General features: G+C 31.8%; 3 protein-coding genes across 6 annotated transcripts in view; 2 read left to right on the top strand and 1 right to left on the bottom strand.

Moving 5' to 3' along the window:
• LOC117909110 (putative disease resistance protein RGA4) overlaps positions 1 to 3555 on the top strand; it is a 7910-nt gene extending 4355 nt beyond the window's left edge. Inside the window, 6 exon segments of the mRNA XM_034823011.1 lie at positions 324 to 588; positions 914 to 993; positions 1083 to 1150; positions 1239 to 1396; positions 2054 to 2282; positions 3292 to 3555. Of these exon segments, the coding sequence (XP_034678902.1) occupies positions 324 to 332 (9 nt within the window). The 3' untranslated portion in view covers positions 333 to 588; positions 914 to 993; positions 1083 to 1150; ... (1 more) ...; positions 2054 to 2282; positions 3292 to 3555.
• Positions 3556 to 29392: 25837 nt separating this feature from the next.
• Positions 29393 to 53809, bottom strand: LOC117908975. Of its 4 annotated transcripts, none has more exons than XM_034822845.1 (17): positions 53542 to 53808; positions 49888 to 50083; positions 48627 to 48935; positions 48407 to 48496; positions 43166 to 43639; positions 42954 to 43061; positions 40300 to 40430; positions 40064 to 40196; positions 39509 to 39872; positions 38885 to 39408; positions 38590 to 38769; positions 38354 to 38512; positions 37792 to 37866; positions 34143 to 34326; positions 31789 to 31985; positions 30781 to 30996; positions 29393 to 30189 (listed from the first exon to the last, which is right to left on the bottom strand). In XM_034822845.1, exons 1-17 carry the CDS (start codon positions 53760 to 53762, stop codon positions 29539 to 29541), a joined length of 4212 nt encoding a protein of 1403 aa, XP_034678736.1. In that variant the 5' UTR covers positions 53763 to 53808; the 3' UTR covers positions 29393 to 29538. The 4 variants fall into 4 exon arrangements, with proteins under 4 accessions (XP_034678736.1, XP_034678738.1, XP_034678737.1 ...); XM_034822846.1 differs by having other exon boundaries at positions 29482 to 30189; positions 31789 to 31982; XM_034822847.1 differs by lacking the exon at positions 31789 to 31985 and having other exon boundaries at positions 34143 to 34316; positions 53542 to 53809.
• Positions 53810 to 60329: 6520 nt separating this feature from the next.
• Positions 60330 to 64620, top strand: LOC117908356 (ABC transporter B family member 15-like). The gene is made up of 5 exons (XM_034821942.1): positions 60330 to 60530; positions 60612 to 60666; positions 61004 to 61182; positions 61269 to 61726; positions 61836 to 64620. The coding sequence occupies exons 1-5, from the start codon at positions 60330 to 60332 to the stop codon at positions 64618 to 64620; spliced, it is 3678 nt and encodes a 1225-aa protein (XP_034677833.1).
• Positions 64621 to 72089: the final 7469 nt, after the last annotated feature.

Below are 72089 nucleotides of genomic sequence, written 5' to 3'. Positions count from 1 at the left end.
TACTTTAAACTCATTTCACTTTTTTTAACTCTTTGATTTAAAGATTAAATAATTTGAAAATGTATAAATTTCTAATTAATCTTAATTATATTTGATTTTCTTTGGTATTTTCCATAGGACAATTAAACTTGAGAAAATCATTTTCTTTAACATTATTTTCTTAATACTTTTCGAGAACCAAACATAACCTAAATGTTCTAGTTTAGTTTAGTAGCTTCATCAAATTAGATAGACAACCTCACATCTCTTATTCAGCTGAGGTGCTATGTTAGTTAATGTTTTGTCTCTACTTCTTCATTGAAGTCTATCTATTGGATGCACAGATGATATGATCCAAACTCAAATTGAACACTGCTCTTATTTTGCAACATTACTGCATTGGAAAGGCAACTTAAACTCACTTATAGACCTTCACCAATAAGACTGCATTGAATTGACATCACCTTGGAAGAGATGTGTTCCACATGGAAAATCTTTCATTATATGCACCTACTTGCAAGATACCAAAAGGAAACAAGTGAATACTTGCCCAAGAATACAGAGGGCCACACTTGGTGAAGGTTTCATCAGTAAGGAGAACCATTTCAAGTATGAAATCCTCCCTTCTCATTTTCTGATGACTTTATTTTTATTCAATATCCATTTGAAATTATTTAAGTTCATTTTCTTTAGATATTATATTTTCTTGCTTGCTCAATAATTTCATTCAAGTAAATTGTTTGGATATCACATTTTCTTTGGGGGTTTTTTTTTTTTTCTTTTTAGAATAATTTCAAAATGTCATTTTTAACTATTCACAAAATTTGATCATAGTTGAGTGATTAAAATTCAAGTTTATTCTTATTATCATTAGTAGTTATTTGATATATTCGTTTGCTAATACAAAAATAAGACTAACAAGTAATGTGCATAGAGTTTGTAGAAGAGAAGAAAGATTTGATCCAAGATATTCCTAAAGATTGGAAACTTTCAGAGCCACCTAAGATCCCACAGGTTGAATTCGGATTCATCTAGTTTACAATCCATTAATTCTACTTATATCATCTTTGTTATGTTACAATTTGCCTTTACTTGTTATGCAGCCTACCTTAATAATTTGGGGAGACCAAGATAAGGTATTCCTAGTAGAACTGGCTCACAAATTGAAAAGGTGAACTTGTATCACTTGCCTACATGCCTACTACAATACAAACACTAGCTCATGTCTTTCTCACTATTGAAATTGTTATTGCGTGCAGGCATTTCAGGCGAGGAGGCCCAACTTGTGATCATAGAGCATACTTTTATCATAGAGAAGCCCAAGGAAATATTTAAGCACTTGAAATCCTTTCTCATTGATTTGCTTCCACCTCCTAAGCAACACCTAGAACCACTCCCACCATGACGAAGTTAAAAGGTACTAATGCAACATTCTCAATATATTAGAATATATCGAAGGAAGGGTGGCCACATATGAAGACCCTATTCCAAGGTCAAATTTTAGATTTTTGTGTTTTTCCTATCACTATTCCTATACTATTACCAGTGCACCTTATTTGTCAAGATGATTAAAAGGGAATTCCCTAGGATAATTAGTGTCTCAAGTGATCTTGAGGTTCATAAATTTTTGGTTTCCACAAGATAGGTGCCAACTATTTTTTTTTTTTTTTTTTTACACCCATGCAATATTCCAGTCATCTATTAACAAGGGCTAAAATTTCTTGTAGAGAATAGAATAAAGAACTAAATTACATGAAAATAGGACATTATTATTCTATTTATAAGTAAGGGCCAAAAATTATTGAGGGCCATCAAGCACATTGTTCCTAAAATAATAACATCCATGTTGTTGAGCAAAAGTTTTTTATATTGGCACCTCATATGTTTGTTTAAATGCTCACATCAATAACTTTGAAAATATTTTTCAGATTTTCAAAAAATTGTAATGTTGTGCACTAAGCTAATCATTTTACTTGGAGTTCTACATTCTAAGAGTTTGAGAAAAAACTGTTTGATATGACAACTCTCAATCTTAAATGTTGTTTTGTGTTTGGAATATTACTGCACTTGATAGATGCCCTCACCTCTCTTACAAAACTTGGAATTCATGGCTACCTTGAATTGACATCCCTGCCAGAAGATATGTTCCCTCAAAAGCCTGCAAACACTAAACAATTTGCATTTGTTCACACTTAGAGGAAAGCTGCTGAAAGGAAAAGTGAAGACTAAGTAAAGATTGCTCATATCCCACAAATTGATATCATACATCCATGAAGATTGAACTGATACAAAATGTCTTTCAGGTTCGAAATCCCTAACTTTTCTTCTTATTTTCTATGACTTCATTTTTATTATCTTACATTCAAAAATCCTCTGTTTTCATTTGTTTTGGTAGTTCTTTTTATTTGCACCTTATTTGTTTTATTAAATGCTTACTCCTTTGAAAATTTTTACATCTTCAAATCATTTTGCTTGAGTGTTTTGCATTCTAAGAGTTTGAGGAAATATTGAGCTCTAATATAAATAGTATTGGTCATAGAGTCTTCCTTTCTTAAGAAGCTTACCATTAACCTAATGGCCAAAGGATTCCAAAAGGAAACAACTTTGGGTTGGCTTGAAGATTTCACATGGTCCAAACATTCGTATTTACTAGATGCCTGATACAAAAGAAATTTTGCTCTCTTTTCAATTTAGCCATTGATGTAGTCTAAATGTTTTATTAGAGCAATAATTGTCAAGTAAATGCAAAATAGAGAATGGTGTTAATGAATTCAGTACTTCATCTATGTTGTAGACTTGTAGTTTAGCAGCTTATGTTGATAATGAGTGTGAAGTTGGCTTTATCATGTCACTGTTCCAAATATTCTTAAAAAAAAATCATTTAAGCTCTATTTGGTTCTTAGAAAATTTGAGGGAAAATGTGAGGAAAACAAAATAGAGAGGAAAAGTGGAAGGAAAAAAAAGTAAAAGTCAATAAATTATTTTTGTATGCTACTTCAAACTCACTTCACTTTTTTTAACTCTTGAATATAAAGATTAAATTATTTGAAAAATGTGTAAATTTCTAATTAATTTTATTTATATTTGATTTTCTTTGGTATTTTTCAAAAGACAACAAAATATGAGAAAATCATTTTCCTAAACATTTTTTTCTTAGTATTTTTAGGGAACCAAACATAATCTAAGTGTTTTAGTTTAGTAGTTTGATCAAATTAGATAGACAACCTCACATCTCTTAGTGAGCTGAGGTGCTATGTCAATTAATGCTTTGTCTCTATTCTTCCTTGAAGTCTCTATCTATTGGATGCACAGATGATATGATCCAAACTCAAATTGAACACTACTCTTGTTTTGCAACATTACTGCACTCGAAAGGCAACTTCAACTCACTTATAGACCTTCCTATTGGTGATTGCACTGAATCGACATCACTTTGGAAGAGATGTGTTCCACACATAAAATCTTTCATTATATGCACCTACTCGCAAGATACTAAAGGGAAACATGTGAATACTTGCTCAAGAATACAAAGGCCATACTTGGTGAAGGTTCCGTCAATAAGGAGAACCATTTCAAGTATGGAATTCTCATTTCTTCTCATTTTCTTATGGCTTCGTTTTTATTCAATATCTATATGAAATTATTTATGTTCATTTTCTTTAGATATTACATTTTTTTGCTTTCTCAATAATTTCATTCAAGTTCTTTTGGATATCACATTTTCTTTGGTGTTTTTTTTAGAATAATTCAAAATGTCTTTTTTAATGGTTCACAAAATTTGATCACAGTTGAGTGATTAAAATTCAAGTTTATTATTTTATTATTATTATTATTATTATTATTGGTTATTTGATATATTTGTTTTCTTATACAGACAAAAGACTGGCAGCTAATGTGCATATCCTTTAGTGCACCCTTGTGAGTCATCCTAGCTTTGATTTGTATTTGAGCTATCATTGACCTAGGTTGATGAATTCATTTTTGTAAAAATTGAGTGTTAAATCCTTCAAGAGGTTTGAATGTTGAAGAGATTATGTAAGAGCCCATTGGAGCCAGAATCCAAGTGTAAAAGAAATTGGAAGCTTGGTTGAAGCTTCAAGTTAGTGGAACCCTCACTCGGTTAGGAGATTGAGGAGAGTGGACGTAGGCAAGGAAATGCCGAACCACTATAAAATCCGAGTTTAAATTCTCTAACTCTATCTCTTTATTTTTTTTATTATATTGTGCTTGAATTTGTTGTGTTGAAAAAGTTTTTGAAAAACTCAATTCACCCTTTTCTTAGGTGTTTTTCTCATTTAAGCATAGCCTTTATTTTCTCACACTTGAAATCCTTTCTCATTAATTTGCTTCCACCTCATAAGCAACCCTCGGAACCACTTACACCATGACAAGGTGAAAAGAAACTAATGCAGCATTCTCAATATATCAGAAGATATCAAAGGAAGGTTGGCCACATATGAGAACCCTGTTTCTAAGGTAGAATTTTAGATTTTTGTGTTTTTCTTGTCACTGTTTCTATACCATTACTAGTGCACCTTATTTGTCAAGGTGATTAAAAGATAATTCCCTAGGATAACTAATGTCTCAGATGATCTTGAGGTTCATAAATTTTTGGTTTCAATAAGATAGGCGTCAAACCATTTTTATTTTTTTCTACACCCATGCAATATTCCATTCATTTATTAATAAGGGCTAAAATTTCTTGTAGAGAATGGAATAAAGAACTAGATTAAATGAAATTAGACATTATTAGTCTATTTACAAGTCAGGGCAAAAAATTCTTAAGGGTCATTAAGCAAACTGTTCCTAAAATAATAGCATCTATGTCGTTGAGCAAAAGTTTCTTGCAATTACATTAGTATATAAAACAAAACTAATTTTTTATTTATTTATGTTCACACCTTATCCATTTGATAAAATGCTTAAACAAGTAAGTTTGATTTTTTTTTTTTTGTCTTCAAATCAATTTAAATTTTACATTCAAAAGTTGAATTAATTATTTTTTTTTGGAAAATTTAACCGCACTTTAGAAGTTTGTGATTATTCTTTGGTCCATCTTAAAACGAGTTCTTGCATTCTTCCATTCCTCAAATTAAAATCACAATAAAAAGTTTTAGATTGACCTAAAATTTTCTCATGGCCTAGAAATTCATATCTACTAGATGGCTAAAGCAAAAAACACTTCTGCTTTGTGTTTTAAGTAATCCATGCCTACTATTTGTTTATTGAGAGCATCATACAAGTTATGATTATATTTCTTAATTTTTTTATATGATAAGACGAGGGTAACTGGATTGAGAAAGATGCAACTTGTAGAGCAGAAAATTTCTTAACTACTTCCTTTGTATTTGCTTTGTGTGTATCAACTGTTTTGTTAATTATTTTTTAAAAATATCACTAAAACAAACCTATTATGTTAGTGCTCTCTATTGTTATGTATCATAATTTAGCTATTTTTTCCCTAAAAATCATGCTTGTTATTGTGTTAATCAGTAGGTAGCATAAGAATTATTTTGTTCAAGTTATTTTGTATTGGCATTCTTCATGTTTCAAAATATTGTCAGAGTAGCAATTTTACTACAGATATAATATTCTCAAATCAATGCAAAAAGGGACGATTCTGGGACTTGGGCACAACCTTCCTTGAATAGTTGAATTGAGGGTTTTTATAAACTAGGTCTCTATATCAACAGATTCTACATTTCATCACTATGGAGACCTTACAATAAATATCGCAAAAAACTTCATTTACTATAGAGTAAGGATAATCCTAAGGACTTAAAAGCTTGAGTTGTCTCTTCCATGGTAGCTTCAGATCTCTTAATGAGCTCCAAGTCATTGTCTATCTTGAATATAAATCACTGCTAGAAGTATGTGCCCTCAACATTCCCATGTTCCCGATATTGACTAGATATTTGTTGCTAATTCATGAAGAATTGAAGGGATATTTGATAATGCCATCTATAATGTACTTCAAGTTCATGATCCAAACCCTCTTCTTGCTTTCAATAACTTCATTTTTTTTTATATTATTTTGTGGTCAATGTTATAAGAATGTTGTATTTTGTTTACCTGATTCTCATCCATCAGCACACATGAAAGGAAAAGTTTTACATTGCTTTCCTTCCCTTTGCTCTGTGTTTATATATGTTTATGCAGCTAATGCGAACTTCCATCGTAACTTTTTAAGTTTTTTTCATTCTCGAGTTTGGGAAACAACTAGATTTGATTGTAATATTTTCTTGTAGATATCACCTTTCTTAAAAAGCTTGCATTTATTCACATTTTCAAGATGGCTAAGTCATCTTATTATGCTTAGAACTTTTGGTTTCTATTAAATTCAGGTATGATGTTTGCAATTCTAACTCCCTCACTCCTCTTGAAGTCTACAGAAGTTTCTAGTGCTTTTACTTTAATGGTTATGGTCAATGTATACTCTTGTTACTTCCTGCTTGCATTCTATATGTTCAAGAGCTTTATTAGAGTAATTATTTTATTGAAGATATAATTGTTTTAAGGTCAAAGCAAAATCGAATAATGACGTGGTTTCAACAACTTCTCAAAAGTAATTGGAAAGTAAGGAACTCTGTGATAATATTCTGATATCACATTGGGTCTTCAAATTGTTGTCTTGAATTAACATAAATAACATAATTTCTATCCTAGTTGAGCTGCTTTAACATGTTATTATGCTTCAAACTCTTTCAATTATGTGTTGTTTAGGTTTGGCAACATTAGCACACTGGATATGTTGCCTCAAGTTACTTACACAACATAAAATTCATCTTTGTTGTTAACTGGCATCACTACCACAAGATGAGTTCCCTCAGCATTCTACAGACAACTATAATTTGGGACAATTCTGGTTTGGCAACATTATCGGAGTTGATAGGCAGCCTATCTTCATTAACAAAAACCTTTAAATTTATATTTATCCCGAACTAGCATCACTACTGGAAGACGTGCATCCTTAGCACCCTATAACCACTCACAATTGGAGACTGTTATGGTTTGTAAACATTCAACAGACTTGATAGGTAACCTTGCACCACTTACAGAGCTTCAAATTCATGGCTATCTTGAATTGACATCACTTTCAAACTAGATGGTTCACCCAAACCTTAGTTGACACCCATAATTCAGGACTTCTCCATTTTGGCAACGATACCAAATTTGATAAGCATTCTCATTTCACTTACATACACAAAAATTGATAGCTACCTTGGATTCACATCATTGTCACAAGAGATTGGTTCCTTCATATCCCTGCAGACATTTGTGATCTTTTATCGTCCATGTATATTAGAAAGACTTAAACTGGAAATAGGTGAAGATTGGCCCAATAATCTTCAGTCCTATATATTGATATTTGGTGAAGATTGGACTAATATAGAGTTAGTTCAGGTTTGAAATCCCAATCTTTCTTGTGATTTGTTATGGTTTTGTTTTTATCAATATGCTCTGTTTGCATTCTATATGGTAATTTTGTATGTATTAGCATATAGATCAAAAAGGACTTAGATGATTAATTTGAAAAGTTTGCATCCTCAATTGATTAGTAATTAAAGACCAAATCGATCATATTACTTTAAGTCTTGCATTGTAAGAGTTTGGGAAAATGTTAGGGTTGACTAAACTACTATTTTATAACAGATTTTGCCTTACTCAAGAATCTTGTGATTATCCCTTGGCACAAACATTTCTCGTGTCTAAGAAATTCATATCTACTACATGGCTAAAGAATTTAGTAGCATTCAAAATTTCTGTTTTCTTTCAAATCAGGTGTATTGCTTGCAATTCTAACATGTGTCCTATTTTGAATGTTGTATTGTTATTTTACTATCAATTTGTTAAGAGCATTATACTCTATTTTCTATAATGTTGTTTACTTGTCATATGTATTAATTATTTTATTGCAAATGTACTTGTTGCCAAGTTAAAGCAAAAAAGGAAAGTGAGGATTTTTCATGGACCAATGCCTCTCTCAGTTGCTGCCAAACTTGACTTCTCTCTAAGTTGTTGAAAATTTAGAAGTGTGGTAGCATAAAGTATTAAGCTCAAGTGCTTTAGTGCCTCACAACCCTTGAAGCTTTAGAAGCTGTCGATACAATTGGGGTTTCAACATGTAACCATTTTGGAAATTCTAAGAAGTGTAAGTATTATGGTTTTGCAACTTTATTAGACTAGATAGGCAACTCCAAATTGCTGAATGCTCTGAATTAAAAAGAGAACATTTCTAAGACTAATTTACCGACTTTTCAATAATTTTGAAAGTGTAAATAGGGTAATTGGCCGAATTAAAGTCTTCAAAAATATTCAAAATTTCTCCATTCCAAAATTACCTAATTGTTCTTCACACTAATCCAAAATATTTTTGAATAAAGATTTAAATATTTAAAACTATTAAAATAAATACTTTCTTATTAAAGAATTTTTTTCAAAGTAATAAGATAAAAATAATGAAATCTTCAAAACTATAATTACAACAAATATTTTTAATTTTAAAACTAATTTCATAATTTAAATTAATGATTTTAAAAAATAAAATTTTATAAAAATAATTTTTGTTTATTTTTAATTCCATTTAAATATAATTTTTTTAATCTCTATTGATAACAATGAAATTATATTTATAAAAGCAAAATAGTAAAAATATATATTTCATTTAGTTTACTTATAATGAACAATTCAAACATGATTGATTTTAATTTTATTTCCTATGTGTTAATTTTTGTAGGGAATGTCTTAATGACATGGTTTGGTAAAAAAGTAAAAAAAAACTATCAATAATCGTCTTAATATCAAACTCAAGTTGTTTAAAAATCATATAAAACCTATTAGAAGCCTTGTACATCCTTGTACACTTAGCACATTTTCTTTGTATAATTAGTGTAATACCCTTGTACAATGACACAAATTTCATATCTCTCCTAAGTCATATGTCGATGTAGGTGTATTAATCATATTTTCAATGGTTTGGTTGAGAAAATGGTGGATGACTTAGGGTTAATTTTTTTCCCCAAATATCATTATTGGAAAAAATATTGGAATTTTCATGTGAAAGTTAAATAAAGTACATGACATAGGTATACAATTCTTTGGTGGTAAGGAAAATAAAAAAGTAGTTTAGAATCAATTAAAATAATTCACAATGGGTAATCTTGTACACCTTTGTACAATGAGTACATTTCCCTTTTACAATTAGTGTAATACCCTTGTACAATGACACAAATTTTATATTCCTCCTAAGTTATGTGTCCACGTAGAAGTGTTTAACCATATTTCCAATGATTTAGTTGAGAAGATGGTAGATGATTTAAGGTCAATTTTTTTTTTGTCCAAATATTATTATTGGGGAAAATATTGGAATTTTCATGCTGAAATTAAATAAAGTGCATGAAATATGTATACAATTCGTGAGTGATAAGAAAAATAAAGGAATGATTCATAATTGATTATAATATTTCACAAATGGTAGCCTTGTACACCTTTGTACACTTAGTACATTTCCCTTGTACAGTTAATGTAATACAATTGTACAGTGACATAATAAATGAATAAATAAAATTTATTATTATTTTTTATTTTCATATAAAAAAAATAGCACTAAACAAGGTCTTCAATTTTCATGTTAAAAAATAGTTTTCATTTTTTAATTAAACATATTTTCAAAAAGAGACAATATAGAAAATAAAAAATAAAAACTAGAAAAATATTTTAAAACCAAATTTAAATATAATCTATATAATTTTTAACTACTTTATTTCATCTAAAATAAGTAAATATACATTTCAACCCTTTTATATAAGAAAAATTCAATCCTTACTATGTATTGATATAATCCACTTCTAAAGTTATGTCATATGAAAACATTTTAATTGAGTACTTAAAATAAAAACTCTCCACTTATCCTCTTCTTTCTTTTTCTTTTTCTTATTTTAATAAATTTTCAATTAATTCAAATCATTAAAAAAAATCCTTAATAATCAAATTTGTAACATTTCATAGAACTTATCATTAAAAGTTATGTTAAAAAAGTTATTAAAATAAGGAAGAAAGAAGATTAAAAAAAATTAAAATTTTTATTTTATAATAGTAAAAAAAAAAATTTAAATACTTTTTAGTATAAAAAAATTAAAATAGTGAATATATTTATTTTAAATAGTATTTTAATCATTAAATTATTTACTTTTAAAATGTAAAAGATAAAAATAAATGTAAAAGATAATTTTTATTTATTTAAATTTATATTTTTTTAGAAAGTATTTTCCAAAATAGTCTTTGAATCATTAATATAATTTTTGTTTATTTATAATTTAAAAATAAAAAATAATGTTGATTTTTAAATTATTTATAAAAGAGTTTAAAAAAATAATGAAAAATAAAAAAAATGGTTAAATAAGAAAGAATAGTAGCATGTGAAGAGTGATAGAAGAAAGACAAAAATGAGCCAAGTGGGTTTTTTTGTCAATTACTATCTCATATCCTTATAATCAATTATGGGTGGTTGGAGGACCTTGCCTTAATTATCAACCCTATATGGGTTGAAAATACAATTGTCCCTTCCCAAAACAAGCAATAACTACAGTTGGATTACTGATATCATATCCTTGATTGACATCTATGCCATTACATTTGCATCTAAAGGATTTATGATGAGAAAAATATCTTCTTTATTTCCATTTTCCTTCCTTCTTTTGACCATAATTTGTGTGCTTATTGATACCATTCATACCCTAATATATTTTCTAGCATATATATGCATGTCATAATCTATTGAATTTTTTAGCATAAGGTCTTAGAGTATTCACATATCTCTAGGTTCTATATATTTATAATTTTTACAACATCAAATGAAGTATATGAACCTTATCCTGAAGGTGAAGTCTCTTTAAAAGGAGTTTCAACATGTTAGCAATTACCTAACTTAATAATCTAACAATTTGGCACTATATATAATTTTGCAACTCTTTCATAAAGTAATTGTGTTACCTTTATTCACATTTTCTATCTTTATTTAAAAAAAATGAATTGGTAATTGTGTGTCAAATCTTGCTTACAATCATTAATAGGTACTTATATGCTAAATGGATAAAGTTATTTTACAATTGTTTCAACATATATATATATATATATAAGTATATATTTATAGATGTAATCGCTACCAAGCCAATGCGAAAAGCTATAACAATGAGGATTACAAAGCTTCAATTATGTCTTGGAGATTCATATTGACAAGTTGTAAGAGAGTTTTTTATTTTGTTCAATTTTTTTTAAATATTGAATATTCAAGGAATTCCTTTTTTTGTTCTAATAAATATTTTGCATGTTGTTTAATATTCTTAATCAACTAATTTGTCCATGGAAGAGAATACACATATATTGCCTATATTATGAAAAAGAAGGAAAAAAAAAAAAATCTACTATGGAATCTTTATCCCTTTTAAACACACTTAATTATTACATTTTTTTTTTTTTTACATATTTAGATGATTTATAAGTCAAAGAGTATTTTTATTCATGTATATATCATAAACTTCCATATCCTTTAGGCCTATTATATATTATTGAAAACTCTAAAATATAATCATCTCAATATGTTATGCTCAATTAAGGGAACAATAAACAAAAATAAAAATAAATAAATAAATGAGAATCATGGGATTTAATGAAAATACACTTATATCCATAAGGAGAGAAGATCAAATGAGTTATTATAATCTCAAAACTCTTAAATCACTACAAGAAAATGGGTTTTTGGTTGTTGCCACTAACCATAGCTAGCTAAAAGAAAAATTTAGCCTAACTATAAGATATGGATGCGAACAAAATAGACCACAACAAGGTGTGATCATATGGGGGTATAGAAAAATGTTATAGTTGCGGCCACATGTAAAAATGTGGCCATAAGTATTAAAACTATGACCACAACCTCATTTTACTAGCAACTAAAGGTAGTGTATAGTTGCAGTTAAGAGTGGCTGCAACTATAAGGTTATAAAATTATAAAAAAAAATGAGCCTATAATGCTTAAAAGTGTGAATTGATTTTGGTCACAACCATATGTGCTAATATGGAGATGGATATGCTTTGGCTGCTACTATAAGTCCTGATATGGATGCAAATTTTTCTCAATTGCTATTAGAGGTTATCATGTGGACAAGGTAATGGCTAGGTGAAGAATGTTACTTAAACCTAGCCTAGTAACCATACTAGGTGTCAAGTGATGAAGGCGGCTTAGTGTCCTCTAGGTTGCATGCATTTTGACATCTTGTACTTGTTTGTATGCATTGCAACACCTCATACTTGGTTATATGCTTTTATGTTATACTTGGTTTCATGCTTTCGACACCTTATACTTGTTTGCATGCCTTTGACATCTCCTACTTAGTTGCATGCTCTTTGACACCTTATATTTGGTTGCATGCTTTTGACACATCATACTTGGTTCCATGCTCCTTGACACCTCATACTTGGTTGTATGCTTTCGACACCTCATACTTGCCTACATGCCTTCAACACCTCATATTTGGTAAGGGATACAGAAGAGGGTGGTGCTCTTGCTTGCTTAGTAAGAAGGTAATTAAAATGAAACTTCAAGAGTATTATTATTAAAACTAGGGTTTTTACAAATTATACATGTTTTTGATTCATTGTGCATCGGGTTGTCTAATGTTGTATGTCTACTTGATTGTTATACTATATATTATCTATGTTGAGTGTTACATGCATGATGAAAATCCTTTCTATTTTGGATTGATCATGCATTATATGATCATTCATTGAGTTATACTCACTTTGTAGTTCCCTAAATTTTTTAGATAAGAACCTAGTAAAACCAAATACCAAGCAAGTAACGAAGGACAATCAACAAGGCATATAACCCTTGTTGTCGTTTTCTTTTTGGTTTTTTTTGGATAGACTACTAGAATGTAGCAATTTCCTTAGTTATATACAAGTTTTCGATCCTCTAAGGCTAGCTTTTGTGTACTCAAAACTTTGTATCTTTGGAGGGTAATGAATATATAGTTCCTTTAATATGCTTCCTTGTGTTTCTTTGACACAGTATATTTGGTTACAAGTTAATTTCCTTTCAACTTAGGCCCAACCAAAATAATGGGCTTGGGGCAAAGTCCTAACTACTCAACTGAATGGATTGGGCTTTGTTATCTAAGGATTTGTTGCTATTGCCATCATCTTTGTTTGTGGATATCTACGAATTTCATTTTTCTTTAAATCCTAAGTAATTCACGAATTAAAAACATACTTATCTATAACAAGGGATTTGAAGAGCTTTTTAACTACTAAAAGTGGGTTTTAAAAGTCAAGAAAGGTTTATTTCCTTAAAAATTATAACAATATCAAAAAAATATCTTTATTTTAAATGAAAGTATTTTTAAAATATAATTCTCAAATATAAAATTCATCCTATGAAAACATATGTTTGAATTTAAGCTTCAATGTTATTTAAATTTTCTTTTTTTAAAAAAATAAAAAATAAAACCCTTAATAAAAATTAAAATTAATAAATTATTTTTATATACTGTTTTAAATTCATTTTACTTCTTTTTTATTTTCAATAATAATAAACTAATTTTGAAAATACATAAATTTTGAACTAATTTTAATTATATTTAATTTTTACATGAAGAAAATATTTAAAAGAAAATAAAATAAAGATTTAAATAATTTTTTTATGCTTCTTCAAATTTATTAAATTTATTATTCTCATTTCATATAAAATTATTAATTAATTTGAATAATATTTTATTTTGTTTTTTATTTTCCATAAATAAAAAAAATAAAAAACAAACATGAGAATATATATATATATATATATATATATATATATATATATATATATATATATATATATATATATATATATATATATAATTAAATTGGCTAAATTCTTTTCATTTATTAAGGGTTGAGTAAAAAGAAATATTAATATTTCAAAGTTCTCATAATTTAAAATATTAGTTTGTTTGGAAGGGTGCATAGTCGATCTCTTTTTTCTTATCATATGAAATTTAGAACCACTCAGTGTTTTAGAGAAAATTAATGCATGAGAAGAAACAACATATCGATGTAATCAATTAATTAGTTCTTCACATAAAGCACAAGGGTGCAAATAAAACTGGGGAAGAAAACCAAATGGGTAAGCTCATATTAATAAAAATTCACATCAGCTAATTTGTTCATATTCGCGTATAATAGTTCAAACTCTTTAATAAAAGACATTTAGAAAAAAAATGCAAAGGTGACAAGCATCATTGATCATCCACCATTAAATATTAAAGCTCAAACCTAGCTAAGTAAGAATATTAACTAGTTTGATTTCATGTAAAGATATTTATGTATTTAAATGTAATATGAAATTAACATAGGATTTGATTTATAGTCATATAAAATTTTATGTGCATAAATTTAAATGTAACAAAACACTTTTATATGTTATTAAGTATATTAAGCTAGATGAGATATATACTCTTATAAATTAAAATTTATAGTTTTATTGGTAGTTTTACTTTGATAATAATATTATCTTTTGATTTGATAATTAATTAAGATACTATAAAGAAGTTTTGTTTTAAGTATATTAAGCAAGAGATATGTTTTCTTATAAATTAAAATTTATAGGATCTGATCATGTTTTTTTAAACTTGTTTTTAAAAATTGTATTTAAGTTAAAAAACCAAAACCAGCTTTATAGTATTTTATAAAAATAAAACTGTTTAACGAGTTGTTTTTAAAAATAAAAAACAAAAAGGTTGTTTGGATAAGTAGTTTTTTTTTTTTTTTTTTTTTTTTTTTGGGTTTTGTAAAAACATTGCAAATACAATTTATATAATATAAATTTAATTTAATTCAAGTCTTATTAAAAATGAAATTGTTACATTATTAAAAATGAAAATTGTTACGTAATTTAAAATAAATAGTTTTTAGTAAAACATGAATAATAATAATATATTATAATAAAATCGTAAATGATATTATATATATATATATATATATATAGTATATGTTAGAATATAAGGTGATTTTTTTTTAAAGATGAATAATTATGATTTTTAACAATATTTTATTTAAAATGAATAATAAATAAAGTATAACTTTTTTAACATGTAAACGAGTTAAAATTTTCATTTCATATACACATTTATTATTGAATTATAAACAAAATAATCTAAAATTAATGTTTTGATTTATTTTGCAATTAATTAGATCGATTTTTTGAATTCAAAATTATTCTTAAAAATTTTAAAAATTCATTAAAGAATTTAAATTATTAATTAAGTCTTAATTTAAAATGTAGTTACCTAAATTTTAAAAATATAGTTGTGTATATAAGAAAATAGTAGAGTCATGACTCATAATATATTGGTTTTGATATTTTTTTTTTATTGATTAGATCTATTTTTTGAATTCCAAGTTATTTTTTTTAAAAATTAAACCCTTTAACAAATTCAATACAAAGTTTCACTTAATTCGAAGTTCATTTTTATAGTGAAAAAAATTATAAAAATATAATTATGTGCAAAAAAAATAATAGAGCCATTATGAACCAATTTTTATCCATAGATTTATGATATATATATATATATTAATGAGTTTATTATTAGAGTTTTAAATTATTTAAAAAAATTACTAAACTTATTAATGAATCCAACATATTAAGTTTTGTTTAATTTAGAGTTTATTTGTCTATTGAAAGAAATTAAAAAATAATTATTCTATGTAGAAGATAAACAATAGAGTCATTTTAGACCAATCTTTGTTCATAAATTTCTAATATTAATTGGATCATTATTTCAATTTTAAGTTATTTCTAAAAATTACTAAACTCATTAATGAATCTAATGCATTAGATTTTGTTTAATTTAGAGTTCATTTGCCTAATGAAACAAATTAAAAAATAATGATTCTATGTAGAAGAGATACAGTAAAGTCATTTTACACCAATTTTTATTCATAAATTTATGGTATTAATTGGTTCACTATTTAAGTTTTAAGTTATTTTTAAAAATTACTAAACTCATTAATAAATTAGAATTATTATACAAGTTCTTCATTTGGGATTATTTTAGAATTAGTTTGAGATTCCAAATAAGTTAACTTGTCTACTTAGAACTATTTTTAAGTCACATTTAGTCTTATAGAAAATATGTACATTCATTATGAAGATGCCAAATCAATGAACTTGTCCACATAGAAGATATCAATATCTATTGTGCAATTAGACGGAGTTTTAAATTCAACTATGTTGTCTGGCTAGAAGATATGTAGTAGGTGAAGACTCCAACTTAGCTAATTTGTTCACTTAGAAATATTTTAAGTTATCTAATTAGAAAATATGAACATTTATTGTGCATTACATAGAGATTAGAGATATCCTTTGTTCACATTGAACTATTTTAAGTCATGTGGGACCTAATAGAGAATATAAACATTGATTATGTGTGAGGTGAAGCCAAATCAAGTAACTAGTCCACTTATAACTATTCTAAGTTCTCCCAACATATGACTATTTACTATACATTAGTAGATGGAAATTTAAATTCAAATAAGTTGTCCACTCAAAAAAATATGAATATTTATTATGAATGAATAGAGATTTGAAATCAGCGGAGTTATCATTGTCCACTTAGAACTAGTTTAGTGGGGCCTAGTTTTTATTTTTTATGTCATTAATTTTCAAGGAACTTTAGTTTTTAAACCATCTAATTTCAAGCTCAACTTCTTATATTATTAAAATAAATTGGAAAACGTGGTTCTATGAGAAGGAGAGAAGAATTTAATGCACTATCTTATAAATGAAGAGTAATTCAATATAAAACAAGCAAATCTCAAGAGTCTAGTACATAAAGATGTCTCTCAAAAAAAAAAAATAGTGGTCAAATTGTAATTTTTATTAATAAATAAGGTATAATCTCTATTTATCCTCTAATTCTCCATTATATAGGGAAACAACCTCGTAACATCAATATGAGGGCTTCATTGAAATTATAATCCCATTTAAAGTTAAATTCGAAGAAATTTAAGAATTTTAAAAATATTAAAAATTGTTATTTATTTATGTTTCTTATATTAATTAGGACTTTTGGTCTAAAATGAATGAATGTCATAGTCTAAGTATTATTAGTTTATTAGAAATAAGTTTGTTATTATATTAAAAATTAATATAATAAAATGTAATAAAGCATTATTTTAGAAAAAATATTATCAATACCTAATTGTGTATATTCCAACAAATGGTATTAGAGCTAAAAGATTAGAGCATGTGAAATGCCAAATCAAAATTAGAATACCAATAAAGTACACAACCACAAGAAAAATGTAATTTTGTTGGTAAAATTATGATCACAAATAATAACTCAATTTATCCTCTAATTCTCCATTGTATAGGGAAATAACCTTGTAACATCAATATGAGGGCTTCATTGAAATTATAATTCGACTTAGAGTTAAATTCAATGAATTTAAAAATTTTTATCCCGTATCTATTTATTTATTTAAGGTCCAACTCTTTAAAAATTCAACGTCCTAATTTAATTTTTAATCCTAAAATTCCACTACTCACTTTCTATTCGTTTAAAATATTGTTTCCATTAAGTAGCATTATTATTCCATATTATCTATTTAATCTAATCGTTAAAGTTCAATTCATCAGAACCCGACTTCCAAATCTAATTCCCAACCTCAAAAGCTCCGTCGTCCATATATCGCCGTTTAATGATTATTCTCGTTATTAATGTTATCCCATCCACTCGCTTATTCAGTTATTCATATATCGAAGATCTCATCTCTAAATAAATTCTTAAGTTTTAAATTTCTAAATTCACATATTCAAATCTCTAAAATTCCATCTTTCGCAATTATTTACCTAAACTTTGTTACTTCACCATCGCTATTATTCCATCCCTTTACTTATTCACTCATCCACTTATCCCCTCATTTAAAATCCCGAACTCTCAAATCATTTTCAAAGTTTCCAACCTCGTTCAAATTTAATTTCTAAAAATTCGCATTCCCGCATTTAATTCCTGAAAGTATGATCTTCAAATAAACTCTAAAATTCCTATTTTCTTTAAATAACTTTCGAGACTCTAATTTTCAAATAAATTTCAAAAATTCAATTTTCTCTCGAGCAATTTTAATTCCACTCTGGTTTTCAAATAATTTTTTATCTTTCTTGATTTTATATAAGCATGAATGCCATTTTCATAATTTCAGAATAATGGAATTTGTGAGATTAATTCGTGCAAGATCAATCGGGCTTTGGTAGGGGCCCCACATAAGTGAATTTATAATTGATTGATTTAATTGCCATGAATGATAGATTTTATTATGCCCTGTGATATATCTCGTGATTGTTATTATGCACTAACCTCCTTTCTTGATAGCGCATGGTGGCTTGTTGCCCAGGTACGCATCCACATCCGCTCAGGTCATTTTCTGTATGCATGTTTAGATTCTCGCATGTGCATGATCACTCTGAGTATTCATTGATTCCCTCATCAATTGTCATGATTGCTTCATTTTATTAGTAGAAACCCGACTTTAGGGACTTAGAAGGGTGCTACGGTCCTTACCGTACCTTCCCGATAAGTAACCTGACCCCCGAACCCGATCTGGTTTTCCGTAGACCACCTTTTCCAAATAAGGAGTCACACTTAGGGTTTTTCTTTCTTATTTTGTTTACCCTTTAAAAGTAAAACAGAAATAAGTGGCGACTCCAAGTCATTTTTCCTAATCAATAAAAAAACCATTTTTCAAAACAAAAATCGAGCTCGCCTTCGAGTGGGAAACGCATTGAGCCAAAATGCGGGGTCCACAAAACTACATATTAAATATGAGTTCAAATATTGTAAATTATTATGGATTATCATAATTTTATTATACATATATTGATTTTTTCAATAAAACAACTTAACATGTATATTATTACTTTTTTTTAATTCTTAGTTGGAGTTTTTTTTACAAAACTATAAGATTTGTTCAATTTCCATGTCATTGATATTTTTCTTCAACTTATTTTTATTCTCCTATTGGTAAGCACTTATTTATTCTATGAGAAGGCTTTGTTTCATTTGTGAAAAAATTGGACGGAAGAAAAACAAAGAAATATAGAAGAAAAAAATGAAAAAATTATTTTAATTTGTTTTTCCATAAAAAAATTGAGGGAAAAAAAATAAATCAACATGGAATTCACTCTCTATGACAATAAAATAAATCTACAAGAAATTCACTCTTTACAACAATAAATCTACAAGTTTGGAGTATATATATATATATATATATAAAATCTCTTTGCATGACATTCAAAAAGATTTAATTTACTTTCTCCAAATTTTCACATTCAAATAGGAGAAAATAATATATATTTTCTTTTTCCATGATATGAAAATTATTTTTTTAGCATATTTTTCTCCTTTGTTTAACACTTTCGAGCAACATAGCCTTAAAATAATGCTACCAATATTGCTTAGAGTCCAACTCAAGATGCTGAATCCAGCACACCATTTTATTGGGTAGATGGTAATAAACTTTAGGTAAGATAAGAGTCTTCTTTCATGGGTTGCAATTTAGCAATAGGAAAAGGATTAGGTACATATATGCAATTTGTCTGTCTGACTCCTATAGTTAGGTTAAATTAGAATTGAAGTCCATAATGAAGTTTGATAAACAGAACTTTGTCAAAAGGAAAAATGATTAAAAGAATAATATATGAAGAAAATTTTAAAGTGTCAAGAAATTCAATAAGTTCATTAAGAATTTTCTTAAAAAATTACATGTCAGTTTGAAAAAAAAAAATTCATAACCCATTCATTCTTCTTATGGAATGCCATTAAAACACTGGGTGTTGTGCAATAACTCCAAAGATATGGCATCACCAAAGTTTCAGCCCTAGTAAGGCTGAGGGTGTTTGACAACCCCAACTGGATTAGCATGAATTGGGTTAAGCTAAATCATGATTGGGCTAGCATGTGCTCTCTTTGTGCCAGAATCTGGGCCCAAAGAACCCACTGCACCCCCTTTGGGCCTCAACTGTCAGCCTGTCAGTCACTCATTTGTTGATGATGATACGATAAACAATTTTTTAAAAGATAAAATTTTGAAACACAATTTATAAATTGAAATACATATTATTTTATTTTAAAATAAAAAGATTTTAATTGACTATGAATAAGCTAAAACACACTTAAATTTAAAAAAAAAGAAAAAGAAAAAAGAGGGAAGTTTGAATGACAGAAGCTTTGTGTACGTATGAGATACAAGTCAAGAGCTTGATATAAATTCATTGATATGGAACTGATTGAGTCCTCTTCCAAGAATTAAAACCAACTTCGGCCCTCAAAAGGAGCCCAACGATCCTTGAATTCATTGTCTGATGGGTTGGCTGGAGCCCAACGAAAAAAAAAGAAAAAAAAAAAAGCTTTTAAATTACTCCACCTTGCCTATAAGAGAGAGATTCAGGAATTATGAAAGAAGGAATTTTCTATCTAATAAATAACTATAAATATATAATAAAAATATCATTTTTTCTTTTAAGAGTTTGAGTTGAAGTAAAAGAAAATAACTTTTGAATGCATTTAAATCATGAGATAAGTGATAAGCAAGTAACCTCTAAAATAATAACATAATCCGATTCGTATGAATTAATTAATGTTTTATGAATGCTTAATAGTCTTCCATAGCAAAGACCCGTAGTAAAGACCAGTTAAATGTTTCATGTTAAGATAAATGTATTATGTGGTGGAGAGTTTAGTGAAAATTTGTAACCTAAAATTGGAATTTGGATTTCATTAATTTACAACCCTTTCAATATCATTCTTTTAAAAAATCACCCTTTGTTCCTAAAAAAAATTCGTTAGTCCTTTAGTGATAAGCAATCGATTGCATCTAATTTCCTGCGAAACCTTATGAGTTTTACCTTTTCTAATTACATGACCTAACATTTAAAAATACTTTTGGTCATGATATATAAATAAGTTAAATGGTAGTGATGATTTGAAAATATTGTTACTACGTATTATTCCATTTCAAGAAAGAAAGAATAAAAACAAACATTTTTACAACTTCAAAGACTCTTACTTCATTAATCGCAATACATGTTATTTGTTTACATAAGAATGCAACTTTCATTAGTATCATTCACCACAAAATACAATATCATAGAAATGGCCTTTACTACAAAAAACTAAATTAATGGCGCTTTATTTCTTAGCGCTTATAAAAAATGTCGTTATTTGTCACTAAAATTAGTAAGCATTGACGCTTGTATATCCTTGGCGCTTTACAAGGAGAAGCAATGGCGTTTTTAAATAATGACTCTTTTAAAAACGTTATTGTACGTTGAATTTTAAATAATGACACTTTTCCAAGTGTCATTGTTGGACAACTTAAATGTTGGCAATCTTTCAAAGTGTCATGTTCAGTTTTTTATATAAAAATGCCTTATTTCCTAATTAAAAAAGACTAAGGTGATGTTTGTTTTTTTGGCTTTTTGTTGAACGTAATTTAGTTTTAGAATTTAGGTTGTTTGTTTTTCTACTTTTTCATGACTTATTATAAACTTTTTACTAAATAAAAAAAACCAAAATATGTAGCTTTTTCTAAATAGAAAAAATAACATATTGGTTTTTTTTTTACTTTTTAATACTTAATAGAAATAAAATATTACAAAAACAAACAACCTAATATTTAACACTATTAAGCATTAAGATTCTATTAAGAATTAAGTAAAAAAACAAACACCACCTAACACTCTAGCCCACAATCACACCCAACAAGCTCAGTGCCCAACACCTGCACTCAAACCCTAATGCCGCCATGGATGACCCTCTTTGAAACCCTAACCCTCTCCAAAACTCTAACCCTAAAATTTATGAGGTCTCTGCTACTGTTTGACTGATTGCAGAGGAGACATATACTACTATCGGCAGATCCGTGTTTGGCCACCATTAGCTGATTGGTAAATCTCTTTGTCTCTCAAAATATTTTCGATTTTATAGTTTAGGGTTTTTTTTTTTTTTTTTTTTGGTGTTTATGATTTTTAATGGGGTGTTTGTTGAGGCTAAATATTTAATCTAATAAATATAACAATTTGTTTGTGTTTGTATTGTTTATAAAAACCCATTCCTTCATATTGTTTGGCATCCGACTGCAATTTTTGGCATTGACACCTAATGTAAGCTCTAACCTGTACCTATTCATATCCAGATTTTGTATTATAGTTTTTTTTTTTTTTTTTTGTAAATTTTGGGTTTCAATGTACTTGGAATGAAATGATGCATGTTGCTCTGTTTTCTGGGAAGTGGTGGCTGGAACTCTATTTTTGGAAAGTGACAGCTAGATTCTCTTCTCGTACATGTAGAATTAATGTTGTTAATTTGTGGGAAATGAATTTTCTGCAATGGGTTTTGCAACTAATTGCAAAAAAACTCTTTTTTTTTTATAGGCACTTTCACAGATTATAATTCTTTTGCCAAGGCCCATCTAATGAACTTTCAAGTCCTAATAACCACCTTGCTCAAGTAGAATTATTTTTAGAGTTAAAACATTCTCATGTTTTTTCATTTTTCTTATTGGATTGAGTTATATTTGAGACTTTGGCATGTTAACAAGTTCTTCTTCTTTGCTCTTATCCCTTTGGTGGATGCCTTGAGATAGCTGACCTACTCTTTTGAGTTTTCACTTCTTCTTCTCTTCTATTGTCAAATTGGTAATAAAATAGGGTTTCAGATGACTGGTTGTCATTGTTGAGGACCAAACACTAAAGAAATTCCAGCATGGGAAAGCTACCTGAGGGAGTTAAGATGTAAAATCTACAAAAACGAGTGCAACGATCCCTGCAGAGCCTTAAGCACTATGAGGCTTTAGAGCATGATGATCTGCATCATGGCTCAAAGCATCCTACATTAAATTATGAGGATGAGACCCTTTCATTTTGGTCATAGTATAACATTGAGTGATAAAGCTCCTCATTGAGTCCCAGCTTTGAAGGAACCATGTTTCCAATGAAATTATGTTAGCCGTTTAGGTCTTGATCAAACACAAAGACTATCTACCATCTAAAGGCATGTTAGCCGCATTGGTCCCTGACGCTTTGAACATTGGGTCTAAAGACCTCATATATTTGGGCTTGGACATTGAAAATTAGGGCACAAGTATTATGTCTTGGGCTTTAGGCTTTGAAATTTAGTATTGGGCTGAATAACTAGACCTACACATCATTAATGGACCTTTATGGTTTGGGCTTTATTTCTATTGGATTTTGGGCCTTAGTCTTGGGCTTTGGTAATCAGATTGAGCTTAATGTTGCACTTTATTGTAGCTTGGGCATTGAGCCCTCCACTTCGGATATTAAACTTGAAACCATAAGTGTTGCTTCTGGATTCCATGAATTCAGATATTATTATTATTATGATTATGATTATTATGATTATTATTATTATTATCATCATCATCATCATCATCATTATTATTATTATTATTATTATTATTATTATTATTATTATTATTATTGGACCCTTATGGTTTGGGCTTTATTTCTATTGGATTTTGGGCCTTAGTCTTGGGCTTTGGTAATCAGATTGGGCTTAATGTTGCACTTTATTGTAGCATTGGGCATTGAGCCCTCCACTTTGGATATTAAACTTGAAACCATAAGTGTTGCTTCTGGATTTCATGAATTCGGATATTATTATGATTATGATTATTATTATTATTATTATGATTATTATGATTTTTTTTATTTAATTATTATTATTATTATTATTATTTATTAATTACTTCTTTTTTTAATGGTTGTGAATTGGGGGAAGAAGCTTCTAAGGCACGAGGTTAAACGTGTTTATCCCCTTCTAACATGGAATATATGTTTCCCGTCATTTTGTTATGGGTAGTGTATATTATTATTATTATTATTTATTTTTTTAATGGTTGTATTATTATTATTATTTTATTTATTTATTTATTTTTAATGGTTGTGAATTGGGGGAAGAAGCTTCAAAGGCAAGGGGTTAAATGTGTTTATCCCCTTCTAACATGCTTTACCATGGAATATATGTTTCCCATCATTTTGTTATGGGTAGTGTATTTGTTGCCATATTAGGAAAATAAAGTATTCTAGTTTTGGATGATATTGGTCTATTAAAATCCTTATTATTATTATTATTATGGTATTAGTAGTCACTTATTTGTTCATGAAGTGATTATAGATCCTATACTAGCTTTGTTGAACTTTGATTTTCTATTACTCCATTGCTTAATGTAAATTGAGTTAGTCAATATTTAAAAATAAGCCCAAGCATTTCTAATATAATAATTATTATTATTATTATCACATTTTGGACTGATGGGTATTAGCAGTCACTTATTTGTTCATGAAGTGATTATACATCCTATACTAGCCTTGTTGAACTTTGATTTTCTATTACTCCATTGCTTAATGTAAATATTCATTATTCATTGTTCATTGTTCATTGTCTTATTATTTGTTTTGTAGGATAATTACTTGATAGAATGAGAGTTATGTTATTTTGTTGTAATATTTCAATTAGTAATTGTGTTTTAATTTTACTCAACTACGCTTGCATGCAACCTTAGAGTTCCCGTTCAAGTATCATTGTGGGACAAAAGTTTTTGTTATTACATAGTAAAGACATTTTAGTTGTCAAAAGGTGAAAATAGTTTTATCTATGCTAGTTTCACTTTGACAACTTTTAAATTGTCTATCATGTGATAAAGATCTTTTCTCTACAAATGATGCTTGAATTGTCTGATTGGACAGTGTAGGAAAACATAATATCTATGAAGTTAATTGCTTGTTCTTAATTCATTTTAAATAAATTTTGGTACTTTTTCCTCTTGTTATTTGGGTACATACTTGGACAAGGTGAAATATTATGCCTTGTCCATTTTGTGTACTTGGAGAACCATAGGGAAATGCTGCTGAAATTTCTTTAAAATGAAATTAAGTACATTGACAATTGACAGATAGGGATTATGTATTCCTATATGGGATAGGAACCACTACCTAATTAAGGATGTTGGAGATGTTAGAATGCATAAATCATGCATAAATCATTTGCTTCTATTGATTGACATCTTAGTTGCATTAGTTCACCATTTGAAATTTGAAATTGGTCAATTATATATTTTGAGGCTATTAATAGGATAGCTATTAATAACTCTAATTATTGTGGTATATAGGAGTTTTGTTTCTTTTTTGGACATAAAATGGATCGTTCTTGGATGTCAAAGGATAGGAGATCAAAAGATTATACGGATGGGGTAGAAAGCTTTATCGTATTTGCATTACAACATTCCTCATCAAAAAACCCCCTTAAATGTCCATGTCTTCAGTGTGGTAATATGATATTCCATACTTCTCAGAAAATTAGAGAGCATCTATTTTTCTATGGAATTGATCAAAGTTACCATACATGGTATTAGCATGGAGAAGCTGCTCCTAGTGGACCATCAACTAGTAGGGCAGAACGTCATGATAAGGTTCAATTTAATGATGTGGATAGTACAATAGAAATGGTCCAAGCTGCACATGATGATTGTAAGAATGACCCAGAATTGTTTCAAACATTACTTGAAGAGGCTCAAAAACCTTTATATCCTGGTTGTAGAAACTTTACAAAGTTGTCTACATTAGTCACATTATACAACCTAAAACCACGATATGGATGGTCTGATAAAAGCTTTTCAAACCTTTTATGAATTCTTGGAGATATGTTTCCTCTAAACAATGAGTTACCTTTGTCTATGTATGAAGCTAAAAAAACATTGAATACATTGGGAATGGAATTTGAGAAAATACATGTTTGTCCTAATGATTGCATACTGTATAGGAATGAGTTGAAAGATGCATCTTCATGTCCTACTTGTGGAACTTCAAGGTGGAAGTTAGATAGAACAAGAACTAAAAAAAAGGAAGGGAGTCCCTGGAAAAGTGAGTGTAAAAGGGTCTGTCCAAGTTGGTGTGACTTCTAACACTTGTTAGCTTAATGTTCTTAGGGTTTTCTAAAGTGGATCCTTATTCTATCATTGTGGTTCTTACTAGGATAGATGAACTTAAAGCTCTAAAGGGTTCATAATATGAAATTCTAGGGTTGCTCGAATGACGAAAAGAGTTAGAGAAATTCAAATCTTCTTCCCCATCAGGATATTGAACAATTTGTTCAATCATTTCAGATCTTTGCTCTATGGCAGGAACAACATTAGCAAAATGCCAAGTTTCAGGAAACTCAACCTCATTCCACATGATCCTTTTGGGAATTATGAAGTTTGACTTGTTTAAGACATTCAAGTGGAAGAGAATGGTTTCACCCTTAGGACTGGTGCACAATGCTCTAGATCCAACGCTTGTGGTCATACTCTTATAGGCAAATCTTGTGATAATGGAAACATGATTGTTTCCTTCCTTGAACTGAAATCCATGGGTCTTAACATGGAGGACAACTGAATCTAAGATGTCGCATCTCTTAATCTAACTATGAAGTTAGGGTAACATTGGAAGTAAACAGGACCATCATTTAATTCTGCTTGGACTACTCCTATAATAGAATCTCGATAATCAAGATGTCTATTATCCCTTAAACACATAACAATAGAAATGTTTAGGCCTATTCTTGTTAAAGGCTTAGCTGCAACTTGAATCATACCAAAGTGTATGAAGTTGTAGTCTCGTTATGTCTCTCTATGGATTTACTATCCAAGAGTCTTATCACTTGATTGTCTTGTTCTAAGCTTATGGTCTGTTCAAGTGTCTTAATGGTGTAGTATGTAAAGAACTTAAAGGTTCCTTTCTTATAAATTTCTTGATTAGACACCTTGGGTAACTTCCAATCATCTAAATCATTTTAGGTCTTAGGATAATTGATCTCTTCACTGTTTACAACAACATCTTGAGAATCTATGGATTGCCTAGGCATGGTTTTGAAAATTGAACTCATTTTAAGGTCTTAATTTAGAGCCTAATAGCATATTGAAAAACCTAGTGAGTACTCACCCTAACCCTTTTACAGCCCTAAAAACGCCTAACACCAGCTAATGACGAGCTCAACCTGACAGGGATCGCACTCAGGTAGACTATTACTTATCCTAGGATAAATTATATATATATATATATATATATATATATATATATATATATATATATATATATATATATATATATATATTAATGAGATAAGGTTGGTAAGATTAAGGAAGTATGAGATTCAAATTATTTATATACATTCAATGAGATGAGCTCGAAGACTATGAGAAGCAAATGAATGTATGTTCCATATCTCATATGGAAACTTCAACCTTCTTTACCAAAGCAAAACTAAGTTTATAATTTCCTCCAATATCTTATTATTGTAGCTTCTATACTCAGTCAAATATATATTTAAGTTTGAATTTAGGAAATAGTAAATAAAACATGAGAAATGAAGTTATGTTTTATTGAATGATTGCAAATGATTAATTAAAGTAAACATGATCATGTATAAAGCACTTGAACCTCCCATCCAATAGTCATGCCAAACTGATTCTTTGTTTTGCTTAATACTTTGTCTTGATAAGACACATATAATGTGTGTAAGAGCATGGATCAAGAAATATGATTGAGAAAATTTAAGATATTGAGAACAAATTTACCTGAGAAAATGGCTAGTTGAGAAAATTTAAGAAATAAGATTTGAGTATGAATCAACCTAAGGAGATTAATAGAGAGGGAGAGCAATTGACAAAGGAAAATATTAGTAACTTAGTGATTTCTTTTAACGTTATAGTCATTATCTTTGCAAAATAGTTAAGAGATAAATCATGTTTAATAGAAATAATAAGGTTGGAAAGAAAAAACTTGTCATCTATTTATAAGCTTTTTGAGCTTTTCTACTAATGATAATTTAGCTTTTTAAAAAAATAATTTACTAAAAGAGCAAAGATATAAATTTTTTAAATTTTAATTTTTTATCATATAAAAATATTAATCTTTATTTTTTTTTGTGAAAATTTATTAAAAAATAAAAGTAAGAAAATCATGCATGTTTTAATACTAGCTTTTCATACTTTTGTAATATGCATAATATTTTGAAACTTCAAAATTGATCTCATCAATGCAAATAGTAATGGTAATTAGAGCTCCACTAAACATGTAAAAATTATGCACAATTTTAAGGTCACATGTCAAATTGACCGTTAAGAGAGGAACATCATTATTATTGGAAATAAGTACAAATCCCTCATTTTTATCCTTGTCTTTCTTAGTAAATTGATATTGAAAAATTCCTAACCCTATTACTTTTTCATTTATGGATCATCTCTTCAGCCTTTCCATGTATCACATGAAACAAACTTCATGTACTTAAAAAGATTACAGAATTTTACAAATTCGAAAAAGAGGATAATTTGATAAGTATACACACTAATATTTCAAACTATCCACAGGAATCAAAGTGAAAGGATGATAACTAAGCATTGAATTTAGTTTCCTCCAATTTCTCATTATAAAATTGGGTCATGTAAATATAAATTTTAAAAAATTCTAAATAATAAAAAAAAAGTAAAAAAACAAGTAAAAACTTGCTTTTGATAGTTTACATCCAAATAGAATATATTTTGGTGGATACAAAAAAAGAAAAAAAAGAAGAGTTAAAATGAACATTCTCATGCATAAAGCATTTTAACTTCAATACAATAAAGCATTTCAACTTCAGTGCAAATAATCATGACAAAAATATAAAAAAACAAAGTTATATTTTTTTCAAACATACTATGATTATTATTAATTATTTCATTTTTTATTAATGAAACATAAAGAACCCTAGTACCAACAACCCTATTCAATCAAAATATTACATATTCAGATATTCTCCTCTTTTCCTTCATAAAATAATTTTTTACACATCAAATTAAGTTAACTTAGTAACCATGATTACTCACAACAAATGGAGCAATGTTAAGGTTTTGAGAATGTTTGAAGATTTTCACTTGATGTTCTTGCATTCCATCAACAATAAAGATTTTATTAGTTGTAGGCTTGTAATTAATATGGTATTATTTTTAGCTTTTAATTGAAATTTTCATAATAATACTTAATTTTCTATTATAAAGCTAGCATGTATAATTTCTTTTAAGAAAAGAAGCTTTTTCTTTTAGAGTTGGTAAATCATGATTCTTTTATAGCACATCTTGACTTGTTAAGAAGTCTCCCCCTTTGGAGTAGCTTCTCAAAATCCTAAATAAAATAAATAAATAAATAGCCAAAAAGCACTTTCTATTGAGCTTATTAAGAGATTTTTAACTTCTTGTAAATAATTTTATTATAAAAGCATATAATTTAAAAAATAATAAATAAATAAATACGAGAACTAGAAGCTTCCCCAAAAACTTCTATTTTCACTTGAACAAGAAGTTATTCTATATTTTCACTTAATTTCAATTAGCCTTTGATGAGTTCATTGAGTTGAGCTACTTCACTCCCCTACACAATTGTAATATGAAAGAGTAAGGGCCTTCTATATATAAGAAAATAAAGCACAATCTCTCTCAAATGTACATTTGTGAAGTAAAAACATCTGAATGCAGTTTCTGGAAAACAATTTCTACAGAAGAGAAATCAACATCAAAACCATAGCTCTGTCCTCCATACTGCACGTAGAGGTAGTCTTTAGGAGACGAGGGTGGGGGCAAAATCTGGGAAATTTCCGGTAAATCAGAGGTGGGTGGTGAAGGGATGTGTTTCTTTCTGAAAGTGTAGTATACGTCGGCTAGGAGAAGCCAAATGAGATCTGGATCAATTGAAGAAAGTCCTGTGAGGGCGTTGAGGGCTGCATCACGAAGACCAGAAACGCTGCTGCAAGCTATTCCGACCACCAGGCCGCTCACCTTCTTGAGAACTGCTTCCAATGCTGAAGCACTCCTTTTGTTCTGGGATAAGTCCGCAATCATGTTAAGCATAGCTGCCTGGACTTTCAGAGTTGAGACTTCAGCCATTGAGTCCTCCGGTGAGGTAGGAGCACTTCTGTAAGGAAGTTGTAATGGGATTCTCTCTTCTTTAGAGACTGGTTGCTTCTGAAATGGGGATGTGGTTAGAAGTTTCCAGAAGTGGGTGCCGTCGGTGTGGAACCGGCGAGAAAAGAAGTCTCCCCCACAGATGTGGATTACTTTGCTCATCACATCTAGACATCTCCGGACAGCCTGTAGGAAGAAGGAAGTTCAAGCGCAAAAGAAGAATGCAGTATCAAAAATGGAAATTTAGTATAATGCTTTAAGCTATAACTTTTGGTTCCTAGAAAGGACTAAGACCAAAAAAATAGCAAGTGTCATTTGGATTTAACTTCTATATAAGATAAAAGAACTCTTAAATATTCGCATAAAACAAGCACGGGTTCTTAAAAATGGTTTAAAAAGAATTGAAGCATCAAAAAGAAAATTTTACTTCAAATTTTAAAATTTTTGAAAGTATTTTTTAAGGACACAAGGTAAGTAACTACATTTTTGTTACTACTTTTTATTTTTAAAAATGAAAAAAGAAAAAAGAAAAACATAAATATATCAAAACCAGTACTAAGAAAAATAATTTTATCATATTTGATTTATCATGAAAAAAATGGAAAAAAATAAAATATTATCAAAATTAGTTAGAAGCTTATACATTTTCTAATTATTTAATCTTTAAATAAAAGAAGAATTTCCTTCTATTTCTCATTTTTATTTTCTCTTCTTTGCATTTTATGTCAAATTTTCCAACTAAACATATGGTTAAGAGAGTGACTAGGGATTACGCACCATGGGAATCTTGTTCCGAATACAAACGACCAAGAAGGGCCATATTTTGTTCATTGCAGGAAGCAACCTATTCTCATCGGTTCCTTCCTCGGCAGCATCAAGAGTATCTTGGAGATGATAAAATGAACACATCTTAATCACACGTTCAATTGCTTCTTTAGTTTCCTTCTCATGCCTATAGGCCTCTTCCACTTTCGCCAGAGTTGCAATGCCATCCTGAAACAAATATTTATCATGAATATGAACAAAGGACAAGTATATAAATCAAATCTAATAGTGTAAAACAGATTGCAAAAGCATAAGAGCATAATTCCATAGCTATGTTCATTTTTCACTGGCAACCAATTCCTTAACTACCATACCACATTCATGTTGCATATTTCATCCCAGACATCATTCCAAATATATGGAGTCTTTCAATTTTGATGACATACAAACCCGTTTTAAATAAACTTGTAAATACAATCAGTAAATTAAAGTTAGAATTGCAGTTTCTTGGGGCAGGTTGGAAGAGTTCTCTGCAAAGAGAGAGAGAGAGAGAGAGAATGAAATGGCCAATCCTCAACTGAGCCCGATACCAAATAGTCATAGAACATTACATTTTCTCTAGGTTCCTGTCCTCAAAAGAAGCAAGAGAGAGAGAGAGAGAGAGAGAGAACAGTTGAATGGTGTTGGAAAAAATCAAGGAATTCTTTTTGCAAGTTGAAATGTTTGAAGCAAGAAAATCCAATGAAAACACCTAACAGAGAACAGTTGAACAGTGTTGGAAAGAGTCAAGGAATGAATTCGTTTTACAAGTTGAAATGTTTTGAGCAAGGAAATCAAATGAAAGCACTTTAGAAAAGACATTAGAATAAAACAAACACAAGAAGCAAGGAACCCTCATATGATGCACATTTATACCTTTTATAGGGAAACCTTCTTAACAACAAAAACTTTTTAAGGCTTAATGATTATAAATCAGCAGTGGATTGGTGAGAAGTCAAAACTATTCAATCAGAAACAGACCTCAACAATATCCAAGGCCACCAAGCATGCTGCTTGGTTCACTGAAGCAACTAGTGGGGTTGCAGCTGTTAAACATGAACTGGCAATGGATCCGACTGTTCGTCGATATCTTTTCGAATCATTCAACTTGAATAAAATGCTCTCCCATTCATCTAAATGCATATCAGCATCATTCAAGTAGATATCTGCCCCCTCTGCTATTCAGAGCAATATTAAATAGATATCAGAAACAAAGCATTTCAGCTAAGAAAACAAATTAGTTTACTTTCCTTAATTCAGAGCATAATACAATAACTTGGATGAGTGTTCAGAAAATTGGAGAGCAGAAAAAGTTATATAGGGGGAAAAACCATAACATAAAATATTTAGGTTGTCTACTGATTAGGTAAACACGGGCCAGCTGGCAAATAGCTATCAAATGCACTGTCGCAAATTATATTTTAGCCTATGAATAGGTAAAGATACAGCTGTTACCCATTTATCATGTAGTGCAAGCTATTTTAGAACTATGGCATTCCTCTCAGAAAAGAAAACGGGAAAACATTCTAAAGAATGAAATCCAACCTGACTAGATTTAATCACAAAGAATGTGTTTCAAACTGCTGAAGTATACAAGTTTTCCTGGAAAACTAGGTACCTCTAACTAGGTGCTAAAATGTATTTTTACAAGGTGAAAGACTTGGGTTTACAGACCGGTGTAAGGAAAAAAAAAAAGAAAACAGCTTATAGTAAGCCAGAAATAAGCTTGTTGTAGCATTTTTACCAGAAAGATACCATCAATTTTTTTCTAGGTGACACAAAAATTGGGAGTTGTTGCAAGTTTTGGACAAAGGACTACTGTGCAAGCATAGAGAAATGGTATTATTCCATAGCAAATCTGCACCAGTTTAAGGAAGCAGTTTCACTCTACTTCAGCAGCTAAAATTTCTGAAAGGCCTATTGGATGGGGAACTACAATGTGGGTGTTGTGAAGTTGATTCATGAGGATGTATATGGAAAAGTAGGGTGTTCTCAGAAGATATCAGCTTTGCTCTATTGACTTCCCCTGTCCCCTCCTAAAAATATTTGGACTCTTCATGCATGTGAAAGTAGAATCTTGCATATGGCATCAGGATGTCATGGGAATAACTGTGGGCTGGCATCTCAGTATGCTTGGTTGATGCCTGTCTGGAAAACCTATACTTTCGGTGTTATAAACTCAATAATATTTCTGCTGGAGATTGAGCATGTATTCATCATGAAGGGTAGAAAGAAATTGGAGTAACAAGCAAGGAGGGTTCCAACCACTAAAGAAAAGGATCTCTAAACTTTTATCCATTCCATTATTGATTGCACATAATATGGATCTTTAGCTCAATTCCTAATATTTTCAGGACTACTTTCTGCAAATGTGATCAATGCCAATAAAATTTCCCTCTAAAGAGCTCAACCATAAATACTCATTTTTGCCAAGAAATCAACCTCACACTTGCAGAACCATGCCACAATCAATATTGAAAATCAAGGAAGCTCATTAATCCATATTATCACTAAATGATAACAATCACCAAATCTTCTTTTTTCTACGTTAAATCAATGGATAATAACCGACTTACCCCAACCATGATGTTTGTCAAAGTGAGAGAAACTGTTATTTCAATTTATCTCAAATGTTAACCAGCTACATCTCAATAGCATTCAAGCAAGCAACTTCCTTGATATTGTCACCCAAGGAAAAGGGGACAAAGTCATTAACAAAACCATTGATGAGACCAATAGACTAAGCTTGAAAAAGCATCCTACTTAGGACGCCCAGTATAGGCATAAATCAGACATGACTGGTAAGATATAGGATCGTCAGTCTATAATACCTCTACCAGCCTTGAACCACTACAGGCTTTCCTATTAATGACAATGGAAAAATTCATTGAAATCAAAGAATCTCCGATCCACCTCATCTCCAAGGATGCTTCCTTTTCCCCTACATACTCCAAGATCCCACTTGACATCCTACATAATCTCTGAATATTATTGATGCATCTTTCTTCTTGGCTCACATATTTCTCTGACCTTCAAAGTTCTGACAGTTCACAGAATCATCTCTCAAAATGGAAGATGACAAGTAAAACTAGAAAGCTTAGAACATGAGGAAGTGGAGACAGCAGAAACTGGATTAAATTAAGTGAACAGTGGAAGACTAGCTTCAAGGAAACATGTTGACTCATTAGCTACATAGAGAATTCAAAGCACTAGTGGTCTCATAATGATTCATATCAATAACCATTCCATTCCATATACCATATGGCAGTTGGTTCTATGTTCTAACAGAGAATTTGGGTCTACATTCAAAAAAAAGAAATTCCAGAAACAGTCACCTGACTCCTCTGGAGACGTATCCATATCCTCCTCGTAACATGATATTGAACTTTTTCCAGAATCAACCCTCGCTTTCTTTTCCACATCAGACATTTTAGACTTGACATGTATGGAGTAAGATTCTGTCTGAATGGGCATTGAACAAGCCTCCTTCTTTGATGCCTTGGCAATTTCTGCAACAGCCTAAGGAAAACAAAATTATTTAGAATGAGAAAGATAATTCCACCCAGCCAGATGTACCTGATGCTAAAAATTTGGGCAAAACAAATAAATAAGTGGATAACAACATAACTGGAAGAATAGCTATAAAAAATGGCAGTAGTTCGAAATGCAAAATTAGTAATTACAACTAAACTTTCAACAACAGATAGACCTAGCATTCTCAAACAAGATGTTTATAAAAATTCAATAGCTATGTTCATAAATTAGCTCTAAACAATCATAATAGTGGCAGCAAGACCTACCTTGCCCTTACTTATGCTATCAATAAAATCTAAAAGAAGGAAGTTTTTAAACCAGAATAAGGTTCTCAACTAAGCAAACATAGATTTGAGAAGATTCCTTTCATACCCACCTCGCTCTAAACCATCAAAATCCTTCAATCTTGCTCTTTCCAGGCATACCAGAATAAGCACAAGGCCCATCCTAACCAGCAAAACCAACATTCCAACTAACCAAGGTATTCTCCACACATAGATAAACCCACATACAAACAAAGCAAATAACAAACCCAGGAACTAGCACACACCACAATTAAGAGAATATTACTAGTAAATTCCTTCTGTTATTTGCAAAGGCAACCCCAATTCACAAGAATATTGCCCCATTGATATGCTGGTTGTCCATGAGAATTTTCTCCTATACTGATTCTCACAAAAAGAAACCAACTTTAGAAGGGGCACATGCCTAGACCCTAAATGCAATGATTTGCAGAAATATTACTAAGAAGATATCTTTTAAAGAGCCTCCATACCATCCTATAATGCATTGGAAAATGAATAGGCTGATTGATTCAATTATGGAAGCTCCTCAAGACTCTTGGGATCCAGTGGCCCTAACCACTTTCATGCAGCTAGAAATTAGCCAACCAAGCATTTCTAATAGTAACAATAATAAACAAGACTGCTAAGCAATCTTCCAAAGTAGAGATCCAACACACCCCATGCCCACCAAACCTTGTGTCAGAATTTAGTTCTGAATCCATTGTCCATGGAAAATAGGCATGGGATGGGAAGCTGTCACAACCTCTTCTAATAACTTTTTTGATAGGTCAATCTCTTCTAATAACTTCCCACAGGCCTAACCCATGTCTCCCTCCCTTCACCAGAGTGCCAACCTCCTTCCTCCCCTCCAAACATGAGAATATTTAAACATATTTAGTGCATTATAATACATTCAAGTTCAAAGGTAGCAATAAATAAAGTTTAGCCTATCAAAAGGAGAGGAAAAAGGAAAAAGGAAAAAGGAAAAAGAAAAAAAGTCTGAAGCGCAAGGACAATAAATGGAAACAAGAATTTTTAGTTAGCAAAAACACATGGATAAGCATACCTATTTATTGAATGTTCAGAAAAAGTTTCCATGCCCCTAGGTGACAGAATAATACTGGAACCATCTTTACTTATCTCAAATCTCCATTTAATTCCTTTCAACATTTATGACTCCTTCCAAAGTAGGGTTTACGATTAATAGATTACTAAGGGATTTTCTTTGGTTACAAGTTGTAGGAGGAATGAGGCACCACCTTATTAATTGAAACAAAGTGTACAAGCCCAAAGGGAAAGGGTGGTTGGGTTTAGGGAGATTTTCTTTAAGGAATACAGCCTCTTAGGGAAGTGACTGTGGAGGTTGAAAGAGATTCACACTTTATTTTGCATAAGGTTATCTTAAGCATCTAAGGGTCTCACTCTAAAGTCTGCAATGCCAACAACATAGTCAAGTGGTTGCATCATTTTGCTTGAAATACTATTTCACAAGTTCTCTATGGTTTTTCTAACCTTAAACATTTTTCCATTAGAGATGGTACAAAGATCCACTTTTGCAACGATCCATGATGGGGGACCAGCCACTCTGCACTCAATTTCCTAACTTCTGCAGAGTTGCAAGAGTGAGAAGCTCCTCTATTTCATCTATTCTAGCTTCTTCTTCTTCCTCTTTAGATAAAACTTTGGTTTTCATTGAAATCTCACTGATCTTGAAATTGATGAACTTGAACTTCTGATGTCATCTCTCACCTTCAAATATTTATCACCTTCAAAGAAAGTTTTGATTATTGAATTCCTCATCCTTATGTTCTGTAAAGTCTTTCTTTTCAACTTTGTTCCCTTCTTTCCATGCCAAATTCATTTAGAACTCTAAATCACCATCTAAGGTTAAGGCCTTACATGGCTGGAGGCAAATAAACACCAGTAGTTTCTACAAGTGAGGAGGTCTTTCAAGCCTCTCAACCAGGATCATTTTGTTATGTGCCTAAGGAGCAGGGAATCAATAATCGTCTCTTATATTGCCTAGTGACTTGGAACCTATAGAATACGCTATTTCACTATATTGAGATAAATTCAGTTCCTCCCAAGAGTGTGAAATATTGTGGTTCATATCTTTTAGAGGATTTAGGAATAATCATAGAGGAAGGGTACTTCGGTGGATAGTTTGGAAATAGAAGAATGTGAGAATTTTCAAAGACAAAATAGAGGACCTTAAAATCTATTTGGGATTTGATATATTTTTATTCCTCTTTTGGACTTCTTTCTCTACCACTTTTAAGGGTACTTCACAAAACATTGTACAACTTGATTGGAAAATGGTGCGCAGGTCAAAGAAGGTAGACTGTGAGATGCTCAGTATGACCTCACCTCTATTAGGTTTGATTAAGTTAGACTTTGATAGGTATGCTCTAGGTAAACCGAGCCAACTGGAAATTGAAGGTGTGTTTAAGGATCACCATGGTACAATGTTGACAGCCTTCTTTAGATAAGCCCAAAAAGGTTCAACTATTGAGGCAGAGATCTTAGTTCTCTTGGTGGGCTTATTGCAGGTCAAAGTTTTTTTTGTGGAGTGAGATTCCACTATAGTGATTTCATGGGTGTCTAAACCAAAAAAGGTGTTTGGAAGAACAACACGCAGCTTCATTAAATCCTAGATCTACCTTATGGCTTGAGTTGCTCCTTCTCTTGGTCCCCTCATTCAGCTAATGAGATTGAAAATCAATTAGTGAAACATGGAGCCAAACAATTTTATAGATGACTTTTTGCCACCTTCAGTTGAACATTATTGCATACCATGTACCTATGTTCTTGTTTCATACTTGATCAGTAACTGTCTTGCTGCTCTTAAATTTTTCCTCATTTTTTATTTCTATTTTTTATCATCCTTTGTATTTTGGAAGGATTTCATTAAATAGTTTGTTCCGGCTACGACAATAAAAAGATGGGTAAACAGCATTAGCTCCAAATATGTTTGGTATTCAATGTTAATTTAGAAGACCATATAAGGAAGCAAAAAGCAGAGGAGGTGGCAAGGGAGCAAGAACAGCAACAAACAAGAAGCAAAGACAAAGGGCAAATTCAGAGAGTACTGATACAACACAAAGAGACTATTATATAAGTATGAGACTATTAATACAACACAAAGAGACTATTATATAAGTATGACCTTTAAGAAGGGAATAGTTAGATCTGGGTGTTGATGCCTGCCAAGAATCTCTAGTTCCATAGAGACAGTGCGCATCTGCACATTTTACAATTTCATGCAATGAGCATTACAATTCACAAGAATAAAATAATAGAACTTTTAACTCTTCTTTAAAACACACACACAAAAAAAAAAATATAGGAACAAAATAGAACAAAAGCAAAATCCTGAGGAATCTAGAATTCCCACCATAAACATTGTGTATAAGCATGAATAAAGAACTTGCTGCCCCTAGGAAAAAAATAAAAATTGTAGGCTAAATGAAACAGGAGAATTAAAAAATTTTGTGATGTAAGTATATATAATTTTTTTAACAAACAAACCTCTAGAGAAAGAACTCCCTAATTTTCTTTTAGAAACATAATAACTTCAAAGAAGAAAAAGATTCTAAAACAGAGATGAGAGAACTAGTAAAGAAGATATTTTCAAAATTTAGTTAAAGAAACCCACAATCTCCATTAAATCATAAAATGGGCAAGTACAATACCCCAGACAGATTATAGAACTGAGAGCTTAATCATACCGGTTCCTCCAGCAGAGGTAATATTTTATGAGCTATGCCAATATAGGAAAGCATTGCACCAAGCACATTTGGTACATGAGGGTTGAGGTCCAAATGGCGTAACTGTCGACATATAGAGTCAATTACATAGTCCGCATTTTCCAAAACTAAGTGCCCTACCTGCCAGAGAATCATGTAAGAAATGTCATGGAGCACAGAAACAAACATGAATTGAAGGTTGTACAAAGTTTGCTCACTGTTGAGTAGCCAGAGGTAGTAGCAAGAACACGTAAAATTGCATCACAGGCCCTTCTGATTTGGAAGTTCGGACAAATAAGATTCTCAAGCAATAGATAAAGAGATGAATGAAGAAATCCACTAGAGGCAAAATCATTTCCAAGGCAGATATTAAAGATGCCTATTCCATCAATAATAACCTGTTCATAAAAAAAGGAAAAATAAAATAAAATCAGTACAATGTGAGTTATTTGTTGAGTCAAAAACAAATTTCTATAAATTATATGCACTATTAATGAAGAAACTATATATTTCCTGGTGTAGCAAAGTAGTGTCACGGAGAAAGTGTAGAGAGAAATTTCCAGCTTCACCATCTGCTTGTAGAAGAGAAGATTTCTGTTCTGTTGGAAGATCCCACACTTCAGAAGATAGATATTCATGCATTATATTACCAATACAATCAATTAAATGACTTCTTGCACCCCTTCCCTGCCAAACTCTCCAAATAGACTCATTAATCATGGGTGCTTCATGCCTGTAATGCTGGTCACCAGAGAATCCTGCATCATATCCCTTCATGTTTTCCTGATTTATCTTGGACTTCTGAAACATCCTTGCAAAATCCTCAACCGCTTGATCTGATATGCCAAATATCATTTCATTGAGCATACATGCTGCAGTACTTGCCTGGCGCAATAACTGCCCTGAACCAGTTCTACAATACCAAGACTGCCAACTTTCTTTACTATACTCCCTCATTCGGACCTCAGAAACCAATTTACGAAAGTAACCTAGAGGAATATCAGTGATAACCGACAAATAGCCTTCACTTCTGAAGTCTAGTCAAAAACAAAAAACAGAGATACAAGGCGTGAGTGCAAAACAATTAAAGATAGAATTCTGACCAAAAAAAAACTGGGTTCTGAGGGCTGAAACGACCTGCCATTGTAGACAAACCTACAAGTCTAAGAATTCCTGCCAGAGCCTTGTATAGTTTCTGACTACCAACATAAACAAACCAAGGGGGCATGTGTGGAAGCTCATAATCTTTCTGCATGTTTTCTAATGGATATTGTATCTCTTTATCCTTAAGTCCTGGGAACTTTGAAATCTCATATGGAGCAGTACTCAAGGTAGCCTGGTCATCACTGGTGAAGCGAATACTTGATTTCAACTCAGCAACAGATTGCAGATATCCTGTGGAGGATGGCCTTTCTAAAAGAAGCTTGTCTATAGAACCAGAAAACACTGAATTTTGACTCAGACAGAGAGCAAAAACGTCCAAGAACCGTGCAGCTTTTATCTACACATTCATAAGAAAGATCAATATATTGCTGACAATTGAAATGAAGAACCAAAATTCTAATCCTGCCAGATTTTAAAGAAACCTAAATCATTTAAATAATAACAAAAACACAAGACAGTTAATGAATCAGACCCTTTCTGATTTATTCATTTCACTTCAGAAGTATAAACAGAACATGGTTTTCTTACAGGAGACTGAAGAAGATGATCCACCACAAATTGAGGACCAGAAAAATATATTACTACAAGTAATTGCTGAGCATGGGACAGTGCAACCGATTCCTCACTTCCAAGCACCACTTTGGGAAGATTTTCAATGAGCCTGTTTCCAAGACAAACTTCAGTTCTAGTAAGGAAGTCCACTTTAAAACAAATTGTCAATTTTCAGTCCTATCCCTCCAATTTCATGTAAAGGAAACACAAACCTGCTGAAGATTTCGGCAACATCACATTCTATGTGATGCTTATCACTTGATGAAAATAAATACTCAAGGAACCCCTGTGCAGCTGCAGACACCTCTTCAGAGTCATCACAAACCAAAACACATAGACACTCCTGCATTTGTAGCATCCAGAACATGTATTAAGCACAATTCTAAAGACAGAAATCATTAATTCTCAATTAATCAAATTTCAACAATTTTCAGAATCAAAATTAGCTACAAAAATTTCCATCATCTGAAATTACAATCAGTTACATACCTTGGATAATTACAGAAGTTAAAAAAATAAAAAATAAAATAAAATAGAATTCTCCTATTATCACAAGCAACTAAACTTCCTAGCTTTTAGAGAACATAAAAACATGTTAAAGATAGCATCAGTCTACAAACTGTTTAGAAACAATCATGATGAATTCATCAAGTGTTAGAAAGGTATGCATATGAGATGTCTCTAACATTCCTACAGTTGGACCTGTAATGTGCCAGAGAAAAGAGGAGGTAAGTTTCTTCCTCTTTTGTTTGTTTTATTCACTAGAGGTTTCCATAGGGTATAGGAGAAGAACAATTTCACTTCCACAAGTTCATTGTTTGCAGACAACCTGATATAGCCCTAGTTCATGTACCATTGAAACTAAAGGCAATTCAAGAATCAGCCAAGCAAATATGTTTATACCATTCATTATTTATCTTATTGAATTAAAAGGGATTTAATGCAAATCTAGCTGAACACCAAAAAAAAAGAGGGGGGGGGGGGGGGGGGGGGGGGGGGGGGGGCGGAACAGTAAATTTTAGCAATCTTGGGGGAAAAAAAAAACATAACATATTCATGCAGAGAAAAATCATGGACGGTATATCAGTCTCTATGAACAAAATGCAGATATCAGCAGACGGTGAAGATACATCTAACTTTTTGGCTTGCTCTCTACTGAAGGTTAAAGAATACTCCACACCAAAAAAGGCCATCCAACTAGTAACTAAATGCAGTAAAAGATGCAGACATGAAATAAATAGAAACATATAAACCAGCTTGCACCAACCACACAACAATCATTGATGATCTTATTCCATCTATTTGGTTCATCAACTAAAAACTCCTATTCCATGGATGCCACATCAGACAATTTTCTTTATAGAAATACAGATAAAGATTCATTTAGCATGATGATGATATGCAGCTAACCTACCAGAATAGCATATGCAGCTTCGCTCCAAAAATTGCATATCTGCAGGGGGAAACCCCATAGATCCTGAAGTTGCATTCTAACATGAAAAAAAAAAAAGGCATACAGGTGACTTGAGCTCAACAGGGATGATGGCCTGGCACTTCAGATGCAATGATGACACATCTCTTCATTGGTACGGAGAGAACTAGTGAGGATGTTTGGCTTGAGGTGAGAATAAGGTGACTCAGAGAGGCGCAACAAGAATGGCAGTAGCCAGATGACCAGAAGGAGCTCTCAACCATCTTTCAATTCTCTAGTGACCTAGAGTTTAGGATGCTTCTGAAACTACTGTTAGCGATGGCTACTGACCATCTTTCATGTTCTAAATCAGGATATGCTTGAGGTATTTCAAAAGAGCCCTCAGAGATTCTCTCCAAGTCTCCAAACAATTCTCCAAAGTTTTCAAAACTATTTTTCCAAAAGCCTCTCTTCTCTGTGAGGGAGAGAATATCCACAAAGAAGTTTGAAAGAGTATATCCTGAGGAGATCACTTGAGGATTAAGCCACCATTAGCAAAATAAAGGACATGCTCTGCAGTTCAAAATGGTTTGTGAATGAGATTTGTAAACTTGTAATTTGGCTCACTCATCAACTCCTGTTAGAGGGCCAAGGCAAGAAGGTGGTTCTCTTGGGACACACAACAAATCCAATTAGGTCTCACCCAAACCACCAAGCCAAGACCCTCAAGTCATCTCATGTTAGATCAAGGCCAGAGATTTTCTGACACCTCGACCTTGATTGGTTATTAAATTGACATCAGTCCTAGAATATTTTAGAACCACTCAGCTCCTACAATAGATCCAAACAGGTGTTAAGCATCAGGGTGTATAAGGATATAAAGCTTAACCAAATTTCAGTAGACCATACTTCATTTCATGTGTAATGTTCAATAGGCCTAGCTTCAATAGCTTCAACCATGTTATGCCATCTAGTAATTACCACATCTTTTGGTTGGTACCAACCACTAGGCCATGTGCCTCCTTATTGTTTGACTTCAACATGGAATTAACACATTGCTCTACTTTCATCAACTTAAAATAATATCTTAATCACCCATTGTAAATAAATGAACTTTTCTATGAGCATGCCCAGACCAGACTAATCTAAAAATATAAAGGCTTTATGTCAATCTTTCATGTATGCTTATTATGATTAGATATAAATGTCCTCCAAATGGTTTATTGTTTTTTATTTCAATTTTTTTCTTTTTCTTTTTTTCTTTTTTTAAGCAATCCTATGAATGTTCTCCAGTCTCATATATCTATAAAAACATTAAAAAGAATGCAAGATTTGGAATCAAAAGGGATTCATAACTATATAGTCTAGTCACAAGGTATTGCATGCTTATAACATCAGGCCAGCTAATGACTAGACAGCTAATAGTGATAGCTCCAATTCTAATTTCAAGCTCACCAAAAGCATCAGTCTGCTTTTCTTCAGAGTGTGACTGCACTTTGACAATAGTCCTTGTATGGCCACCAAAAGTCCTCGTCTCACCTTTTTTGCTGGATGAACACATATCTAAAAACATGAAAAGCAGTCAAGGAAAAAATATTACTGCACCAATAATGAAAGCTTGAATGAAAAATGGTATAAGATAACAATGTTTAAAATAAATAACGTACTTTTGGGAAAGTCGTGCACAATAGTTTATCCACTTGTGTGGAGGTTTTCTCGATCCAATCTTTTGTACGAGTTACATGCAAGGATCCTAACATTTTTCTAGAACTAATGCTACCCTTCTCTTCAAAACCAAATTTGGGAGAAATGGAACTAATAATTTCACAACTTGAATCTTCTGCTATAGTTTCACTTTGTCCTTGAGCTTTAAGAGGCAACTGGCGGAGCTCCTCCAGAAATGATTGTGTAGATTCATCCTTGCTTGTGTGACAGCCAGCAATAACATTATCAAGACCCGATAAATTAGCATCGTCCCGAAGGACTACCATAAGAAACTCAGCCACACCTCTAATTGCTTGATCCATAGCTTCCACACTTCCAGCAGCCCCACTAATCATTGTTTTCGAGACATACAAAACTTTTGAAAATTGACTAACAACACCAGGCAAAAAGAAAGCTAATGCATCTGCAGAACCAACCTGCAAACCAAAGAAAACAAAAGTTAGGACAACCAGAGTACAATTAATACAATTTTTCATTTTTCATATAGGAAGAAGCACTCTTGCACAGCCCAGGCACTACTAGAAGTTTCTGAACCTCAAGGTACACCAGCTAATTTATTTATAAAAGATACTATCTTCTCTTACAGAGAGCCCTTCCTTGCAATAGTAATGTTAGTAATGAAGGCAGGAAACAGACAGGTACTTGGATGAAGCCTTCTATCAAGATTTAATAATCACTTCACAATGGGACAGAGGACCTGGCAGACAATAATAGTAATTGGGATTCTAGAGAGAGAGCTTCTCTTCTCCTAGCTGAGGAGGCAGAGGCTAGAAGGGTGGCCTTGGGGGATTACAAAAAGTGGGCTTTAATGGAAGAAACCTCCTGGAGACAAAAATCTAGAGAAATTTGGTTAAGGGAGGGTGATAAGAATACTAAGTTTCTCCACAAGATAACGAATACACGTAGTGAAAGTAACTTGTTGACCTGAGTGAGAGTTAATGGTATGACTCTAACAGAGGTCGACAATATCAAGGACGAGAGCTTTTCATGCTCTTCTTTCTGAGACATGAAACTGGAGATCAAGCATCAGAGGCTTGTGTTTTGAAGTGTTAGGGAATGATAGTTCCAAGCAAAGTTTTTAAAGGCAAAAGCATAAGGTGAAGTGTTTTAGTGCTCATGAGGCAACGCATAAGCCTCAAGCCATTGAAGTGTAAGCCTTTTAGGACTCTAATTTTCATAGTTAATAAATATTCAAAATAATTTTAAATCTATAAAATAAAATTAAATCAATAATAAATTTCATAATAAATTCATTTTTCATAAAAAAAAAAAAAAAAAAAAAAAACGTGTTAATAATTCCATAATGTAAATTAAAAAAAAAAAATTGCAGTACATAACTGTTTTTATTTGAAAAAAATAATAATTAAATCATAAAATTGAATATAGAAAAAAATATACTATAAAATAGGAAAAGAAAATAATAATAATTAATAAAGTAAGTGACTTATATTTCTATTTTTATTGTAATATTCTTATAAAATTGATAATGATTTAATGGAAAGGAAAAAAAATTCTTTCATTAAATTTAATTATAAAAAAGGGAAAAAATGGAAATTCAAACATTGGAAATAGTAAATAGGAAATAATGCTTTAGAATTTTAGATGCATTAAAAGGGCACATGATAGGACTGATGTTGGTTTGACTTTTTCCACACAAATAAAAGAAAAAAAAAGACATAATAAAACAAAGAAATGAGAGAGATGGAGAGATGGAGAAACAGAACCAGATAGAGAAAATGAGAGATGAGCGGAGAAGCTAGAGAAACGTGAGAAAAGCAAAGAGAAAATATGCAACCCGAGAAACAGAAAAGTGGCAACCCTAATGAGGGAAAAAGCAAACTTAAACACTATCTCTATCTCTATCTCTATCTCTATCTATCTATTTCTATTCAATTTTTATTTTTTTGGGCACTTTAGCAACTTTGTTGAGGCTTGAGCCTCACCCAGAAGGCGTGAAAAGCGTGCTTGAGGCGCACCTTAGCCACGCATTAACCCCTAAGGCATACGCATTTTAGGGTTGACGTTTTTTTCTTACATCTCAACACGTTTGGTAGTCACCTTGCCCTAAAGTGCGCCTCAACGCGAGCTCAAAGAACACCTTTAAAAACTTTGGTTCTAGGGGCTTAGAGGAGCCTTATTCTGAAAGGGAAGTTTTCAATGCTCTCTCCAGACTTAGTGAGGATATAAGGCTCCAGGACCAAATGGTTTTACTATTACTTTTTGGTTGTTTTGTGGGGATTTTGTCAAGTCTGAGATCTTAGGGTTTTTAGAAAGTTTTTCGCTCAAGGCACTTTCCAAAGAAGCTTAAACACCACTTTCTTGCTTTTGATCCCTAAAGGGTGAGGCAGAAGATTTAAAAGACTTTTAGATCCATTAGTCTTATAGGGGGATTGTACAAGTTGCCAGCTAAAGTGCTAGCAAATAGACTTAAGAAAGTGGTGGGAAAGGTGGTTTTAGGTTTTCAACGTGCTCTTATAGAGGGCAAACAAATTTTGGATGTGGTTCTTATTGCTAGTGAAGCCATTGACTCAAGATTAAAGAGCAGCTTGTTTTGGCTTGTCCTAAAGATGGATATTGAGAGGGCTTATGACCATGTCAACTAAGACTTCTTATTGGCAGTCATGTCTAAAATGGGTTTTGGACAAAGGTGGATAAGAAGGATAAAACGGTGTATTTCTACAACAACCTTTTTTGTTCTCATTAAGGACACACTGTCTAATTTCTTCCAAAGTTCTAGGGGTTTGAGGCAAGGTGACCTCCTTTTCCCTTATTTATTCATCTTAGCTATGGAAGCTCTAAGTCAATTGTTGACTAGAGCCAAGAATGGGGGCTACATTGTAGGTTTTAAGGTGGAAAGAGTAGGGAGGGATTGGAAGTATCTCATCTCTTGTTTGTCAACAATACTTTAATTTTCTATGACACCAATCATTATTAGTTGAAATATTTGAGCTAGGTGTTTATGTGATTTAAGGCAATCTTTGGCCTAAAAATTATTCTACATAAGAGCAAGATTGTTCTTATTAGGGGAGTAGCTAATGTGGAGGAATTTGCCTCGATGTTAGGTTGTAAAATAGGGAAGTCGCCCACTTCTAACCCGGGTCTTCCTTTGGGGGCCTCTTTTAAATTTTCGAGGGTGTGGGATGTAGTGGAGGAGAAATTTAGAAAAATATTAGCGATGTGGAAAAAGCAATGCCTTTGTAAGGGTGGGAGACTCACTTTAATCAAAAGCACTTTATCTAGTCTTCCAATTTATTTCATATCCTTGTTTGTCATCTCAAATAAAGTCAATTCAAGACTTGAGAAAATCCAAAGAGACCTTTTATGGGGAGGTGGAGCATTAAAGATAAGGCCTCATTAGGTTAATTGGAATCTAGTCTGCTTGGGAAAGAAGGACGAGGGCCTTGAAATTTCCAACATCCCTATCCTCAACAAAGCTTAGCTTGATAAGTGGAATTGGAGATTTGCTACAAAAAGGGATTCCTTATGGAAACAAATCATAAGAGGAAAGTTATAAGAGGCGAACAGGGGTTGGTGTTCGAGAGGGGTGAGAGGTGGATATGGAGTGCAGGTATGGAAAGCCGTCAAACACAAATAGGAGGTTATAAAAGGCAGGTCTCGCTTTTTACTTGGAAATGAGAGAAGGGTTAAATTCTGGAAAGACTTGTGGTATGAGATCAAACTTGGGAAGAAGACTTTCCAAATTTATTTTCCTTTGCTTCTAACAAAGAGGGCTAGGTGGGAAAGACTTGGGAAGCAGATGGGGAAAGGGGTGGTAGGAGCCCCAGCTTTTCAAGGCAGTTTAACGATTGGGAGTTGGATAAAGTGGAGAGTTTCTTTTGGAAATTACAATCATTGGTAATTAAAAGGGAAATGGAGGACAAACTGAGGTGGAATGAATCCAAGTGTGGCAAGTTTAACATTAGATCTCTCTTTTCTTCCTTATCTAGGAGATATAAAGAGCCTTTTTCACCTAGTATTGTGTCGAGGTCTTGGGCACCAATGAAGGTCCGTTTATTTGCATGGGAAGCATCATGATTAAATAGTTGGATGCTATGATTTTTTTTTTTTTTTTTTCCTTCTAAGATCTTAACAAAACTTGATAAAACATATATAAAAAAAATTTAAAAATTTAAAAAAAAAAAATCTTAAGTTTGAGCTACTACAAGAACTTTTATAATTGAAAATGATTTTATCGATTAAAACAGACCAATTGGACAAGTATATGGAACATGCCGATTATAAAATTTATAGAGGGTGAACCACTAATATGATGTAAAATTTTCCTGATCTAGTTGGTTTTGTGTGAAACATTGATACAAGTAAATTGAGTAAACAGAACATGATTCAACATTACATGGGAAAATCAATTCCAATTGCTTCCACTTCCCACGTGCTAATGAGAAATACTCCACAATATCCTTCTTTAAGAAGATGTTATAAAGCAATTAACCACAACAGATGAACAAAGGCATATGATTGACTAGACAACAAACAGCAGAAACTATATGAGGCACCATGCCTCTGGCAAATCCTCCTTAGAGTGCTAGAAGTCTAGAATCACTCAACAACAATATGTTCTTTCTTTCCATCGAACCATTTTGTAATCCAATATGAGCAAAAGGATCTTATAAAACATCCCATGGGAAAGGAATTAACCCGACATTTGTTTATAGCATATTGAAGAGAATGATAAGAGTGAGGAAATATTATCAATAAAATCCGAAAACAAGTGCTGGATAGGCAAGAGAATGAAAGATTATCAAATAAAAGAACAAAGTTATGAGAGAAAGATAATCAACAAAAATAACAAACAGTTGTAACCCAACAAACAATCATGTTTCACTGGACATCATAAATCTGAGTAAATCCTGATAGGACTCCAACCAATGATTTAAAATTTATGCAAAGAAAAAGACCAAGGAAGAACAAGCCTAATTGAAACTGTTAGAAGATGGGTTCAATTGTAGAATATAACTCATGATTCAGCACAAAAAAAAAAAAAAAAAAAAAAAAAACCAAAAAGCCTAGAAGTTACAAATTCCATAAAGCAGAACCAATCAGAACTTACAACCTACGTACATGGTTTAAGTAAAACATTGCTAGCACTCTTCATAAGAATTTAAAGGAGCAAAACCACTGATGATGAGTTAATCCCTAGTGTTTACCAAATGTTACAAGATTACCTTAGCGACAAGCATACGAAGGGACAAAAAGGCTTCTACACGGAGCTTTGCACTACCTCGATGTCCTCGTTGAGCCTCGGTATCTGCAGCCTTAGCGTTAAATCCCAGGATTAATTCCACAGAAAATTTTGCAGATAAATACAAGGTATGTAGAAGGAAACAACAGATCAATAAGAAGTGCCCTAGAATTCATCTATGTCTTAGGCACAATTTGACATACTTTTAGAAGAAGAGATAACCAGTGTCCAACAGCAGCTGAAGCACCTTGAGACTGGAGAAATGCAATTAAACATTCTCCTGGTTCTGAATCATATTTTGAAGTGTTAACGAGTGGAACTTGCAAATCTCCGCTTGCTAAAAGTATGGGAAAACCCAAACTTTGTTTACAGGAGCATGACATATCAGAACACAGTTGTAAACTAAGAATAAGTGCCCTGAAGCACCTAATTACTCCTTCACGAAATTCTTCTGCAGCCTCAGATGCAGAAAGCAAAGCCCCATAAGTCAATTTCTTCAGCACCACAACCATCTACAAAAATAAACCATCATACTTCAGGTAAAAGGCTTTTCTAATCAAGTTGATTGCACCATTAGTGACAAGGTTTGCCTATAAAATAGAAAGCCCAGATTTTTCTCACAGAGAGGATAATCTCAAAAAGGGAACATCAAACACAAAAAGAATACTTTTGGGTATCCTGCAGGTATCACCAATGCCTTTTGTTACAAGACCAATCTGAATAATCAGTTATTGCATGAAGCTTTAGATTGATCTAGAATCCATAAACTGCATAATTACTACTTATCAAATAAACAAAAGTTTTAAAAGGCTGAAAGCATATAGCCTGACATACCATGCCATGACTATCACAATCCATACTGCTCGTGCCCTGCAACTCTCCCTCCTCACATTACAAAAATGGCCAAGTACTAAAAAGTAGGACCAATGTTAAACTACAAAAGCAGCATTGAACTCAACCAAAAACCAAAAAAAAAATTAAAAAAAAAACAAAGAAAACGAGAATGAAAAAGACAACGGTTACAGTTAACAGCCAGTTCACGGGAAATCATATAAGCCAGCCTGATACCACCATGATCATTGAGTATTATTACAAAAGGTAAATTCAACAGTAAGAAGAAAATGTTGTTAAGCAGGAGTCAGGCTGTGGGCATAAAGTATCCACAAGTCAGCAGTACATTGAAAAGGAAGGGAGAGAGATAGACAGGTCCAAATAGTCCAATACTTTCCCATCTATACTATTTGTACTTCAGGAACAGCCTCTTCTTGATTCTTTTATAATGAAAATGTGAAGTTTCTCACATTTCAAGGATAATTGATTGGTTTACAACATCATACCAAAAATACATGAAGTGTGTATGTGAGTGTGAGAAGCCAGGTTGATAACAGCAAGCAACAAACATTTGATCTTGAAACATGTGAAACAAAAATTGACCAAGCTAAATGCCATTTCTAATTGAAATACCTGATCCACAGACCCTAATTGGCACTTCTTAAGAAGTTCTTCCAAGCAATGAAGCACGCCTTCTGCCACACTGTCGCTCACCTTATGCGGCATTTTTGGGACATCAGATATCAACTTCTCTTCAGAATCAACCTTTTTTAGGGATCTGCAATCAACTGCTGCATCCAATAGAAGCAGCAATGGGAACAACGTGTAGCTGAAAAGATAGACAACATCCTAAATGTCAAAATAAAATTTTGAAAAATACTGAAGAATAAAACCTCAAATATAAAATTCTGACTCAGAATGACTCAAAAACCACACCCAAAGTTTTCTATATTACATAAAAAATAAAAAATAAATTATTGATAGTAAAAATAGTACAAGAAGGGAACTATTAACGGCGGATTGTTTTACTTTAGCAAAGAAAATACTGATATGAAAGTTATTCCTACGAAGGTGCTAATTTTACCTGTGCTGAGACTACATTAGGGATGCAACTTGGATAGGTTAACCCTACAAAACCCAAAGCTAAGCCAACTTTTGGGCAGGCATGTACAATCACTTTTAATACTTGGATCAGAATTGGATTGAGGTTTTTCAACCTGAAGTCAATTTAGGTTGAGCTAGGGTCAAGGTTCAGGCAACCTGAGCCTAACCCGAACCCTAATTTAATATTTTTATAATATTCATTTTAAAGGGTGTTTAAAAAAAATTAAGAAAAAATATCAAATTCTAATATATTAGCTACTATTTCATTTTATTAGAAAGATAAATAAATTTAGTTATTTATAATTTTCTAATAATCTTGCAATGTTGTCCATTTACTATTTAAATTTTGACATAAACATATAGGGAAAAAAAAAGGTTTACAAAAGAAATTGCGAGCGGGTTCAACCCAAATTTAATACACATAACCCTATCAAGCCAACTAATTGATCAACTTGAGCATAACCCATGCTCAACCTAAATTCATAAAAAATGAGGTCATGTTGAGCTTGGGTTGACCAGCTTGGTTTAAAGGTCAGGTTGGGCTAGGTTCTAGCTGAGTGCTTCATAATTTAGATTGTTTGGGTTGGCTACAAACAAGACCTAAGCTTTCAGAGTTGCAGTTCTACCCTGAATGAGGTTCCTGCACCTTTTACCACACTTTCCTATCTCTAGGAGTAGCCAAGAAGACACCATGATATGGTGAAATCCAGCATTAAAGCAGCATACAGAGTACAAACTAAAACCACCAAAACTGAATACCTATTCCATTCCTCCATGTTTTGTTTGAATAGGGAACAAACATAACTCAAGTTTCTCCATGTTCAAAGCAAAGTTTCATAAAGCCATTCCTTTTTTCTTGTTTACCTTTTATTTGGCTATATTTTTCAAATGAGCCACAAGCTTCCCAGTACCATTAGGGAGAGGCTCACACCGCACTTAAAAAAGATTAAGGAAAACAAAAAATCATTGTTCTTGCCTTCTTTTTATTTCAGCATACTTTTTTCTGTCCATCTTCTTTAAGAATGTATTTAAGGTGATCCACACAAAAAGTTTGTTGCTCTTGCCTTTTTTATATTTGGCACGTTTGTTTTCTGTACATCTTCTTTAAGAAAATATTTGAGGTGTCACACACACACAAACACAAATTTGTTGCTCTTTCCTTTTTATATTTGGGCATACTTTTTCCTGTACATCTTTAACAATATATTTGAGGCATCTCACACACAGAGAGATAGATCAGTCTGTGCTTTTCCTTAACTGATTTAATTAACACCCGGGTTTTTCCCCCCTAATTAAATGGCAGCAAACCCTCATACATATACACACATATATCAACTTTATTTCTGTTTTTTTTCTGCAGGCAGTTAAATGGCTGCAGACCTGCTCATTTTCCAGTTTACCTTCACCAAAAAAAGATAGCACAATTTTTTATTTTTAAAAAAAACACAAGTTATGTTCGTTACCCTATTCTTGTCTTTCTAACTTCTAGTAGTAAATTTTTCAAAATAAAGGTATCAAATTTTTTTTAATTCTTAAGATTCAAAATCACACAACCAAAGCCTTGATATTACTTTTTAACAATGTTTTAAAAGGCTAAAGGCGATCTTGAGGCATTTTACCAAATGAGGCAAAGCATAAGCCTCAAGACAAAACAAAGCATAAGCCTCAATTTAAAAGTAATAATAATAAAAAGAAAAAATCTTTAAAATCATAAAAATATTAATAAAATCACATGAAAATTAAATCACATGAAAATTAAATAATATGAAAACTATGCAATGTATAATAACCAAATTAATTGCGTGTCATTTTCAATGGCTTCTAATTTAGTGTTTTTTTTTTTCTCTCTTCTAGAATCCAACTCTCTCTCATGCATTTATCAAATAATATTCAAAACCACCATCATTATCACTAGTAGGATCCTATTATCCTCTCCATCAATGTTAATATCTACCCACTTTTTCTTCTTTACCGATTAACTAGAGTGATCCCTTTTCCTTTATCCATCAACAGTAAGATAATCATTATATATAAGATTGATCACTACAATGACCAACAATTCTTTTATTTCTTCTTCCCAATCTTTTCCTTTCATTTCCATTTAAAGGATTAATTGGTAGTCAGCTAAGCCCTTTTGTATATTAAAGGTTTAACCCTAATCTTAAATGCAAGACTAAACATAAAAATCCATACCAAAACCCCATAAAAGCATAAATCATTACAACCAATGAATACTGAGGTTTAAACATCCTAAAAAATATATACAGAAAGCCCATAAAGCCCTAAACCCATTAAAACCTTTTAAATATTAGAGGCTTAATCAGGGGAGGGTTAAACCTTGATTACCTCAAGGCTAATTTGCATAGCCACACCTTGTAATAACCTTTTCAAAGATTAATCAAGAAAATATTTTTTTTTGATAAGTAAACAAGAGATGCATTAGAAAAAGGCTAAAAGCCACAAAGCATACTGGGAGTATACAAGGCGGCTAAAGCCTTAATCAAGAAAATATTCATGTTTTCATTTTTTAGAAATAAACAATTAAATCAAATTAAATGGGAAAAAAAAAAAGCATCCGAAATGCACCTACATATTTCAGAATCATTAAATTCTATTCCATTTATATTAAAATTTCCAATCAAATAATTTGATAACATAACCAGAATTTTCAATTCCTATATATTAAATTAAAAGGGTGTCATTTTCTGGATAATTTTGACTCCATTTCTGCAATTGCCAAACACTGGACTGGAATGGCAAAGGCAGTTCATTTCCCACTCAATAATGAAGTCCAACCAGATGGGTCTTGAAAAAAAATGAAAGTTCAAAATTTCAGATATTTCACTCATTTAAATTTGAGATTTTCTTTCCACTCAGTTCTTCAATTTTTTTTACTGCAAGCAATTGATTAGAAACAACTTGATTCAACTAGAATACAATTATTTGTTATGTAAAGCCTAAAACCCAAGATTCAAAATTCTGTTTTCTCCCATCTCATCAATCTTCTCAGAAAGCAACTGATTAAAAAAACAAAACTGGAGTCCAACCATTTAACCAAATTGAATTGAATTGAATTTTTTTGTCACTTTACTGGAAAACCTTAGACTGAAATTTGTTTTCCTAGCAGTCCTTCAATTTTCTCGGCAACCAAGCACACAGAGAGGGGTGATGAAATGGGCTTACTCGAGAAACGGTTGAAGGGAAACGGAGGGAGATTTTCGGAGAAAGCGGAGGAGCTGAGGGAGCGCCGAGGAGTGTTTCTGAGGATTTTGGAGAAGCCCCAGAAGTTCCAAGCAGTAGGTTTTCAGCTCTGCGAAAACACTGCTTCTTTGCGCCTCATCGCCGTCGTCTCCATCGCCGCCACCGACGATGAAACCGCCGTTGTATCTATCAGTTTCTTCCATCACAGGAAAAACAAAAAAGGCGGAAGCGCTGTCCGTACACTGGTTCTCTCTCGTCTCTTCTCTTTCAAATCACCTTGTATGGGCCAGAGCCGGATGCTTTCATCCGGGCCTTATCGCTTTGGTGGGCCTATAATGGGCCTTTTGCTCCGACCCGATATTCGATTTGGTTAAAACCTAAAACGTAGAATCCATCCCAACCGATGATGAGTAATAAAAGGCGGGTTTGCAAATGATTCTGTGAAAAGCAATTTTTAGACTGTAGTGCTTATTACACTTTCATCAAAAAAGCACTTTTATGGTTCATTAATATTATTTTTTTGTTTTCCACCTCATTCATTGATAAATTTTTTTTAAAAAAAAAAAGTCACATTTCCACTCTAACCTTTCATCACTGAAAATTTTGAGGAAAAATACGAAGAAAAGAAAATAAAAAGAAAAATAAAAAAATAGGCTTAAATTTAATAAATTATTTTTATACGTTTTTTCAAACTCATTTCACTTAGTCCCCTCTATCATATAAAGATTAAAAATAATTTTAAAATATCAAAACTTTTGATGAATTTTAATTATATTTAATTTTCTTTTATATTTTTCATGGTGAAGCCAAATATAAGAAAACCATTTTTTTTTTTTCTTAATACTCTCCAGAACCAAATATAGAATAATAATCACTTAGTTAGTTTGAATTGTAATTGATTTTTATTATTAAACTTTCAATGCTTGAAAGCATTTGAAATTGGACATTATAAAAGTGTATTCGGCAATATCACTACTCAAAGTATTTTTAATAAAAATGTTTTCTCTAAAGCTAGTTGTCAAAAAATTTGAGGGAAAATATGAGAGAAAGAAAATAAGAAGAAAAAAAAGAAAATAAAAAATATATATCATTTGTACATGTTTCTCTAAACTAATTTCATTTATTTTTCCTCTTTTAAGTAAATATTAAATAATTTTAAAAAGTTTAAATTTCAAACTAATTTTAATTATATTTTTCTTTTTTTTAATATTTTTTATGATAAAACCAAACATAAGAAAATTATTTTCTTTATTTTTTTCCTTAATATTTTTTGAAAATCGGATATAATATAAATGTTTTTAAAAATGTTTATTTAAAAAATATTATAAGAATGTGTTTGATAGTGATTTTAGAAGTGTTTTTAAATATTTTCAAATGTTATAAAAATTAGAAACACTTCGTATTATTATCAAACACACTATATAAATTATTTTTTAACACTCTAAATGATTTTATATAGTGATTAACTTGTTTTAATGATTGAAAATATTATGTTTAAAACTAATTATTTTATTATATATTAATTCATTTTATCTAAAATACGGAACTAAGGTCTAAGGTGTTATACTAAGATGTATTAAAAAAGAAAAGAGTTTGTTTGGTCGTGTGATTTTAAAAAAGGTTTTTGTTTTAAAAACAAAAAATCGTTTTTAAAATTTTCTAATATTGTTTTATTATTGTTCTCTAAAAATAGTTTTTAAAAACAAAGTGAAGTAGAAAATAATTTTTAAAGAAAAAGTAGGAGTTGTTTTCATATGTTTTTATAAACAAAAGGAAAACATGGTCCGTTTCGCCGTATTTTCTTAAACTTGTTTTTAAAAACTATTTTTAAATTAAAGAATAAATTGAAAACAATTTTTTTTATAAAAAAAAGGTTTAAGAAAACATGCCTAAATGTGCTCATAAATTTTTAAAAATAAAAAATTGTTTTTAAAAACTCTACCACGTTTTTAATTAAATGATTCACAATATTTTAAATTAAAGAATAAAAATTGAATTATATAAAATATTAACTAGAATGAAGGTGTTTGTGAGAAAAAACAATTTTAAGAAATATCAATTTTATCATATCAAAACATTAACTAAAGAAATTAGTTATCAAAATTATTTTATTTAAGATAATTAATTACTATGGTAATCATTGTGATCATCATCATTTACATTCCTTTGCGACTTTTATCACTATGACACAGCTGTTTATAGATAAGAGATATAAAGAAAGAAATAATAAAATAGTAACAAAAAATGCAATGAACAAACCTCCCATGCGTTCTAACAATTCTTTGAGGATTTGTTGGTTTTAACTTCTACAGCAAATTGTAAAAAAAAAAATTCTTATAAAAAGGAGAAGTTGTAGAAATTTTGGTATTCTCTCTTTTGGGATACATTTTTCCCGATTTTCATATCAATCGCAATTTGAAATAAAAAATTAAATTTATACTAAAAATATCTTTTAAAAAAACATGTTTATATTCTATATAAAGTATAATTATATATATATATATATATATATATATATATATATATATATATATATATATATATATATATATATATATATATATTTAGGATATTGTTTTTCTATTTAGTTTTCCATGTAAGAAATTGTTTTTTTAACATACACTTTAATATAACTTTACATTAAGGAAGTTGTCTATTTAAAAGATAACTTCAATATAAACATTTCATTTTGTTAAGAAAACAATTCTTTTTGGCCAAAATTGTTATATTAAAAAGCAACTTAGGTGTAAATTGATTTTTTTTAAAAAACAAAATAAAATAGTGAATATCAAAATATAAATAATTTACATTAAAATTGTTTTTAAAAATAAACAACTTTTTTTTATAAATTTAATTAGGGTGTTACTTACAACTTCCTTAAACATTAATTTTAGTTGTTTATTAAAGTTAACCATTTTTAAATTATTTAATTTAATTTAATTTTTGGTCCATTCCATTAAAGTGTTACTTTAAAAGATAACTTTCTCATAATTGGAAGTTGTTTGTTCAAAATCAACTTTAAGGTTATGTTTGGTTCTCACAAATTTTAAGGAAAAATGTGAATGAAAGAAAATAGAGAAAAAAAAAAGTGTAAAGAAAGAAAAAGTGAAGGAAAATAAAAAATAAATTCAAAGTCAATAAATTATTTGTATATAATTTTTCAAATTCATTTCACTTATTTTAAATCTTTTATATAAAAATTGAATAATTTTAAAATACATAAATTTCTAACTAGTTTTAATTATGTTTGATATTTTTTTTCTTCGTATTTTTCATAGTAAAGCTAAACAAAATAAAATCATTTTGTTTAGTACTTTTTTCCTTTCTTAATACTTTTTAGGAATCAAACATAATCTAAAAAAAACTTCTTTTCCTTTTAAATTTATATAATTTTTACTAAAAATAAACAACTTATATTATGTAAATTTTTTATTTCAAGATACAACATTTTTATACATGAAAGTTGTTTGTTCAATAAACAACTTTATTTTTAAAAAATTTATAATTTTAAAATGATTTTTATTTACTTTTCATAGGACTTTAAGAAAGAATTTTTAAACTTTCATATACACAAAACTTGTTTGTTCAAGAAACAACTTTAGTACTTGTGAAAGTTGTTTGTTTGTGGATGAAACAACTTATTTGAATTTTTTTTTTTTTTTTTTTTTGGAGAGTTTAAGTTGTCCCCCATTTCTTTGGAGTTATTTTTTTTTTTAAAAGACAACATCTATGTAAATATAGGAAGTTATTTAAATTTAAAAATGATTAATTTTTTAAATTATTCAAATTAACTTAAAAAATAATTTTAATTTATTTGTTCTATGAAGATATAAATTTGTATAAAATAAAATAAAATATCATACAAGTTGTTATTTGAGAAGATAACTTTAGTTCAAAAAACAAAAACTTGTATATTAAAAAAAAAGGTTGAATTTTAAATAACAAAATTTATCTGAAGTTGCTTCTTTAATAGACAACTTAAAAAATAAAAATAAATAAATAAATAAATTCATAAAAAAACATGTTTAGGATAATAAATGAATTTATTTTTTTTAATCTCGATTAGGTTTGGGGACGGGTTCATATATATAATATTAAATAATATTACATATTTATTAAATAGTATTTAAAATTTAAATATTATTAAAATATTATATACATTTATTTATTTATCATATTTATGTTTAATATAATTTAGAATTTTAAAATAATTGAAAAAATAATAATAATAAACAAGACAAGATGGGACAGGTATAAGGATTTCTTATAGTTGTCTTATTAAGTTTCTTTTTTGGTTGAGGTGAGTTTAGATAAAAATAAATGTGACATGCTTAGGATGAGGTGATCTATCCCAAACCCAATCCACTACCATCTTTAACAATAAAGCAATCATAAAACACATTTTTATTATAATCTAGTATAGTGAAAGAACCACAAAGTACATCATCAAATAAAAGTGCAGGTAAATGTTGTTTTCAAATATTTATCGAATTCAACCATATATTTTTTTTGCATCTTTTATACCTTTTGTCGCAAAAAGAGTAGGTAGAAAAATATTCTTGTTACATGGATGACAAACATCTTAGAATTCCAAGGCACTAATTCTAGATACAACCAAAATTTAATAAGCTTTTTATTAAAGAAAAATGTTCCAAAAGGGTCGACCAAATATGATAAAGACCGTAAAGGGCTGATCACCTATTTTAAGAATTTAATGTACCATAATCAAGTACATTAAAACAACCACGAATGCATCTTATGATAAAAATTCATCTAAATGTTGTTTCTAAATACTTATGGAATTCAACCATATGGTTTTTTTGTATCTCTATAACTTTTATCACAAAAAGAGTAGGTGGAAGGAGATTTATGTTACAAGGATGTCAAAGGCATTAATATGAGACACAACCTAAATTTAATGAACTTTTTATTAAGGAAAAATTATCAAAAGGGTCAATAAAATATGATAAAGACTCAAAAGAGTTTTATCACCTACTTTAAGAATTCAACCATAAAACACATCCTTACCATAATCAAGAACATTAAAACAACCATAAAGCACATACTTTGATAAAAGTGCAAGTTAACATTGTTTTCAAATATTTATGTAATTCAACCATATGTTTTATATCCCACAAAAATAATTACCTTACGTTACAAGGTTGTCAAACTTTTGAGAATTCCAAGGCACCAAAACTAGACAACCTAGATTTAATGGGCTTTCCAAGACCAAATATGATAGACCTTATATAAGAATTATAATGGAGAATAAACACATGAAAAATGGATCGACTATATAAGCCACATGGTATCGACTATATAAGCCACATGAAATATGATAGACCAAATATGATAGACCCTATAGGATCACCCACTTTAAGAATTATAATGGAGAATAAAAAAAAAGAAGGATTGACTATATTAAGTTTTCATTGCCACATGATATTAAAAAAAAAACATGGGAAGAAAAAGAATTACCACAACGAAACCTTTGAAGCCCTAATTTGAACATTTTAGACCACTTCACCATCATTGTGGATATTAAGTTTGTTACTCTTATTCTATGTAAATCACATCGATGAGAAACTTGAGAGACCCTTTCTATAGAAATTATCTTAATCTCTTTCTTTTCGTTGATAAATCTTTTTTGTAGTTATTTCAATTTCTAGGATTTTCTTTTTCTCTAAAAAAAAGTTATTTCAATTAATTGGGTTTCATGTTTATATAGGAAATTATCTTTCCTAAGATTAGTTATAAAACGAAAGCAATTTGCTTCGCAATTTTTGAACTCTACTTCTCCTGTATAATGCATGCAATAAAATAACTTTTTCTTACATATCACCGTCATGGTTGTGGCAAAATAAGCAATACGAGGGACAAAGCAAGCACAAATCATAATCGCTTATTTTGTGTTTGGTGAGTAAAAAGGATACAAGAGGCGGATATTCATGTGTAGATCAAGAAATTGAACTATTTGAACTTAGAGGCTTATAGGTAATTATTTTGTTAAATTAATATTTACTTGATTTCTAATAGGAATCAAACATTTTGGGCCAGGGACACCTTTACACCTCGTGGTTTGTTGGCGATTTTGGTAAATAATAATAATAATAATAAATTAATTTTAAAAAATTAAAATATGACAATTCAAAAATTATTTTCAAATTTGTAACATTTTTTTTATGATATTAATAAAAAATTGTCTTTTTAATAGACAACCAATAATTTAAAATCCTGATCAAACGGGTCGGTTTGATCAGTCTGATCATCAACCGACGATCAAACCGGTCCAATCCACACAAAAACCGTTTGACCATCGAGCCGTTTATTGATATCCACAAGTCACTTTTAACTGAACAAAAAAATCAAATATTTTGACTTTTTTTATTCAACCAAAAAACAAATACTATTCCTTATTATATATTACTATATTTGGAAGTTAGAAAACTTGATGTAAAGAAATTAGAAATAAAAATAAATAAATAAAAATGAAAAAAATGCTGATTTTTTTTTTTTTTAACTTATCATCCATGTCATATAACTATGATCGTAGTTTACAAATCACTTTTAATAAATAAAAAAAGTTATAGTAGGGAAGATTGTGAAATGATAAGGGTAGTGATGATATTTCTTTTCATGGTAATTTAGAAATTTAAATTGGAAACACATAACCGACGTGCGCATCAGCTATGACATCATCCAGTTCCATTGATTCTCTCCTTTTTACTATAAGTGCCCTCTGTCTCCCTCATTTTTCTCTGTGGGGGGAGATGGGGAGAAATATCGGGTCTGTCCGGTCCATTTTCATGCATGCCGACGCCGCAGATTACTGTTTGATGGCTTTTGGTTTGCTCGGAGCCATCTGTGCTGGGCTTTATAGGCCGACTCTTTTGTTTGTGGTCAACAAGATTATGAACAATATCGGCAGTGCCTCCACTTCCGGTGATGCCTTCTCCCATAAAATCAATCAGGTGTTTTTTTTTTTCTCATTCTTTTTAATTATTCTTATCTCATATTTAAGCTAATTTAGATTTGGCTTTTGGGTGGTGCAGAATGCCCTGATACTGCTGTACATTGCTTGTGGGTCATGGGTGCCTTTTTTCCTTGGTGGGTTTTACTTCAATTTTTATTTATTTATTTTAGTGTTTTGTACTCAATCAAAGTTCATTGATGATCCGTGATTAGTATTTCTTCTTTCTTGGTTTGAATTTAGGAATTGGGAAAGTAGCAATTGGGGTAGATTTAGAAAATTTTAACATATATTTTTTTTTATGAAATTAATTATCTTGATATATATTTATTTTTAAATATTTAGTAGTTATTAATTATATTTAATAATTTAAGATTATATATTAATGTAACAAAAGAAGTTTATTTTATGAATTAGAATATTTTGATTATCTATCCGAGTTGGCGAGACGGATAAGTTGGGTTTGATTTGTAGAGGGTTATTGCTGGTCAAGAACTGCCGAGAGACAAGCTAAAAGGATGAGAAGTAGATATATGAAAGCACTGTTGAGGCAGGACGTGGAGTATTTTGATTTGCATGTGACCGGCACAGCAGAGGCCATCAGTAGCGTCTCCGAGGATAGTCTCGTGATTCAAGACGTTATTAGCGAAAAGGTTGCTGATTTAATGCTATCCTACTTGTATTTGACTCCACTTTTTTTTAAAAAAAATTTCTCATTTTCAATGTCACATGGCTGCAGGTCCCAAACTTGTTGATAAACGCTGCATCTTTTGTAGGGTGCTACATAGTAGCTTTCGCTATGCTGTGGAGGCTTGCTATTGTAGGCGTTCCCTTTGTCGTTCTGCTTGTGATTCCTGGTTTCATATATGGACGTGCACTGATGAACCTGGCCAGGAAGATGAAGGAAGAGTACAGCAAGGCTGCCACAATAGCAGAGCAGGCCATCTCTTCTATAAGAACTGTTTACTCCTTCGTGGGAGAGAGAAAAACTCAGTTTGCCTTCTCTGCAGCTCTGCAAGGCCCCTTTAAATTGGGTCTGCGCCAGGGTGTGGCCAAGGGTTTGGTCATTGGCGGCAATGGGGTGGTTCTTGGAATATGGGCGTTCATGTGTTGGTACGGTAGTAGATTGGTGATGTATCATGGCGCTCAAGGAGGAACCGTTTTTGCTACTGGGGCTGTCATGGCCATTGGTGGATTGTACGTAATGATCTCTTTGTTTCTTCAATATTTTCAAAAACATTTGGCTTCTGAATTCTTTTTACCAAGAAAAAAATGTAACAAGTTTTGTTATTCTCTTCACCACCAGATCACTAGGCCCCGGATTATCCAACCTTCAGTACTTGTCGGAAGCATGCACCGCGGGCGAGCGAATAATGGAGGTGATAAAAAGGGTCCCAAAGATAGATTCTGACAACATGGAAGGCCAAACCTTGGAAAACCTGTGTGGGGAAGTGGAATTCAAGCACGTTCAATTTGCATATCCGTCATCCCCAGAGATAACAATCTTTAAAGATTTCAGCCTCAAAATCCCGACGGGCAAAAAGGTGGCGTTGGTGGGTAGCAGCGGGTCGGGAAAGTCCACAGCAGTAGCTTTGCTGCAGAGGTTTTATGACCCCCTTGGTGGGGAGATTCTGCTTGATGGGGTCGCCATTGATAAGCTACAACTCAAGTGGCTAAGGTCGCAGATGGGGTTAGTGAGCCAAGAACCATCACTTTTTGCCACCACCATTAAAGAGAACATACTTTTCGGCAAGGAAGACGCTACCATGGAAGAAGTAGTTGCTGCAGCCGAAGCTGCTCATGCTCATCATTTTATTTGTGAGTTGCCTGATGGATATGATACTCAAGTGGGGGAGAGAGGAGTTCAAATGTCCGGAGGGCAGAAGCAGAGAATCGCCATTGCAAGAGCAGTCATCAAAGCCCCGCGAATACTCCTCCTAGACGAGGCAACCAGCGCTCTTGACTCCGAGTCCGAGCGAGTGGTCCAAGAGGCGCTTGACAGCGCTGCCCTTGGCCGCACAACCATCATCATCGCCCACCGCCTGTCCACCATCCGTAATGCCGACATTATTGCTGTGGTACAGGATGGTCACATAGTAGAGACCGGCCCTCATGACCAACTCATCCAAAACCCCGCTGGACTCTACACTTCCCTGGTTAGCCTCCAGCAAGCCGATCAGCCATGGAAGGTTGCGACATCCTTAACCCCCGCCACCTCCCTGTATCTCCATACCACTAGCAGCAACTCCACTCCCCCCAACTCCCCTTTACACAGCATGCCCGCAGGAGAAGAAGCTGCCACTGTTACCTCGGACATTCCAGTGCCGTCGTTCTGGAGACTGCTCGCAATGAACCGTCCTGAGTGGAAGGAAGCCAGCATAGGATGTTTGAGCGCGGTTTTGTCCGGTGCGATTCAGCCGCTCTACGCATTCTCCATGGGATCAATGATATCCGTATATTTCTTACCTGACCATGAGGAGATGAAGAAGCATACCAGAATTTATTCTGTGTGTTTTTTTGCATTGTTTGTGCTCTCGTTGCTGTCAAATATCTTCCAACATTACAGTTTTGCTGCAATGGGAGAGAATTTGACAAAGAGAGTAAGAGAGATGATGTTCTCCAAGATTCTTAGTTTTGAAGTGGGGTGGTTCGACCAAGACGACAACTCCACCGGTGCTATCTGCTTCAGACTTGCCAAAGATGCGACTGTGGTAAGATCATTAGTGGGTGATCGAATGTCACTTCTCGTCCAAACCTTTTCAGCTGTGACCATCTCGGGCACAATGGGTCTGATCATCGCGTGGAGATTGGCTATGGTCATGATTGCAATTCAACCCCTCATGATTATCTCATTCTACACCCGAACGGTGCTACTCAAAAGTATGTCTGCCAAGGCAATCAAGGCCCAAGAAGAAAGCGGCAAACTCGCCGCTGAAGCTGTCTCCAACCTTCGCACCATCACTGCCTTCTCATCCCAGGCCCGAATTCTTAAAATGCTGGAGGTCGCCCAAGAAGGACCCATACAGGAGAGTACACGCCAGGCCTGGTTCGCAGGAATAGCTTTAGGAATCTCCCAAAGTCTCTTGTCATGTAGTTGGGCTCTTGACTTCTGGTACGGTGGCAAATTACTCTCCCAAGGGTATATTTCATCAAAAGCATTCTTACAGACTTTTATGATCCTAGTTAGCACAAGTCGTGTCATTGCGGATGCAGGAAGCATGACCAATGACCTTGCCAAGGGCTTCGATGCTATTCGCTCCGTTTTTGCCATCCTTGACCGCCTCACCCAAATCCAACCTGAAAACCCAGATAGCTACCAACCCGAAAAAATAAGAGGTCAAGTTCAAATTCAAGAAGTGGACTTCGCTTATCCAGCTAGGCCCAACGCCTTTATCTTTAAGGGTTTCTCAATCGACATAGATCCTGGGAAATCAACTGCATTGGTAGGAGAGAGTGGGTCAGGCAAATCAACCATCATTGGGTTGATAGAAAGATTCTACGATCCCCTCAAAGGAATTGTCAAGCTTGATGGAAAAGATATAAGGACCTACCACCTCAGGGTCCTACGGAAACATATTGCACTAGTCAGCCAGGAGCCCATATTGTTCGCTGGCACCATAAGAGACAACATTGCCTATGGCGCATCATCAGATGAAATCAACGAATCAGAGATCATCGAGGCTGCAAGGGCAGCCAATGCTCACGATTTCATCGTTGCACTCAAGCATGGCTATGATACATGGTGTGGTAGTATAGGGCTACAATTGTCTGGTGGGCAGAGGCAACGGATTGCTATAGCTCGGGCCATTTTGAAAAACGCAGCAATATTGTTACTTGATGAAGCAACGAGCGCACTAGATAGCCAATCAGAGACACTGGTGCAGGAAGCTTTAGAGCGTGTGACAATGGGACGGACGAGCGTGGTGGTGGCCCACAGGTTGAGTACCATACAGAATTGTGATTTGATTGCCGTTGTGGATAAAGGAAACGTGGTGGAGAAGGGGACCCACACATCCTTGTTGGAAAAAGGCCCTACTGGGACCTACTACTCACTGGTGAACCGACAAAGGGGCCTAATATCACCAACATAGCCAACCAGTTATTACTCCACAAAAAGTACATATCAATAGATTATCTTCTATATAATTCAATTCGTTTGAGTAGTAATCATACTTAAAATACCCGATTAACATGTTAGTTCTCTTACATTATTTACTAACATCTTTTATGAGTTATAGAATGATTTTAAGGTGCAAATAATGTCAAAATGTGCATAAAGAAAAATGAGCCCATGAAAAGATAGTGAAGATGATGTTTGTAATGGATTAAATGCTTAAGTTTATGTAAGTAATGAAGCTTCAAGGAAAAATGAGATTAGAAAAGGGAGAAGTAAATAGTTCTTTTACACCACCATGTGAATTTTTGCATAAGCATATGTCAAATGAGTCTAAGGAGTGAAAGCCGTTGGAAGTTGCAAGAGATAAATTGCCGATCAACTAGCTAGTGATGATAGTTGCCTTGGGGATGAGCCGAATAGTCCGGATTCCAAAATATGTTTGTTCTCTTATTCAAATTTGATTTATGTCTTTGTACTTCATTTCTATGTTACTTTGTTAAATATTTGAACGTATGATTCATTTTAGGCTCCGATCATGGTATGAAAATATAATTTTTTTTATAGATATCAAAAAAGTCACATCGATCAAATGGTACCATATGTGTACCTTTATATCTCATTCATTTGTAACTAAGTCTTATTTATTTGTACCTTTATACCTTGCTATAGTGTAAATTTTATTATACACATCCAGTGGCCTACATGGAGAGCTTGGTAGATACTATGCTTATGTATTTTTTTAATTTTATTATTATGTGTGATTGATTTTAGGGTTTTTATTGTGTTATGGCCTATTGTGATTCTAGTATTCACTCATCTCACAACTCCAAAATATAACATGTTCTCATTCTTAAATTGGTTTCCCACTTGGTGCCTTTTTTTTCTCTTTATTTCATGGCTTAAAGTTGAAACAAGATCAAAGTTTCCTAATTAATCATCAATCATATTGTTAATAAAAATGCATTGGTTGATTACCATACCATTTATTTAATATTGCAGCAAAAAAGAGTTCATATATATATAATGTCATAAACTTTTTCTCTCATTTGATGTGAAATAGAACAATTACCCTCATATGAAACAATATATCCTCATCGTATTCCACATTATTACGAAACCAAACAAATAGACATACCTTATAAGATTGAATAAACAGAAGTCTCACATTAAGTTTAGAAATTGACTTTGATATCATTTATAATGACTGGTTCATCTTATATAAATGTTATCTACTCTAAACATAGTAGACTCTTACAACTTTAAAACATGTTTATACATAATTAAGAACCATTATATATGTAGCATCAAATATTCTTGTATCTAATGTGGAATAGCACAAGAGTGCTAAAGAAATCTTAGGCAAATTTCTGACCATGATTTCATTTGATTTTTAGTCCTCGTATATGCCCAGCAAGTTGATCATTTCCACTGGAATCCACTTCAAGTTGCTTTTGTGATTATTGATTCTCTCTAACAGCTCTTTCATGTAATCTATGATATCTCCGACTATAGATGTTCTGTCCATCTGTTGGAATAGCAATGAAACCAGCAAATTATTCCTAGTGTTCCATATATTTGGTCCATTGGATGTTTTTGGCCTGGACCTTGTCAAATGCGTTTGGCCGAAAATAAGCCTCATTCTGACACTCAACATACAATTGATGATAAAATAGAATCATGGGTTGCAAACAATGAGTTGATTGGCAATCAGGAAAGAGAACCCTTAGCCTAATTCTCTACTCTCACTAGTGAACAAATAATAATAATAATAATAATAATAATAATAATTATTATTATTATTATTATTATTATTATTATTATTGAGGTGGTTATAACGAAATGTGCCACTATCGTCATCATTAAGTACCGACATGAGCCACTCATTTGGAAGATATCCTTGATGGCCATGTAATCACTACACGAACCATGTGTTTAGATTGATATACATGGACACTATGTTCGTGCTAACACAGTCATGCAAGTCTAAAGGGCATTTTTTCTGTTATGGGCAGATGTTAATCAATCCAATGAGAAGACATTGCATAAAAACTTTATGAAATATAAATGTTTGGGAATGTTCTAGAAGGGAATTAAATGGAAATTCAGTGTACTTATAATTAAGGCTAGTGATCATTTATAATATAAAAAAAATAAAAAAATAAAATTGGATTCTAATCATCAGTAAATAAATAGCTTAAAGCAATTTACTCGTGATATTTGATTGAAATTTGGTTTCCTCATGATTACGAAAGGTATGTGTAGTAGTGGTTTAAGGATTTATAAATGAATTTACAGTGTCTTTGACAATGTGAGTTTATATTAAAGATAAGAAAAAATTTCAATATAAAAAGTAAAATCGTCTTTTCAAAAAACGAACTTCTCTATTTAAAAAAAAAATGAATTCAATGTAAAAATAAAATAAATGATAAAAAAAAGTGTCATATTTTTGTATTTATTTTTCAAACAACCACTTCCTAATATTTCCTAATTTTTGTCAACATCTTATTTTTTTCTTCAAAAATACTTTTTAACTTAAGAGTGTTTTTCATAAACATCATCAAATGGATTCAATGGCGTTTTTAATTTTTGCTTAAAACAATTTACTTTCAAATTTTCAAGTTGTTTATTTTTCTACTTTTTTTATGACTTATTATAAATTTTTTGTTGAATAAAAAAATCTAAAATATTTGACTTTTTTCTAAATAAAAAAAACAACATATTAGTTTTTCTTTATTTTATAATGTTTAATAGAAACAAAATATTATAAAAATAAATAACTTAATACTTAATACTATTAAATACTATTTAGTTTTAAGTTGTATTTAGAATTAAGTAAAAACAAGAAAACAAACACTAATTTGAGAGTGATTCTTGCGGGATTAAAAATATTTTCTAATATTTGAAAGTCTTTTTTCAAAAATCCCTTTTAGGAATCTAAAAAATCATTGTATGCACAAATTTCGTAAAATTTATCTTGCAAAAATTAGCAAAATAAAATAGGAAAAAAATAATGCAAACAAAAGATTTATTAAATTTAAGAATATAGTGAGTACAATCTCAAAAATAATATTCTTTCCAACAAAGAATATTTTCCATCTAATTCTTTTGCCTTGATCACACTTTGGAAGACAACGATGACATTTTTTTGACTTCGAAAGTCAATCGAGGGCCACAAGTGGCTTATTCCCAAATGACCTTGTTGAATGGCAAAGAACGAGTGTATTAGTTCTTTTGCCGTTTACCGAACTTGCAGGGAGATTTGATGAAGCTCTCTCTTTTGTTGTGAAGTCTCTTTTCTCGTACGAAATTACCTTTGGATTTTCTCCTTAGGATTTTCCTTTCTGGAGTTTTTTTGGTTTCTCAATTTCTTCCTCCCCTCTCTCTCTCCTTGATGGAAGACATCTCTATTTATAGGTGAAGATAGGGAATTTGAATTTCAAATTCCCCAATTTTAGTTGCTTAATTCAAGGGATTCAGTTCCTTAATTTTAGCAAATTTTCTTTTTCGGGAGGTTTTACCAACAAGATAATAATAATAATAATAACAATTTTCTTATTATTATCCTTTCTATAGTTGGAGATAAGAGAAACTTATCCATAAGATGATTTTTTTTTTAGAAAACCAAATTAGTGGTAATTTAATCCACTAATTTTTTTATGTCTACAAATGGCCCCACTTCAAGACGCATCATGTACATGCATTGTCATGTAGATGGGGTGAGTCTTGAAGTAATAATATATATATATATAAATCTTTTTTTATTTTTTTTTATTTTTTGTGGTAGTGACTAAACTCAAGTGGTCGAGTTGCTTACGTATCCTTCAAAGAGAAGGGATCAAGTCAAACGTAATTCCATTTTTTTTTTTTTTTTTTTTTTACACTCTAACTTTTGCCAAGACTGAAAGAAAGATTTAATCTTGCGAGCATATGTTCTAACTTTTGCCTAAGTCGCCTTTTCAAGTTTTCAACTTAGCGGACTTTTTTTTTTTTTTGTTAACGCTCTAACTTTTGCTAAGACTAAAAGAAAGATTTTTTTTTTGTGCGTCATACACAATTTATGCTCATGTGGGCCAGGAGCATCACTTGTCTTGAGTTTAATCGAAGGATGATAAATTCACGTCCTTGGAACAAAGTTTAATTGAGGGTCAAAGATGACTTATTCTCAACCAAACTTGTGAAAACCTTTCTTAAGCATTTTGGAGAATAAAAGAAGTCCTTTGTCTTAATTTTCTTCATTCTTAAAAGTAGATGAATGACACTTTTGTATTGTGTTTGATATTTTTCCATGAGCTTGTTGAAGAATGTGTCAAGCTTGGACTTGATTTTAATCCAAGGGTGGTAGCCACGTGTTCTTGGAGCAAAATTTAATTGAGGGTCAATGATGACTTGATCTCAAGTAAACTTATAAACAATTTCCTCAAGTGTTTTAAAAAAACTCAACCTTGTCTTCTTTAGCTTTGAAGGCGAATGAATGACACTTTTGTTTGTGTTTGATATTCTTCCACGAGCCTGTTGAAGAATGTTTGGAGTTTGATTTTGACTTTTGAAGCTTCATTTTTAAATTTAGCTTCTGGGTTGCATCACCTTTATTAGAACGTGTCATGCTGAAAGAAAAGAATACTTGTATGTAGAGAAGTTGAAGACTTTAGTTTGGAATCTCCGAATTTGACTTCTTTAATACAAAGAGATTGTTCCTCGGTTTAAGAAGTTTGCCAAGAATGATTTTTTTTTTTTTTTTAACTATAGTTTAAGCTCTTGTAGGATAGGAGCAATATGCAGTTTAGGTTCATGCTTTAAGGAGCATCATTGGAATGCCGAGGTTTGAAAACAATTGTGGTAAACTTTGATGTCATGCTCTTTTCATCGTCGCTAGTGTAGGTGATGTTTGCACAACATGTTGCACAATCATGGCCTTTGTCCTCAAATTGTTTTGCCCCCTTTATTTTTGTGGCATAGAGTGATGGATTCTTAAGTACCTCATCATCTTCCTTGGTTTTGCTTGGCTCTGCACCGAAAGAGTTTTCTTCATCTTTACCTACCTCATCTTCTTTCAAAGTTTCATGACAAGAGATCATATGAGTTGATGTCACCATCCCTCTATTGAAGAACTCCGGAGGGAAGTATTCTTCTAAGGTGATAGGGGTGATGAACTTTAGTACCAAGAGGTCATCAACCTGTACAATCGCTTGTTTTCTTTTAGGTTTCTTTTCTTCTTTCTTCTTCGCATATTGATGAATATTTTGCTTACGTTGTTCCTTCCTAGGAAGATTTGGGTAGGGATGAGATTCTTGCTTCTTGTGAGGTCTTCTTCGTGTCACCAATGTCCAATCTTTTTTCTTATATGACATTGATTTATTATCAGAGCAAAAGTGAAAAAGGCTATCCTAACATGACATTTGTGTTTGCTTTGGTTTCAGTGACTCACATTGAATAGTATTGGCACATGCCTCCAGTTTCTTAAGTGGAACATGTAACGAAACAGGATCGAGGGATCCAAATGTGACTGTAGCATGATTTGACTCTACCACTTCATCTAGATCCAGATGGATTCTTCCTTGTTTTGTAAGTTTCATTATAAGCTCTTTTAAGATGAAACATTTCTCCACTAGATGACTGATGATTCGATGGTAATGACAATAGTTCGGATTATTAACACAACCCATTTCTTTTAGACGCTTGCACTCAGGTAGCTCAATAATTTTTTTTTGAAGCAAGTCTTCCAACATGCTAGGCACATCAGAGTTAGGAAAAGAATACCTCTTCTCCTCTAATTCCTTCAAGGTGAACTGAAACCTCTCATTTTCTTGGGTTGGTCTAGCCTCTTTTACTTTTTTCTTTTTATCTCGCGCAAGAGTCGCATTTACCATCATTGACTCCTAGATGGGTTTTATTAAAATCTTATCACTTGCTTTCCCATCGTGTCTTTCTCTTTGCTGGTCAATGATAAGGTCATTTTTAGCATCATTGTTGGCTATGTTGAGCTCCATGTCATGTGCTCGGGTAGCTAATTCTTCAAAGGTACAGGGTCGTATCCCTTGGAGAATGTATAGGAGACCCCAATGCATTCCTTGTATGCACATCTCCATGGCTAATACCTCAGATAATCTATCTTTGCAGTCGAGGCTTAAGGAACGCCAACGGTTGATATAGTCTACAACCGGTTCATCTTTCCATTGCTTAGTGTTAGTAAGTTCCATCATACTTACAGTTCGTCGAGTGCTATAGAAACGGTTGAGGAATTCATGTTCCATTTGGTCCCAACTATCGATACACTCTAGTGTAAGGTTTATGTATCAATCAAAAGCATTCCCTCGAAGAGAACAGACAAATTGTTTAACTAATAAGTCACTATCTGTACCTGCATTGTTACAAGTTTCAACGAAATGGACAACATGTTGTTTTGGATTGCCTTTTTCGTCAAATGATATAACCTATAGGCATACGTAGGTTATCAATCCTCTTAGTGTAAGGTTTAGAGTACATGAGCGTACTCTGTGAGGGTCCACCATACTGTGCCCTAATGGTGTTAGTTATCATGTCCTGAAGTTGTTGGATAGATAATAACGCCACTGAGACAAATTCTGTCGTTTGTCTTTCACCTTGCATTGTCCTATACGTATGTGGTGCATCATCAAGAGGAGATGCAACATTCGAAGGGTGGTTGAGTCCGTGACTTGACTCACCTGTATTTTGTACTTGTGCCTCAACCTTGTTTACGAGGGAGGCTATCTACATATCCTTCTCCTCGACCATCTTGGTGAGTTTGGCAATGGCACGGGCCATCTCTGCCAATTGCTCCTCTACAGACGTAGTGCCCGTTGCCATTACCAACATGGTCATCGAAAATGGAGAAGTAAAAGAGTCGGAATGATTGGAGTAGTTTTCCTTCTTTGGCATTCCAATTGGCGACCCGAAGTGTGAGCCGGTGCTAGAGTTGGCATCGGTAATGGAGCAAGGAGATTTATCCCCAAAGTCTGTAGTGTTGAAGGGAGTTTTCCCCTACTACGAGGGCTATGGCCCTTTACCCTCAGAGAAACCAAGGTGATGAGTGGTTGGTGTTCATCGCGTGTTCTTACCTGTTTTAGCAAACAAGCAGACTCACTTGTTTGTTTTGTTGAGATTGAAGATGTTGATTTGGCTTTGCTACGAGTCATGGGGCCCGTAGCAGTGTCATGTGTCGATTGTGCAATAACGATCCTGTCATTACCCTTATTGACATGCACAACTTGAGTTCTTTTGGGTGTCATCGACGTAGTAGAGATCAATCTTCTAACAAAAGAGATGAGAGGAAGAGAGGTCCCACCGGGCGTGCCAGAAATTTGTACGCACAAATTTCTTAAAATTTATCTTGCAAAAATTAGCAAAATAAAATAGGAAAAAAATCATGCGAACAAAAGATTTATTAAAATTAAGAATATAGTGGGTACAATCTTAGAAATAATA

This window comes from Vitis riparia, chromosome 19 (assembly GCF_004353265.1).
Source record: "Vitis riparia cultivar Riparia Gloire de Montpellier isolate 1030 chromosome 19, EGFV_Vit.rip_1.0, whole genome shotgun sequence".
NCBI lineage: Eukaryota > Viridiplantae > Streptophyta > Magnoliopsida > Vitales > Vitaceae > Vitis > Vitis riparia.
Note: the sequence above shows the minus strand (reverse complement) of the source record. Positions and strands in the feature narration are given on the sequence as shown.

What these genes read in the sequence shown, in the direction of transcription:
- LOC117908356 (XM_034821942.1), top strand. Translation starts at nt 60,330, where the DNA reads ATGGGGAGAAATATCGGGTCTGTCCGGTCCATTTTCATGCATGCCGAC. An exon ending in ATGGGTGCCTTTTTTCCTTG is followed by an intron (nt 60,667 to 61,003) that starts GTGGGTTTTACT and finishes TTTGATTTGTAG; the next exon opens with AGGGTTATTGCTGGTCAAGA. An exon ending in GTCATGGCCATTGGTGGATT is followed by an intron (nt 61,727 to 61,835) that starts GTACGTAATGAT and finishes CTTCACCACCAG; the next exon opens with ATCACTAGGCCCCGGATTAT.
- LOC117908975 (XM_034822845.1), bottom strand. Translation starts at nt 53,762, where the DNA reads ATGGAAGAAACTGATAGATACAACGGCGGTTTCATCGTCGGTGGCGGC. An exon ending in TTCGTATGCTTGTCGCTAAG is followed by an intron (nt 43,640 to 48,406) that starts GTAATCTTGTAA and finishes TTTGGTTTGCAG; the next exon opens with GTTGGTTCTGCAGATGCATT. An exon ending in ATCATCTTCTTCAGTCTCCT is followed by an intron (nt 39,873 to 40,063) that starts GTAAGAAAACCA and finishes ATGAATGTGTAG; the next exon opens with ATAAAAGCTGCACGGTTCTT.